The 51,116-nt window shown below is 37.8% G+C and overlaps 2 protein-coding genes and 2 pseudogenes across 9 annotated transcripts; all 4 read left to right on the plus strand.

The window, feature by feature from the left end:
• The first annotated feature begins 3,274 nt into the window (after nucleotides 1–3,274).
• On the plus strand, nucleotides 3,275–5,305 carry LOC148703187 (UDP-glycosyltransferase 73C3 pseudogene; annotated as a pseudogene).
• An 8,150-nt stretch (nucleotides 5,306–13,455) lies between these two features.
• LOC103710377 (protein PSK SIMULATOR 1) lies at nucleotides 13,456–15,935 on the plus strand. Its single transcript, XM_008796068.6, has one exon. The coding sequence runs from the start codon at nucleotides 14,058–14,060 to the stop codon at nucleotides 15,723–15,725; it is 1,668 nt and encodes a 555-aa protein (XP_008794290.4). The 5' UTR covers nucleotides 13,456–14,057; the 3' UTR covers nucleotides 15,726–15,935.
• A 10,141-nt stretch (nucleotides 15,936–26,076) lies between these two features.
• On the plus strand, nucleotides 26,077–37,629 carry LOC113462941 (bet1-like SNARE 1-1). 8 transcript variants are annotated; one of them, XM_088723502.2, is made up of 6 exons: nucleotides 26,080–26,258; nucleotides 27,081–27,229; nucleotides 28,902–29,043; nucleotides 35,754–35,810; nucleotides 35,973–36,032; nucleotides 37,156–37,629. In XM_088723502.2, exons 2-6 carry the CDS (start codon nucleotides 27,216–27,218, stop codon nucleotides 37,255–37,257), a joined length of 375 nt encoding a protein of 124 aa, XP_088579628.2. In that variant the 5' UTR covers nucleotides 26,080–26,258; nucleotides 27,081–27,215; the 3' UTR covers nucleotides 37,258–37,629. The 8 variants fall into 8 exon arrangements, with proteins under 8 accessions (XP_089780074.1, XP_088579628.2, XP_089780075.1 ...); XM_089923949.1 differs by having other exon boundaries at nucleotides 26,081–26,258; nucleotides 35,754–35,811; nucleotides 35,987–36,032; XM_089923946.1 differs by lacking the exon at nucleotides 37,156–37,629 and adding an exon at nucleotides 36,622–36,989 and having other exon boundaries at nucleotides 26,081–26,258; nucleotides 35,754–35,811; nucleotides 35,987–36,032.
• A 4,233-nt stretch (nucleotides 37,630–41,862) lies between these two features.
• Nucleotides 41,863–43,823, plus strand: LOC103710398 (AT-hook motif nuclear-localized protein 20 pseudogene; annotated as a pseudogene).
• The last annotated feature ends 7,293 nt before the right edge of the window (nucleotides 43,824–51,116 follow it).

Here is a 51,116-nt window from a genome sequence, read left to right on the forward strand (position 1 = left end):
CATAAAAAAAAGAAATTAGGTTTAACTCTAGCAAACAAAAGTATGTTCATAATATAAAAATAACTAATTCTAACAACCCATTTATAAAATATAAAATATTTGTTAAAGATTTTCACTGAACAGGTTTACTATTCAGCTCCATCTGAAGGCCATGCAAAATCTGCCCCGTTTATTTGTTATCTACCATTCTTTCGCATCTGTGTTATTCATTTGGTTTTTACCTCTTTTAAGCCATTTCTAGAAATTAGATACCATGCATTAATTGGATCCTTACTATTACCCTCTATCTTTTTTGCTTTTGATTATCATTTGCAAGTGCCTCATGTAAGTACAAATGTTGTCATTATTTCACAGAAGAGCATTTGCCTGAGAATGAGTCAATGCACAATGACAGTTACCATGACACCATAAGGCAATCTTAATAGTCATTGTAAAGCAAAATTTTCTGTTGAATCAGATAAGGCCAATCTAACCATAAAGAAACACTACTCTAGTTCTCCTTCTCTTCCAGCTCCGCAGTTGACCTGATCCAACTAATAATTTTTTAATTATCCAACACTTCTATATTTTCATATTATAACTAATATCAACATTTATATATATATATATATAATAAATCAATATTTTATATATTATATATTTATAACATGTTTTATCTGGAAAAAATTTCATTTTGAACCTCAAAATTTAGTCCTCACATTTTGTGGCTCCCTAATTATCAATCTATTTTTGTTTGTCCATGATGGTTTCGTGGCATTGTCATTATTTTAGAGCTAGAAAATAATAGTTCACAACTTTGCTTATAGGTTGAAGGAGTTTGAAGGAGATTAATATCAACTTTGCTTCTTTTTAAATGTCACAGCATAAATGGATGATGTGACCGAGGTTGACTAGCATTTTTTAAAAGCGCCACAACCTCTTGACTTGGTTTGTGCCCATACAAATCGGCCGTCATGATGTCCTCATAGATCCATACAAGGCGTTTCGTAAGGGAAACTTCCAATTGCCTCATCTGACCTTCTCTCCCGGATATATATATATATAATTAGATAAAAATATATCTATCGCGAAGGGATTTGAACTTTCAAACTTCATATACATCATATCCAACTTTTACCATTATGCTACAAAATTCATTTATATTTATGTAGTTTGCCAATTATTTATACTCAGGGTACTTAATAAATTTACCATTTTTTGATGAGATGTGTTTGAAATATTTGGCAGATTTTTAATTGGATTAGGAATGTATTCGGATGGTAGAATTTTAATAGGATTTGGATATGGGTGGGACAAATTTTGCATGGACCCTACCATTGCTATTCCTATTACTCTTCAATTTTATCTGTAATGGGAAGTGGGTAGGGGGGAATGCCTTTATCCCAATCCGACTTGAATATTTTTCAAACTTAGGTCTGAAATTTTTTGGATAATTCAGGTCCAAACCCAACCCAAATAACCCAGTTAGGCCAAAAAGGTTTGCCTGAGTCCGATTGAGGTTTAATATTTCATAATATTGTTTCACAAGTAAATTAGCTAGTTAAAAATTACGTTCTCTTTTATAACACAAGTAAATGATACATGATATTTTATTCTCAGCTAAATCTATTTTAATTTATCTTTTATTTTTTTATTTTTTTTAATAATAATATAAAAATAAATTGATTTGGACATAAATTCTAGCTCTATTTCAGACTTTTTATGGACTAGAGTGGGCCGGGCTAATGACATATTTGTGCCTCATCTTAAAAATAAATAGGCTCTAATTTAAGCTCAAACACGACCTAAACTTTTTTGGATCTAGCTCGAATTTGGACATGAATGGCTTGAGCTCGTTTGTGGGCGCTAATTCCATCCGAAGACCATGCAATGTCCGTCAAACAATGTTTCCGTTTATTTGTTATCTACTATTCTTTTTTTTTTTTTTTTTTTTGCTAATGCAAAAGGGGTAGGGGGGAGGAAGGGACAAGCCCAACCCCGCGTAGCAGCCCCCACTGGGCCCCCGCCCCGCCAGGAGAATGTTCGATGCGGGCAGAAATGGCCGTGTGTTGGGCACCCTGACCGGTTTTACTCATACCCTCCCCACCCATGGGCCCGGCTCAGCTACCCCTCTGGGCTCTGGCTCGAGTCCCAAGTGTGAGTACGTCACATCCGGCACCACCCCGGCTACTAGCGGTTCAAGAGCGGTCCTATACCTCAAGTCCAAGCAGTCGCCAAAGTAGTGAGCTCCGGTCCACAATTTAATCGTCGCCGCAGCGATTCGAAATTGGGACCTTAAGGTTAGAATTTCTGTCCAGTACCACTAGGCTACCACCTTGGTGGCTATCTACTGTTCTTTGACGCCTGCGTTATTCATTTGGTTTTTATCTCCATTAAAGCCGTTCCTCGAAGTCAAAGACCATGCATTAATTGGGTCTTTTCTATCACGCTCTAGCCTTTAGCTTTTGACTAGCATTCGTTGTCTCACATAAGTACAAATGTTGTCATTATTACAGAGGGGCATTCGCTTGACAGAGTCAATGCATTATGACGGTTGCTATGACATCATAAAACCGCCCTAACCGTGGCTGTCTAGCAAAATTTTTAGTTGAACCGGAAAGAAACATGACCCTAGCTCTTTTTCTCCCCCTCTTCCTCTTTGTTTGTCTGCATTTGGTCATGGTGCTTTCCGATTAAATTGGTCCACCAACTCTACAGTAAATTTGATTCAACCAATAATTTCTCCACTACCTAACGCTTCTACATTTTCACATTACAACTATTATCAACATTTTAATATATTTAAAATAAATCAATATTTAATATGTTATACATTTATAATATATTTTATTCGGAAAAAAATTTCACTTTGAACCTCAAAACCTAGTGCTTACATTTTGTGGCTCCCTAATTATCAATCTGTTTTGTTTGTCCATGATGGTTTCGTGGTATGATCATTAGTTTAGAGCTGGTAAAAAATAGTTCCATTGGAATGATATATCCAGTGTTCACAACTTTGCCTATAGGTTGAAGGAGTTTGAAGGAGATTAATTGATTCTATGTGCCGCAGTGCTTGTTTTTAAAAGTCAAAAGCATTCATGGATGATGCCACCGAGGTTGACAATGATGCAATCAAAGCGCCAGCAACTCTTGACTTGAATTGTGTCCATTGCAAATTGGCTGTCATGATGTCCTCATACAAGGGGTTTCGTAAGGGGAAAAAAAAACTCTCCTAGTCTTTGTTTACTCAGATCCTAGTTTCAAGGAAATTTCCAATTGCCTCATCTGACCTATAAATACGGCGCTGCATCTGTTTCCATTCTCAGACTAGCAAATTGTTCCAACTTTTATTCCCAGCTCCACTTAAAGAAAACTGCCATGGAGAGTAGCACTTCCAATCATCAAAACCTCCATTTTGTTCTGATCCCATGGTTAGCCCCAGGCCACATGAACCCCATGATCGACATCGCCTGCTTGCTCGCCGAGCATCATGTGACCGTCACTGTCTTCACCACTCCGGCCAATGCCTCCCGCATCCGATCAACCATCGACCGCATCTCCAATTCCGCTCTTCCAATCCAATTCATCCCCCTCCACTTCCCCGGCACGGAGGTGGGCTTGCCTGAGGGCTGTGAGAACATGGACAGCATCACCTCCACAACCATGATCACCACCTTCCTTAGCGCATCCAAGCTCATGAGGAAACAGATGGTGCACCATCTCCACAAGCTGAAGCCTGCCCCAAGCTGCATCATAACCGGCATGGGCTTCGTATGGACGTACAAGATTGCTCGAGAGTTCGGAGTTCCTTGCTTTCTCTTCCATGGCTTCAGCTGCTTCTCCCTATTCTGTTTACACAACCTCCATCTCTACAAGTCTCATGAGACTGCATCCTCCCCCACCGAGCCCTTCCTGCTGCCCGGCTTGCCTCACCGGTTCGAGATCACGAGGTCGCAGCTGCCACTGTCTTTCCAACTGTTGCCCCAGCATCAGGAGACGTGCGACGAGCTGAGGGAAGGCGAGCTGGCGGTGGACGGCGAGGTTGTGAACAGTTTTGGTGAGTTGGAGCAAGGGTATGCTGAAAGGTTGGAGGCGACCACCGGGAAGAAGGTTTGGACCGTCGGGCCTGTATCGCTATATAACAAAGGGCGGTCGGAGATGGCGGAGAGAGGGAAGAAGTCCTTGTTCGACGTGCAGTGCTTGAATTGGCTTGACTCAAAGAAGCCACAGTCCGTAGTTTATGTTAGTTTTGGCAGCATGGGTAGATTTACGCCAGAACAGATGATGGAGCTGGGCTCGGGGCTGCTTGCTTCAAACCGGCCTTTCATTTGGGTGATCAGGGAAGGAGAGAGGTCATCGGAGGAGGTGGAGGACTGGCTTATGGAGAAGCTCGAGAAGAATGCGGATTCAAGGTGTCTTCTTATAAGGGGGTGGGCACCGCAGGTGATGATTCTGGCACATCCGGCGGTCGGAGGGTTCGTCACCCACTGTGGTTGGAACTCGACTCTTGAGGCCGTGAGTTCAGGGTTGCCAATGGTTACTTGGCCTCTGTTTGCGGAGCAATTCCTAAATGAGAAGTTGATTGTGGATGTCCTGGGGATCGGGGTGGTGGTCGGGGTCCGGACTGCCACGGAGTGGGGGCGAGGGGGAGAGGATGGAGTTTTGGTGGGAAGGGAGGCGGTTGCCATGGCCGTGGAGAGGTTGATGGATGGAGGGGAGGAGGGGAAGGAGAGGAGGAGGAAGGCTAAGGAGCTGGGAGAGAAGGCAAAGAAGGCTTTGGAGAAGGATGGCTCTTCGTACTCGAGCATGACAAACTTAATTCAGTACGTAGCAGAACGCGCTGCAAAGAGGGCTGGGTTCATAGCTGGTTAGCCATTTGTATTAAGATGTGGGGTGCTTAGTTATTGTTTTAGTTATTGCATTTATTTATTTACTCTTACGAGATATTTGATGTGTTGATTTTTTTGTTAATAAAATAAACTTGTATTGAAAGGTTAGAAAAATCACATTTCATTCCTTTCTATTTGATGTGTGCAATAGCTCCTTGAAGCAAGAACAATGATATGAGAATCAAAAGATGTTTGAAATGATTTACTAAAATGCAAGGCAAGGTTCATTTGAACCATTGAAACAGAGGTGTTGGGCGATGGCAATAGTGTTTCTATGATTAAAATTTGATGGAAGAGCAATGTTGAACAATGATAGTTGACTTGGTGTTTGTGGAAACCGAATAGTTGCTAAAAAACAATATGTGGCAAATAGCAGTCTCAACTCCTAGAATAAAATTGTCTGGCATTGACTGGCCGGCCTCTGGTTAGGTGAGTTAGGGAAGAGTAACAAGAGGAATAAAAGGTTTTTTAGTGAGTAGTACCATTTTTTTTTTCCGGTTTCTACAAGATCAAAGGATCACATATAGTTGGCAGTATCCTATTAAAATGTTCATGAACTACAATTTTCCTTGAGTATGGATTTTTTTTTTTTTTTTTTGCTGAAACAGATGTATCATACATAGCGGATACAAATACATCCAAAAAAATCAATTGAGTATGGATCTTTGAAGTACATTTTTTTTGCACCATAGAGTTGTGCATGCACAGATTGCCACCAAGCCATCCATCTCAGAAATAGAAGACTCTTGCTCATTTTGAAAATCAAGACCACCATCTTAGGGTGCTAAATGCATAGCAAGTTGCCAAATGCTCCATATAGGGTGATTGTGTGAGAGGCTTCCGTTTCTAAGATGAGTGGTGTGGTGATAATCCAAGCATGCATAGCCCATTGCTGCGATGCAAAAGATGCACCACGAAGGACCCCATTTTTATTATCTTCATAAGGCCGGCATCATTTTCACCTAATTAGTTACCATTGGTTCTATTGGTCAATGATATAGCTCGATGAGCTTATGTCATAAAACCTAGTGTGTTGGGCTATGGAGTAGTAGTGGCTAATCCACTTATTTTTCGCTGATGGTTGAGCATTCCAGATATCCTACCACTCTTATTAGCTTGTCCCTGTGGTTATATTTATCTACCAGAAGTTCTAGATTCAATTTTTGGATGGTACATCTCAAGAACTTCAACATGGACAATGATGATGGATTTCCTTCCTTGTCTCTAGTAACTCCTTGCAACAAATTAGCATATTGGACAAGGATTTGAAAACCTGATAGGCCAGGAATTATGTCTTTGGCTCTTCTCTAGCTGGAAGAAATGTACTAACTAATATCATGGTTCATGTATGGCTCGAACCCATATCCTAGGCAATGAAGATGGAATATTATTTTTTGTAAAAACGTTCAAGTGGTTGCACTGAATCCTATTGATGGTCATCATCTTCTTTTTTTTATTTTTTGGTAAATTGGCAGCTCATACACAACGGATATGAGTATAGCCCAAAACATCAAACGGTAAAAAAAATGCAAAGAAGACAGAACAGAAGCGTGGGTCTCCCAGATAAACTCGCCGGAGTGATGAACCGCATAGAATGTCACCCAATCCCTAGCACTATTGGCCTAAGAGTTGGCGAATGTCGTAGAGCAGCCGCATCTCCCTAAACGCACTCCCGGTATCCTAGTCTTCTTCTTTGATGGGTTGGACATATGTTGGTTCTACAATCCCATCACTCATATAAGAGCTGCTTCGGCCACTACAAATTGGAGGAAAAAATGCAGAATTAAGGAAGTCATGTAGGTTTGCATTTGTTACTTGGGTGCCCCCACCCCCTTGCTTTCTCAATGTGAATTTTGATGGCAATGCTGATGAGCAGGGCGAGAGGATGAGAGTGAAATTTATCATCAGACATCACCACTCCAGATTTATGGCAGCTAGCGGTAGACGGATCTACGACACCCCTATCATTAGTGCGGAGATGCGAGCCGCATGAGAGACTCTATCCTACGCGAGGCATGCTTTGGGTGTGAAGTATGTCCACCTAGAGGGCGACTCGACCTCAGTGATTGAGGAGATCCATGGGCGTCCTGCCGAGTCGGATGTGCAGTCATTGCTCCGTGACATACAACAGGTGGCAGGAGATTGCAGCTCATTTAGGGTCACTCATGTGTACCGGGAGGCCCACACAGCTGCAGACTAGGTGGCCTCCTATATGGTGCATCACTCGGGGGCTTTCCTCTAGGTGAGCTAGCCAGGTGGATGTTCCCCACCTGCTGGGCCAGTTTCTTTCTTCTGATTTCTTTGGCTGTACTCATATACGTGTAGTGTGAGATGCCGATGTACCCAAAAAAAAAAAAAATGAAGTCATGTTGGCTTATCTTCTAGCAAATGTTAATTAAGGACTTAGTAACTACAAATGGTGTTTTCTCTCTCCTTTGCCTTAAAAGAAAAGTACAATAGCTTCACAAACTAAGAAATTAAAAGATTAGTGGAAGGCAAGAAAAGTTTGGACAGCATAAACTCAACCTTGGACTCCTCTTTTTTGATCAAGAGACCAAACTTACATGGACAAGCATCTAGTCACGCAGGACATAACATGCTGGAAGGTACAAGCTCTTAAAGGACCAATGGTTTCAAGAAACGATGTTGAGGAGGTGGAAATTATGGGATCATTTGCAGGCAAACTGCCCTATTGTTGCATCTCCATCATCCATCTGCCTTCCTGCGTCTCTTCACCCATTCATTATCGTATACTTGTTTCCCTTAGACTGCAGTAGCAAGCAATCCAAGAGCCTGGTCTGTGTTTGAACAACTTTTAGGGTACGTTTAGCTGGAGAAAGTTAGGCCGTGAAATAGAAATAGAAAATGAGTGGCTCCCAAACCAGCTAGTTTGATTGAGGAAAGTCCTATTTTCATTTCGATTCTAGAGAGAAATAAGAAATATGCTCTAATCTCCTAAATCCAATCCCAACTCTCACGTATTATTTAAAACTCGTTCCGATTCTAATTCCAGTCACGAACCAAATGTATCAGAAAATATGACCATTCTAATTTCCATAATAATCTATTCTGATTCCAATTCCTTTCATGAAAATAGAGCTGATTACGGGCCTTGTGGCCCGCCTAGCCCGGCACGGAGTTTTTCAGACTTGGGTATTAAAAAAAAGGCCCATGGGTCGGGCCGGGCCTGAAAACTTTTAAAAATGGCCCGGCCCGGCCTAGCCCGGCCCCGTGTTTTATATATAAAGGTAGAAAAATACATCCAGTTCTAGAGAATCCATTAAGCTATTGGGCCATTCTGGTCCATTTTCAGATTCCAAACAAAGAAAAAATCAGATCTGTCCGGTCGGAGGCCTGGGACCAGATTTATAAAGTCGAGTCGGGCCTAGACAAAAATTTAAGCCCGACAGTCGGGCCTGGGCATAGCCATTGGGCCTAATTTTTGCTATAGAGCCCGGCCTGACCCGGATTTTGATAAGCTCTACATGAACCAAATGCATTAGTTCAAAGATTTTTTTTTCTCTTTAAACTTGAGCTTGAATTATGCACCCCAAACATCATAGTGTCCAAGAAAAATTGAGTGGGATGGTAAATATTGGCATGGGAAAGTTGAAACAGGACAAAAATATCTTGCATCATGGTCAAGTTGATCGAATCTTTTTTTTTTGGTCTTCAAGAAGCAGCATCAATGCATTTGCTCTTAAAAAAAATAAAATTCTTGGTATAGTTCCTGGTAATCTTTTCTGGTGTCAGAGGGAAGGGCCATCGTTTTCTTCTTTTTTACTTGCAGATCTGGCTTGTTAAGGTAACAAAAACTTTGGAAGACCCTGCCATGGTGAAAGGTCCATCTTTGAAGCAGAATTGCTTTATGAATACCATAAGGCGAATGCTGAAGTAATTTAAAAGAAAAAAAGAGAGACAGAAAAACACCATGGCGTCGCCCGGTCTCCGGCTAAGTTCTTGGCATGCATTCATTTTGAATACAATTTGATCTCACTCAAGCATCCTTTGTTTCCCTGAAACATGACCTGTCCTCTTCCAGATTAACCTTTCATTATTTTAATCTTTTTTTTGGGGACCATGGCAAAGACATCATTAATTTGATATTTTTATTTATGAAATCTCTACATTTCTAAGGTGTTGGGCATGTGGTTAAGTCTTAATTACTATGATGCTTATCTAATATTGTACTACAATATTCATAATTTGGCTATGTAAGTAGCATTATCATTGCAATATAAATAATCAAATATTATATGGATGAAGTGCTATTTTAAATGAGTGAGCCCCTTGGCTGAATTTTTTATAGTTCTAGGCAAGTCTTTTGAGTAGCTCTATTGGAAATTTTAAATATTATAGTTTTTGTGCTCTAAGATGGAGTTTGGCTCCTTTCATACTAAAGTGCAATACTACAGGCTTCTTTCATACATATTTAGAGTACATAACTAAAACTCCATTTGTTTGATTCATCAGTCTTTCTTGAGTTTTGAAATATCCTTTAAAACTTCCCTCACAAGGAGAGAACAATTTTAGTGAACAATTACAAATCCTCAAAAAAAGGTAATCCCTTATCTTCTTTTATATTTCTTGTCTATATAATATTACTTTTAGATGGAGATAGAGAGAAAGGCAAAAGGAAAAAGAAAAGGTTGATATTTTACTTCCTTGCAAACGATATACCATACTTTCTAGAATCATGATCATCATAATATTTATTGTTAGCTTGCAATTTGAAGCCTTGACTTGAAAGGCCCCATTAGGTCCGGAGCTTAAAAACCATCTTCCTTGTCTCATTTCAAAAATTTCATCTTGATCCTCAGCCTTGCTACAATGGAGATTATTTTAATCAATGGTTGAAGGTGGAGGTTTTAATTCTTGGTGACAAAGCACAAAGGTTTAAAAACTTGAATTCGAAATATTTTGTCACTGAACCTTAACAAGAGAGGATTGCAAACAAAAGCTGGCTTTTCTTATTTAGAAGTAAAAAAATATATTTTTGTTCCCTCCAAGTTTTAGCAAATCACACTTGAACCCTAAAATTTAAATAATTTGTAATCAAAACGTAAGAAAACATAAAATATATAAATAAATCTATCTCATCAGTACAACCAGTGATTTTAACTTGTGCATCCATATGATCTGGCCATTATCTAGACTCTGATGTGATTCATAAACTTGCATACTCGGTCTTCATACTTTCCGGTGATTCTCTCCTTCCCTTTCCCTACCCTACGATCCCCTCCTCACCACCACCTTGGGAGCTATCGTAAACTGCCACGAAACCCCTCTGAACTCCTTCGCTGCCTCACCCTCGCTCTCATCATCTTCCTCCTCTCCCTCAATCCCCTCTTCTCTGTCCTCTACTACTGTTGTTGCTGGTCGTGGTGGCATTGCCGTCGGAGAAGACGACGCTGGCGCCGTACAATAATGACGATCTTGGCGATGCTGTCGCCGTGGATGGAGGAGAGCATCGTAGCAAGTCGGCGAGCACTGCCGATGCGGCGGAGAATGATGTCGAGGGTCACGTAGATCTGGGGGTACTTGTGATCGAGCTTCTCTGGGTGATGGGTGGCGATGACGATGCTGACGGCCTAGTTGACGATGCTGACAACTTGCCCAAAGGTGGCAAGCGGGTCAGGGCGGAGTCGAGGTTATCGGCGGCGGCGGCGGCTAATGGCTGTTGCTCGTGGGGACCGGCGGCGCCGCCTGTGGGCTTCTCCATTTTGGAGGTGAAATGGCAACCGTAAAATATGTTGGAGTTTTAATTAAATAATATATTTTTTTTATTTTTTAAATTTTAATTATTTAAAATGTTTTAAAATATTTTTTGTGACACGCTTTTTCAGAAGATTTGTGACTAGCGTTGGTTTCCAAAAAGATACGGCGTGTTTTCGAAACATTGTGTATCTTTTCTCTATGGTCTTCACTCCTTCAAAATTAATTCAAAAACAATCTGACCTATCTTTTCTTACAAATACTCTATCTCCTAAGAGTTTCTTCTACAAATAAAAAATCCTGTCATTCTTTAATTTCTTGTTGTTTATTTTTGGATATTTGAATGAGACGGTCGGGTTAAGCATTCACAACGATCGTGCTTGATAGAGGAGAATCGAGCTTAGCTGGGTTGTTGTACTATGAGGATAAGATTGCTGCAAATTTGCAGGTAGGGGGCGAATTACGTTCTTAAAGTAGTATATATCACACACCTCGATTCAGGTAATTTTTTTTAATTTTCTAATTTTATTCTAGTATATTTTTTTATAGTACTTTTATAAAATAAGAATATAGCAATTTCTACCCAAAAATATTTTTAATAAAATATAATATCATAAAGACTAAAGAAAGGGACGGTTTAACCTCAAAGGAGATTAAAGTTGATCTTATGCATAAACAAACCTACGCTGCTGAAAATGGATGATTTATTTATGTAAGCTTCATGGAGTCCTTGGAGTCAATCCTAGAATCAGGATGGCGTCGTATAACATTTCAGTCTTGCTTTGTTTCATTTTCTTTTCAAGAGGCCATGGAAGAGTGATCAAGATATTTTCTTTTTTCCCGTCCAAATGGTGGCATTTACATAACCTCTTTATAAAAGCCTTATTAAAAAGAACATAGGGAATTCAGATAGGGCTGGAAGTAGGCCCGGGTCCGCTTGTGGCCCATCGGGGAAGACCGGTTTGGGCTCAAAATTCGATTTGTGTAGTTTTCAGGCCGGGCTCGGGAAATTATGTGGTCTGGCTAGGGCCTAGACTGAGCCCGAGCCTGAATTCTGGCCCGGTGTAAAAGAGTGTATAGATACTGAATGAACGATTCCTTTTAGTTGGTTGAGATTGATGTTTTAAAACTAGACTGAACTGACCAGTTGAACAGTGATTTGCTGGCTTTTACTGACTTCCACATGAAATGAATTGGACAAGACATAGGCTCTTAAATATCCAAATCAGCTATACCTATGAATCCGTAGTCTGGATTTAGTTAATAAGTTTATCCAACTTCATTTATGTTAAATTTGAGAAAAGTTTTGGGTTGAACTCGCAAAGAACAAAAATTGTTAATTAAGCATATAGATCATCTAAATCTTATGAACATGATGGTTTGGATGGCAACAGTATCATCACATGCTATTTATTTTGTTCTAGAGTATTCATATCTGACGAACTATCATCTTTCTAGAATGGCTCGGCGGATGAAGGTTTAAGTCCACAAATTTGGACCGCCTCGGGCCTGGGTTCGGGCCTAGATTTTCTATAAAAAAAATATCAGTTTTGAGCTTGGCCTCAAGCTCAGAAATATAAACAAAATCAGATCAGGCTTGGGTAGAGACATGGCCCGGCTTAGCCCAAACCATTTCCTCCTAGATATGGGCCTCTTTTTAATTAAGTAGCTTGCTCGTGAAAAGAGTATCCAGATTTGAATATGTGCAAATTATCGCATTTGGAAACCCTTATTTGCTTAATTTTTTTCTTAACTAGTTCATTGGAAATTAAATTATTAATAACAAACAAGAATAGAATAAGAAGTTTATTTGACGTTGTTAGTGTTTATTACGTGAAAAGGTATTCTTTCAGTGAAAATAAAAAATACCGTCATCACAGTGAGCGGCGAAATGAAGGTTGTGGGAGTGCTCTGGTGAGCAGTGCTTTGATCTTCATGCATGTACTAGGGCTATCCGTCGAATAGTTGGCGGGTGGAAAAAATGGGTAATTGTAGATCGAAGACAGCAAAAGGGAACATCGGCAGGGGGAAGACCTCACCTAGGATCGGTGAGAGGGGTCAGATGTGGGTGAGGGTGGCATAGGGCCAGCCCTGGCAATCATCATGGACGACCCACCAAATTACCAAGGAGGACAGTGAGAACTTCATAGAAATCCTTGAATTGTTAAAGGAGGGAACATAGGCGTCATGGTAGGCATGGGAGAGAACGGTTGTGATAACACGAAGCCCGGGTCAGAGCGCTCAGTGTGTGTTGCTGGCCAGAGTAGTCATTCTTGAAGGTGATTCGTGAGTGGTGCGGGCGGATTCCATCTCTACTCCAGGACATTCATGCTATAGTGGGCGATGAGATGGCATTCCTAACCATACATGTTTTCAGAGAGACAAACAGGGCTGCAAATTGGATGACCTCCTTTGTGGCAGACCACTTAAGGGAGGCCCTATGGATTGGGTTAAGAAAGTTGCCCAGAGCTCTCCGTGATATGTTGTCCTTTGATTTTTTTTTAATGTATCTATATTAGATCTGTATGAATCGTCTGCTTTAGCAGCCTCTCACACATGGCTGATTTCTCCAAGGTCCTGGTCTAGTTTCAAATTGCCGGAGATGGGCCCGGTCCAAGATGCAGTGAAGGCGGGCCGGGCTGAAGATCGAGGTTCTTCCGACCTACCCATGTTAGAGGCGGGCTTGGGCTCCGCCTAGTTAAAGGTGAGTGGGTGCAAGTCTCAACTGTCGCATAACAGGGGTAGGGTCAAGTGGAAAAAAAAGTCAAAAAGAAATTGACGAATGCTGGTGCTTACGACTTCCTGACGTTAGGGGTCAGAAAGTCTTTCTTCGTGTGGTTTTAGTATGAGTTTCAAAGCAAAACCAATGGGCACCGAAAAAAAAGAAAAGCAAAACAAATAAACAAATATCCACGGCTAACGTCTCCACTGCTCTTCAGCCTGCAGAGAAGAGTTATATAGGCCTCCTCTCTCCCTCCCTCGTTCTCATTCTCATTTATTACTCGAAGACGGCGAAGGTTCGTCCCTGAATCGGCGCGTCCGAAGCCCAATCCGGATCAAAGAAGCTGGATTTCCTCCTCTCTCTCTCCCCGATGTCGCCTCCGATATCCAGTAGTTTTCTGTGATGCTTCGAGCTCGGATCGAAGCGGGAAGGCTCGAATCGATAAAATCGAGAAGGGGGAGAGGATAAGAGCTGGATTTTTCTCTGTTTTTTTGGGTAGTAATCGCCTGTTTCGAATGTTCCAGCAGTGGAGATCCTTTCCTTTCTTGGAATTTTCTGTAAAAATTGGATCTTTCCCGTTTGTGGATTGGAAAGGCGTTTGATTTTTTTGCTCCCCTGTAAATGAGACAAAAACCCTAGTTGAATTCAAAAAAGGGCCCCCTGAGATCTCGATATCCCTCTGGGAAACCGTAGGAGATAGGAGGAGGAGGAAAGGCATCGACTTGGTTCCGATCTGCTTCGACATTTCGGCCATGGTGGCGGAGCCCTGGATCCACAAGATGCGGACCGCCTTCTTCCTTGAGAACTCCTCCGCCACCGCGAAGAAGAAGGAGGTCTCGAAGCCACCGCAGGATGGCGGCGGCGGCGCCGCCGCTGACACCACCACCGTCGGGATACTCTCCTTCGAGGTCGCCAACGCCATGTCGCGGGCTGTCAACCTCTACCGCTCCCTCTCCGACTCCGAGATCGCGCGTCTCCGCTCCGAGACCCTCGCCTCCCACGCCGTCCGCCTCCTTGTTTCCACCAACGAGCCGTACCTCCTCTCCCTGGCTCTCGCCGAGAAGCTCGAGGACCTCAACCTCGTCGCCGCCGTCGCCTCCCGCCTCGGCCGCCGCTGCTCCCACCCCGCTCTCCTCGGCTTCGAGCACGTCTACTCCGACCTCCTCGCCGGCCGGATCGACTCCGCCGGCCTCGGCTTCCTCTCCAAAGACATGGACGGCACCGTCCGCAAGATGGAGCGCTTCGTCTCCTCCACGGCCGCCCTCTACACCGAGCTCGAGGTCCTCACCGAGCTCGAGCAGTCCGTCAAGAAGTTCCCCCCGACGCCGGTCCACGACGAGACCCGCCGGGCCTTGGAGCAGAAGATCCGGTGGCAGCGGCGCGACGTGAGGCACCTCAGGGATGCCTCCATCTGGAACCAGACCTATGATAAGGTCGTCCTCCTCCTCGCCCAGGCGGTCTGCACCATCTATTCCCGGATCCGCCATGCGTTCGGAGAGTCTGTTCTTGGCTTGCATTCCCTGGTTTCTGATCAAAGTCGGCAGCTTTCCGGCCAGATTATCCCTTCCGGTCACTGCGCAGTTCATTCTGGGTTGCTTCAGTCAGATGCAAGTGAAGGCAAATCTCAGCAGATTCCACAGATGGGAGCTGAAGCAGATTCTGGTGTCAATTTCCGCAGGGAGGGTCTACGGTTCCATTGCGGGGCCAGCCCTGGGAGGCTTTTCATGGAGTGCCTCAGTTTGGGCAGCTCTGCTTCATGGAAGGACAGCGATGACCATTTCGAGAACGAGAGTTGCCTGAGCCAGTTTGGGACTGGTGCTATCATTCCCTTCAGTGGGGAACAGGGGCCGAGCAAGAGTGATAAGACCAGGAGATCACGGTTTGGGCCGAAGAGTAGATTAACGATGCTTGCTCCACCCTCCACTGTGGGCGGTTCAGCTCTCGCACTACATTATGCAAATATTGTAATTATCATTGAGAAGTTACTTCGTTATCCATGTTTAGTTGGGGAGGAGGTGAGGGATGATCTCTATCAGATGCTGCCCTCAAGCTTAAGGTTGGCTTTGAGAAGGAGGCTGAAGGCTTTTGTCAAGAATCTAGCTATCTATGATGCACCCCTTGCGCATGATTGGAAGGAAGCACTCGAGAAAATATTGAGCTGGCTCGCACCGATGGCTCATAATATGATCCAGTGGCAAACCGAGCGCAACTTTGAGCAGCAGCAGATTGTTTTGAGGGAAAATGTCCTGCTACTTCAAACATTATATTTTGCTGATAGGGAGAAGACAGAGGCAGCTATATGTGAGCTTCTTGTTGGGTTGAACTATATTTGCCGGTATGAGCAGCAACAGAATGCTTTGTTGGATGGTACGAGTAGCGTGGACTTTGATGATCGTATGGAGTGGCATATGCAATACTGAGCTTAGCTTCACTGGTTCTTCTTAAAGTTTGAAAAGATCAAAAAGAAAAAAAATGGTGTTGAGGTTTAGAAATTCTTTCCTTATCAGATCATCCCATGGATGAGGTATAGAGTTTGGTATTGTTGTTTTTTTCTGAAGTATGGAAATGCTGACTTATAATGTACATAATCCCTTCTGTTCAGAAATCCATGATAGTTTACAAAGCAAAAATTTTGGCATTTCCATCCATTTTGACTTTCATGACATTATTACCCTTTTTCCATGTGTTATTATGAATGTTTATTTGAAAATTTGGATATACATCCTTGAGAGGTCTGCAGATAACTTCTACACAGCTATTTGGAAATCAGTCATATAAGTTCTAAAAAAACACTCCTCAACAATTCATCAGATTTTTCTATGCAGGAAAAGTTCCTTAAAAGAAGTTTAAATATCATGTGCTACACAATTGTTTCAGTTTGTTCAAGTGAAGTGAGATTTCTCTGTTTTAACCCCCACTGACCAAGATGACACGTTCTTTATATTATTTTGTACCATAAAATGATTTCTTATTGGATTCTACTATAATTTTGCATTGTGATTCTATTCCTCTGTATGCATCTTATTGCTTGTCATAATTTTGATTTTGCCATTGCCAACTTCAAGGAGAACAGCTGTACGTTATAGTACATTACATGTTATGAAGTATGGATGAATTACACTGAATGGTAACTTGATACTTATTTGTTTTGTACGTGTAGTTTAGTTTGTTGTCTCAGTGAGTAATAGCTGGTTATCTCTTTAGTCTGCTAAGAGAATTGCACTCTGTTCCATTGAATTTTGGTTCACAGCCATTCTAATCTTGGTAATTGCATTTCTTTGTTTCTAGTCATCATCTCTTCCTCATTAATTATGTGATTTGTACCGGCTTGATAAAAAGGATAGATTTCAGAATGAGCTGGCTGTCATTTAGTGAGGCTTCCCAAATGTCCATCCATATAATGCATTGAAGGACTATGAGAAATTCAAGCAAAATCTGGTGCTTGCTTACTTCTTTCAACTGCTCTGCTGCTAATCTAATGCTCTCTTTATGTCTATTGAATTGTTTGTTAAAATGTCTATTATTGAGGTGGGGTGGAAAGACAATTGTTAGAAGCCTCGGTCCCACAAAGGTGTTAGCATTGTATTCTTGTTGTGAGTAATTCATTAGAAGTTTAGGTAAATTATTGTCTATCCATTTGATCCCACACCACATGGTTAAGTTTTTTTTCTTTCTTGCTGTGCTATTGTATGATTCTGTGTATTATAATCCTTGTGTTATATCTTAATCGAAGCTTTCTTTCTGGCATTTAGATATCTTTTGGTTTCCTTGTGGTGTCATCAGTTCTTGTGAAATGTAATCAAAAACCTACTTGAGTGCTCATTATGGAAGAAGTCTGATGAAAAATAAAAACTGAGCAAATGGATTCCAGGCTATTTGTTTGATTGCCACTTAATGTTTAGTCCTTGGCCATGTTTTGTGATTTGTCATGACAATTCACCTTGTTGGTACTAGTCATGACTTGTTTTATACAAACTCACGGACAGGACAGGATTAATGTAAAAAGGTCATCATACCAAGGGACGGTAATCAAGTGGCTGGCCTAGATGAAGGGCTGGCGATCAATTATCCCTAGTGAATTGTCATGTGTCTTGGTAAAAGAACACACTATTCTGTTCCTGTAAATGAAACTAGTATTATCATTGCCAACTATCTGGAATTATGTTGACACTATGTCGGCCAATAGTAGCTTTTCCACATTGATCTTGTTCCAAAGCTTCCATGCCATTTATCAGTCTTTCATCCTTTTTTACTTCTTTTTTTTTTGTTCTCCGAGTCCTAAATGCAAGTTCATTATTTCACACAATTTTGTTTTTCCATTCATATCACTTGCATATATAATTACATTACATCTTATGACAACCCACTGATTCATCTGGGTGGATGGATCTTCGTGTAATCCTCCATTTTTTTTTTCTGTGTTATCCATCGAGTTCCAGGGTATTCAAGTCCATCATAGTGCACATCTCTTGGGTATAAATTCTATCTGTGACCTCATTCTATGCCCACTAGATTTTCATTCCATATATATTTTTTGTTTATATTCAACTGATATTTAGATCCTTCTTTCTGAAAGCTTTCCCCCCAGCTTAATTTAACATTTATCCATTGTTCTCTTTTCTGCTAGGACTGTATTATCTGTGATTCTGTAGAAAATATTTATATCTAAATACTATAATCAATTTATACATGATATATAAAGTTAAGCACTTCAGGGTGACCCTTGATATTGTATAGTGGCTATTAGGAAATACAGACACAATATTCTGATTGTATGCAATGTAGAGCCTGTTAAAATAAGATAGTGCATACATTTACAGCATACCGTCAGAAGTTATGCATCCTTCATATGTATAGAAAGAAATCCAGTAACATGGCTCAACATTGCATGGCAGATGTGCTTGGAATTGAACCTCTGACCTCAGAAAGTTCTGATCTCCAAGCAAATGTTGCATCCAAGCATCCCAACATGTTTTTGGTTTCCCAAGTCATGAAAGATCATGCGTCACTTGAATGGTAGCAGTTGAGTATTTACTTGCTTGTTTGACTTATGGATTCAGAGCTAGTGGTTGTGGGGGCTCTCGGAGGACCAGGCATTCATATGTAACATTTAAAGCTGCCTCTTTTGGAAGCTAACCTTCCCATTATTTTTGAACTTTGGCATGGGTCATTGACCATACATTTTACTGAGGTTTTATGGCAGGAATCCATCTCTCTCTCTCTCTCTCTCTCTCTCTGTGGATGCGGGAAATTGTAGTTGAAGCCTTTAAGAGGCGAGTAGATGGTTTTTATGAAGGGGTGGGTGGTGGGGAAGATGGGCTTTCTCATGTGGTTGCTTTTGATGCCGGATTTAATGGCATACTGGAGTCTTTTCTGGCCCCCCGTCCAGTTACTGCTGTGCACGATTGCTGGATACTACTGAGTCCTTCGGCCGAGGTCCCCCCTAATTCTGGAGCCTCACCATTTATATTTTGCCAACAGGTTTCTGGTGTATCACAACTCACAAATAAAGGAAGCTGCACCTTGTTAAGGTTTTAACAAGGTCGTTCGACTCGGGGATTAGCCTGCTAACCGTAGACATTTGAAGTACTCTACTGTTACTCTTATCGAGAAAAATAGAAAAGTCTTTATTGTTTACTTGCTGAATGCCAGCCCTGGTTTTCATCTCTGCCAGAATTTTGATATGCATTGCACTTATCAACATGATATATGCAAAATTTTTCGACTCCTATGGTCTTAGCCGATTGAGTTTTTTCAGTAAACCAGCTTTTTTTGTTTTTCTTTAATCTCTTCTTAGCAACTCAGTTTATAGATATCCAAAGCAATGTGTAACTGGAGGTTTATCAGGGGCATCTCAGTCATTATATGTTGGCCGAGATAAGCTGGTATCTCAGCTCATCTTGGTATAGACAACCTGCTAAACTGAGAGAATCCAAGACCCAAGAATTGGACGATGACTTACTCCACCATTTCTTGTGCAATTTACTCTGGTTCTCTTTCTTGGTCTTCAGCTGCATGTTCCAGAAAGAACCTATGACAGTGGTAGATGACTGTAAAAAGCCATGGCTAATTTCAGAATGTTTAGGCAGTATATAGGCTAAAATAAATTTGATAAAGGCAACTAAGATTAACCATATTGAAAACTGTTGATGCCAGATAAGCTTAAAGTACTATATCCTACATAGGTTTCATGGCTCGGAGCTCGGTGCATGTTTGGTGGAAGACTGTTTGCACTTATGCTCTTTTCATGGTGTTTGAGAACTGATAGCTTTTGTGTCTCCCCTACTCTGGCTCACACATGCCTTTGTTATCGAATACGTCGGCCAAGCTTGGAGCAATGGCTAATGCTTAGTAATTATGAGGTTTTCCCTTTGGAAACATTCATGATTCCGCACCGCTCTTGGCTTTTTCATATCCACAAAGGGCTGTTTGGAGTCTCGGGTGAGTGGTGACAGCTTTTGCATGCAAAACATTGGGATCAAAACGGTAGCTATGATTTCTACTTTTCGTTGCCAGATAGATAGTCAACTTTTGCCTTCCATTTGGGAGGAAAGATAGATTACAGAAAGGGTGGATAGGAAAGAAAGAAAGGAGAACATATATTTGGTGAAATATGAAAGAATAAATGGAAATGATTCTCTCATCTGTTTGGTATAGGAGGAATGAAAGAAAGAATAGACATATTTATATGACATATTTACTAAACTATCTTTGATAAAAAGTATTATTAGTATTAATTTATAATATTTATTTATACTAAAGAAGTAGAGCAAAATGTAAACTTATAATATTTTTAATTTATAATTATATAAAAATTATAGAAATATTTAATTTTAATTAAGTTTTAATTAAATTAAATAAATAATTTTATAGACTAATTATATTAGAATTAATCTATTTATATATATTAATTATATAAATAGCTAATTAATTTATAATTTAATTTAAATAGTCCAATAATTTTATATAAATAGTTAAATAAGAAGAGTGAATATAAATAGAAAAACAGAAGATAATTCTAATTATTTACTTATAACTATGGAAATTCTATGCTAAAATTAAATAATTAGTAATAAATTTTAATTGCATAGGGTTAATAGTATAGGTAAAATTTTCAAAAAAAATATATTAAAATGTGAAAAGGAGTTAGAATTTCGTCAAAAAAACTAATGAAGTGTAATTTTGTCAATGTAAAAATCTACCCTTCACATACTCAATCCATCCTTTTTTTGCATCCTTCCAATTTGAGAAGATGCAAATTGGTGAGTCAGAATGGATAGGTGATTCCTATTTTTTCATCCATACTTTCTAAATTTATATATATATATATATATATATATATATATATATGTATGTATATATGTATGTATATATGTATGTATATATGTATGTCTGTATGTATTTATGTATGTCTGTATGTATTTATGTAACGGTTATTACAACCCCTGCGGATTCTGTTTTACTAGAAACCCCATGCCATCACCTACATCAATTGGACAAAAAAAAAACAAAATGAAAATTACCACGCGAGTCATGGTTAGGGTTTAAAAGCTTGGTTGAAACCTTGTATATCCTGCATAGTTTGGTCTGATCACCCATGGGATGCTCCTCTCTCATCGTAAAATATTAATCAAGGCAAGAAAATCACATTTGACAACTACTCTAAGAAAGCCAAGATTAGCAGCAACAAAAAGGGATTATCTAATCGCCAAAGCTCAGATTAATGTTTTTAGAATACTTTAATTCTTTTATAAAATAAAATTCCTTTATGTTTGGAATTGAGATTTGCTTTTGTTGACAAGATATGGCACTCTGATGAACAACAGAAATGTTCAACTATGGTTGTCATAGTGAGATAATAGATAAATAATGTTTGTTATTTAGTCTAATTTCATGATGCTAATGAAATCAATGGTTTCCCCTTTTTTCAAAGAAGAAGGTTGTTATCTAAGACTTTGATCTTTACAATTATCTAGCAACCAATAGATCTTTTAATGACATTACTCATTATATCGTTGTAAAATCTTTCAATATTATTGGTACAAACGAGTGATAAAGTCATTTTACTGTTAAAATATTTACTTGTTAACATTAGTGAAAATTTAATCGGTAGTTAAGCATGCAGCTCCATTGAACGTGCTCACACAACTTAAACAAAGGGGCAGGGGTTTGAATCTTGAGTGATGTTTTCCCTCAACAATTTCAACTTAGCTATGCCTGGAGATTTTTTTGGAGTTCGAAATCTTGGTCCTCACAAGAGAGCTAAGGCTACAAATGGGTTGGGTTGACTGGTGACCCCATCCGACCCGACCCAATTAGACTCGACTCAACCCGTTTTGGAGGACCCGTGGGATTGGGTCGGGTCCTAAAATTGGACCTATTTCATTTTCCAGATCGAGTTTAGGTTTATTGAATTCAAACCCAATTCGACTCGTTTGAAATTTGAAAAATTTTGTGTTTTTAATCCTACGACCTGACCCATTTGAAATTTGGATAATTTTGGATTTTTAATCCTATGATCCCATCCGATCCGAATCTATAAATTTATTTAGGCTCTGCGGGAGCCCGCGGGGTGCAAACAAATTCTGAAGCCATGGATGGGTTGACCTGAACCGGACCGACCCAAACTCGAACCAGACCTAATTTTTTTGGGATGGGTCCGGGTTATACATGGATCCGACCCAATCTAAATGATTCATTGGGTCAAAAATTATAGCGGTGGACTCAACCTGATCTTTTATTAAGTTGGGTATAGGTCCAAAATTAGGACTCAAATAAAAACTTAGGTTGGGTCGGGGTTACTTATGATTCGACCCAATCTAACCCATTTGCATCTCTAAAGATAGTTTTGTTTCTTTGGTAAGTCGGACATGATAAGTCCTAGTATAAATACATCTATAAAATTCTGCATACAATAAATCCAGAAGGTGGCATGGAACAGAAATGAGGGATTCTCAAAGAGCATGTCCTATGTGATCTTTAACGAATGAGACAACTTAATTTGTTGCACTATTAGATTCTTTGTAAATATGAGTTGTCTCAAAAACAATTAGGTTAGATGAGGGCCTCAAGATGTGAAGCCGTTGAGATCCATATGCAAGAACCACAGAATTAATTATCCAACAAATCAAATTCAAGTCACCATCTAAAATAATAAGCGTCGCTCGAAAAACCAGAAATCACATAATTAAGGCCTTCCCAAATCATCCATAACTCAGCCATTGGAGCAGTGGCGATAAATAGTTCGAAACGCGCGGGCGTCGATTAAATTTGGGGACCGAATGCTCCACGTCTAGACACGGGGTCTGGAAGTGCTACTAGTCGGCTGATAGCCTGGGTGGTGCCAGGTGTGACGTACTCACACGGAGGGTCGGGTCGGATAACCAAGCCGGCTCACGGGTGGGGAGGGTATAAGTAAAATAGGTCGGCGTGCCCAACACACGACCCGGTTTGCCCGCATCGAACATTCTCCTGGCGGGGTGGGGGGCCCAGTTGGGGCTGCTACGCGGGGTTGGGCTTGTCCCTTCCTCCCTCCTGCTCCCTTTTTTTTAGCAAAAAAATAAATAAATAAATAAATAAATAGATGCATAACACCTGCCACAACCACGTGATTAAGACATGATACGACAAATCTAGTCCCATCATGATTGCTAGATCTGATCACACTACCATCCAAGTGGATTTTGAGGAAACTGGGATGTAAGGACTCCCAAGTTATCCAAATTACTTGAGATGTTGTAGAGACTAATGGTAGAGAGCCCCAGATTTTCATAGCTATTAATGATTTCTCCACGATCTTAGTATGGACAAACTATAAGATCTCATGAGTACCTTTTTGCAAGATCAAGCAAAAATCTAATTGTAAATTCTCAAATATACGATCATTCCTTGCCAGCCATTCATGATATGCAATGTAGCAAGTGAAAATCACATTATATCTATTTGCCCCCATTGAACTTTCTCTTCTTAAGTCACGAAGAAAGGAATCCAGCAAGAAAGAAGGGGTGATGGCCACGTTGGGGGATAGGAGCCTGCTTTCAAGCTCGGTTGCCTACAAGAGTTCAATGAGGACATGGATGCAGACTCCGTAGTCTCCATGCAAATGTCACGATGGGGCGAAAGATGGATGCCCCAATGATATGGGACAACATGATTAGGATAGCAATTTTCAAAAGTAATTATATAGTAAATTATATTTATAGCAACATATGTTTTTTATTTTTTATTAATTTTAAAGAGAAAAGAATTAAAGAGAGAACCATCAAGAATATTATGGTTTTTTCTCGGACATTTTATTCAGGTGGCCTTGGAATGGATACATCTGCTGGTATCTATACTCAAAATATGGTGAAGCCAGCTAGAAATTGAGGAGACGAACTCTCAATAAAACTCTTCGGACTCTGAGTGGCCTACAACACACAAGACAATTCAGACAACCATACTATTTGCCTTGTAAACAACATGTTTGTCTTCAAAAGTCTCCAACAATTTGAGAAGCTTCCAAATGGTCGCGGGCAAAGGGATAGGTATTATTTTCCTAATTAATTCCATCAATAATCTCCTTCCAATATGCACGAGGCTGTTAGCACATCGAGAATATTGTTAGATGGCAGAGATGTGATATTACTGAGGTAACACCCTAGCTCTCTTCTCCAATAAGAGTGGCAATTTATTCTATTCGGGTAGATATCCAATTTAACCCGACCATAATAGAGCGGGTTTTACTCGACCTCTAGTGGATCTGGGGCAAGTTCGAGTAATGGTATAATCTATCTCGAATTCGACTTGGATATGTTTGACTATTCACAAATCCTCTTTCTAAAATTAAAAAAATAATTTATTTGTCAAAAAAATTATTTTTTTAAGCCTCATGCGTCCATCTTCTCCATCTAAGGCCCTGTTTGGGGGAGCTTTTGGAGGGCCAGAAAGCACTTTCTGGCCCTCCAAAAGTACTTTTAGATGAAAAACTGTATTTGGTAAATTTTTCAAAAAGCTGTTTCAGCTTTTGCGGGAAGCTGAAAACAGCTTTTGGGAGGAAGCTGCAATTTGGAGCTTTTGGGAGGAGGCTGTTTTAGCTTTTTCGGAAAGCTGTATTTTTGACAAAAATGCTCATATTAAAATAACATAATTACATAGTTTGTCCCTTTATAAACCTAAAAATCTGCTGGAGCCAAGAACCCTAGCCGTCAGACTCCCTTCTATAAGAAAAGGTATTTTTCTTTTCAATTTTTGTATGCATCTCTTGAACCACATTTTAGAAGAAAATTTTTTTAATCCTTTTCCATACCTTCCAAAATCAATTTATTGTTTTCTTTTATCATCAACCTCGCGGCCCACGCTGAGGTCCTCCTCGAGCGTGGACCACGAAGAAGAGCCCCTGGACCGCGAAAAATTATTTTATGGAAAATTATGGGAAATTATTATGGAAAATTATTTTATACTAATAATTATAATATTTTATACCTTTATGTTTGTATTATACTATAAATATAATATCATATTATATTATATCATAATACATTAATATGTTATGTTAAATAATTTAATATTATGTTATATTATGGAAAATTAATTTATACTAATAATTACAATATTTTATACCTCTATTTTTGTATTATACTATAAATATAATATCATATTATATTATATCATAATACATTAATATGTTATGTTAAATAATTTAATATTATGTTATATTATGAAAAATTAATTTATACTAATAATTATAATATTTTATACCTTTATTATTGTATTATACTATAAATATTATATTATATTACATTACATTATAATACATTAATATGTTATTTTAAATAATTGAATATTATGTTATATTATGGAAAATTAATTTATAATAATAATTATAATATTTTATACCTTTATTATTGTATTATACTATAAATATTGTATTATATTACATTACATTATAATACATTAATATGTTATTTTAAATAATTTAATATTATGTTATATTATGAGAAATTAATTTATACTAATAATTATAATATTTTATACTTTTATTATTGTATTATACTATAAATATAATATATATTACATTATATCATAATACATTAATATGTTATCCGAAGTAGAAGAAAAGTCTATTCAAGCCTATCTTTTAAATAATTTAATATTATGTTATATTACCAAATATTAATTTACTCTAATAATTATATTACTATTATGCTATATTAACATAATATTATTATATATTACAATAATATTATACTATATCGTATATTTATGTATTAATTTATGTTATGTTTTATTATGTTCTGTTGTATAATACTATGCAATGTCCTTTATGGTAATTTTGTCATACAAAAGTACTTTCTCAGTTTGTTTACCAAACACAAAATAAAGTACCACAGCACTTTACGAATGTAGTTACCAAACAGCAAACAGCTTTTTATAACAGCTCTACTTTAGATAGCTCTACTTCCAACAGCTCTAGTGCCAACAGCTTCCCCAAACAGGGCCTAATTCTACCCACTCTATTCCAACCGGAGACTCTACTCGCATCCGTCTCATTTCCGTACCGTTGCCATCTCTACCTCCGTGTACGTAAACAGACGTGGGAAAGACAAATGCGCGCTATCTATTCTTCTCTCTTATGTGGCGCCCGCTGAATGGCCCAGCCCTTCCGCAATTTAGCTGTCTCAACCAATCTCCCGTTGCCACGTGGGACGCTGAGCAGTAAAATTCGAGCAGAGCTGGATCCTCTTCGAATTGAAGCCTGAGTCGCACGGTGGCAGGCGGTATAAAGCTGTCCGCATAAAGAAACAGGTTGGCGTTCTCTGGTCCCTCTGCCCGCACGCCCTCCTCTCTGCGCCTCAGCTCACCGACACCGAGAGCTCTCCTCTGGGACCGAACCCGAACCCCATATCTCGCTCTCTTCACGCCCACCCCCCGCGCGTCCTCCTCGGTGGAGATCGAAGCATTCCAATCCACAGGTAAGTTCGTGTCTTCCATTGTGATAGATGGTACATTGAAGGGTTGTCGCTTTGGAATCGCGGAATTCGGTTTCGGTTTCGGTTTCGCTGGTGATGTCTCGTTTTATGCTTAGAGATACACTGTTTTGTCATTTAATGTCTTTTCTGATGGAAATTTGGCTTATTTTTCTTTTCATTCCTTTCTATTTTCCGTTCCGAATTGAACGATTGAAATCTATGATTTTGAATGGTGGAATTCGTTTTGCTTTGTTTCTTGATGATACGTGAAAAAACATTGATTTGTAAGTTACGGAATTGATTTCGATTTCTTAAGGGAAGTTTTATAAAACCTAGGGATGAATTAGGTCGTTTTTTCGGTATTTTTTTTAATTGAATTAGACCTGCGATGTGGGGATTTTGATATTTGGTGAGTATTTTGTTTCACGTTGTTCTATTCTAGTATGATATTTCTTCTTGAATATGAATTCATGTGAGCTTATATGGGCTTTGTTTTTTAATTCAAAGTTAAATTTTCTTTTTCTTTTTTTTCTTTCGTTTGAAATGCTGCAGCAATGGAAACTTTTGTGTATCTTGGTTTCTTTGGCTGTGTTATAACATGAACGATTGGATTTTGCCAAACTTAAATTATGCCATTTCTTTATATTTGGAGGAATTTCTTTTTTAATGCCGTGGAAAAATGAGAGAAGGCTTGAGGAAAATAGTGTTTTTTTTTGTTTTTCATTTTACATTATTAAGTAAATGAATTGCTATCTAGAACTGCATCCTTAACATGCAGTTTCACGCTTGTGAGCACTTAATAACTAACAATGCATATCCTTCCAGCTGTTGGACTGGCCAAAGGAGGAACAAGGCATCTGTGCTTTTGCACAGGGATGACAAAAATATAAGAAAATTTTAAAGGAGAAAAGGAGAGGAAAAAAGGAACAAAATTTTCTGTGGTCTGAATCTATTGGGTTCATGAATTCACGAAGGTTCATCTCCAATCTCTCTCTCTCTCTCTCTTTCTCTTTCTCTCGCATGCGTGCACGAATGCGCAAATGCAAATTGCAATTATCGGGATTTGGTAGTCATTGACCTTGTTGAGATTTTGGATTCACACATCAAGATTTCTATGTCTTTTCTAGTTATTGATATTTAATTATTTATAGATGATTTGATTTATTTTGTGAAATATTTTAAATATGTAATCTGAATTATAGTAGTGCTAAATTGCTAAGTTTTCTGCTCAGTGATAGTCTTTTAAACGTTTATTCTTCTTTTTTCCCTCTTATTGATTTTGTAAAAGAACTCTATTTTAAACTTCTGGGTTCTTATACCACCAAATTTTGTAATTTGAAGACAAATGGACTAACCTGATGCGGGCAACAAAGTTGGATGTTGCATGTGGTGAGTTAGAACAAATAAAAAAAATAATGTTGGAAGCTTTCATTAAGGTATAGATAAGGTTAAGGTATTGGTATCATGCCTGTTTCTGTATTGGAATACTAGAATATCATACATACTTCCATTATGGTTCAAAGTTTTGGTTGGAACTCCACAATGAAATGAAAACATTTTGATTTTGTCCTGATCCCTGAATAAATTCAAATCATGGCTACTCTTGGAGTTTTGAACCAATTAACTTGTGGGGCCACATTCATTATATGTGAGTTATCTGTGGCAATTTTTTGTCATTTCTTCATATCTTTCAATTTTTTGGAAGCATTTTTACTTTGAAGTTGTGAAGTAAACTGATATATTGTGGGTTTTGGGAAATTCTGGGAATACTGCTACCTTAAATTTTAGCAAGATTTAGGAGAAGGTAAAGCTTTTTGCATTGCATCCATATGCATTTAGATAGTCCATATATATTGTGATATAAATATGCTATTTATAACAATTTTAAAAGATACCTTTTCACTGTCTCAATGCAAAAACACCAAAATGATACACCTGAAAGTCTGAAACAATTCTTTATAATGAGCTCTAACTTTTTTTTTAACCTCTTTATTTCTCCTGATTTAGTCGATCTTTAAATTTTTTTTTACCAAAATTGCTAAAAATGGAGCCAAAACCACCAAAATAGCCAAACTGTAGAAACCATAATCATATTTTTGATGCTTGACATCCCTGTTGTAGTTTTTTTTTTTTTAGTTCAATACGATTTCAATGATCATTTGTGGCAGAAGTAGGGAATGAAAGGAAAAGGGGGGTCACAAAGTGATATCTATATCTTTCTCTACCTGAATGTGTGTATATGCATGTAGATATTAATGAAACACAGTGTCAATTAAATACTTGGACTTTTTTTTTTAATATAGAGGTTATAAAATTGATCTAATTGCTTTAAATTTGATCTGTACTAACTAAAATATATGGGCAAATTAACATTTACAATCATTAAGGTTCAGTGGGACAATATGTAATCAGTATAATTTATCTGAATTCCTTGAAAATCAAAATTGCAATTTTATCTGTATTTAGATGAATTTGCTGTCAAAGTATTGGTGATATACAGGTTTCCAGACTCTTTGCAGACATGATCTGATGTATTTCTACTCAGCTAAAAAATTTTGTTTCCTGAGATGGAATTGTATATTTTGTTTACTCTACTTTCACATAAGCAATATCTTTCTTTTTCATGGTGATTTTGATTATTTGCAGAGATTATCGAAGCAACAGAGCTGCTCTTTTTGATGGCCTTGTGGAGGGTGGCATCCGAGACTATTCCTCTCATGAAATTGATGAGCATGAAAATGATAGAGCTATTGATGGGCTGCAAGATAGAGTGAACATTCTTAAGAGAGTAAGTTATATCAGGAATAAGATTGAATATGGTATGATATGATCGTAACAAGGCATTCTTCCGTATGAATGATTTTCCGATACATGCACCTAGGAGATATTTTCCACTCATTTTGTACCAACTATTCCTACTATAGTTTTTTGGAGAATTAGTTGTAATGTTAGCTGTACTACAAAATTTTGGGTCTTTCTGGTGTCTCAGTCATTTGGGACGCTACATGACACAACTTGATACCTCATATCATTATTATGATATCAATATCGTCATATATCTACTTTTGGCAATTTGACATAACATTCATCAGATCTAGCATAACATGGAGCAGAGGCTTTATCGATTTTAATATTATGGACCAATTTGTGTAGCTGATTATTTATTATATACATGCATGCGCAACACATACACAGATATGCATATATATATATATATATACATATATATATATATATATATATATATATATACATACATATATAGACACAGACACACACACACACACACACAAACACACACACACACACAGAGATATATATATATACACACAGATATATATATACATATATATCTATATAAACACACGCACACAGATATACATATACATATATATCTATATATACACATACATACATATACATATATACATACATACATACACACACATACATACATACATACATATACATACATACATCTATACATATACACACATATATACATACATACAGATATATACATACATACATACATACATACAGATATATACATATACACATACATACAGATATATACATATACACATACATACATACAGATATATATACATATACACATGCATACTTACATATATATCCATATACACTTACATACATACATATATATACATATACACATACATACATACATATATATACACATACACATACATACATACATATATATATATATACACATACACATACATACAACCATATATATATACACATACACATACATACATACATACATATATATACATATACACATATGTACATACATATATATACATATATACACACACATATATATAGTATCCCAAGTTAGTGGCTTTTTGGGACACATGCACTTGACTCCTGTATCACTTGTTTGAGTAACATTAATTAGTTATCTTTGGTTCTAATAAAAAAATGCTAATGCCATGGTTCTTAAATAGTATATGCCCATAATTTAGATTTATGAACCAATCGTTTGTGCTTTACTGAGACTAATACCTCTCCGTTGCCGCCCTCTCCTCATTCCCTATTTCGTCCTCCCCCTTGTCCCTCCCTCTTGATGTCACCTCCCCGCTTTGCCTTATAGACAATGATTATAGTCTGTATATGCAGTTGCACGATACTAATCTTGTTATATTTGTGTTCTGGAAGTGCTAAGGTAACCATTTTTGGGCCTGTATTAGGCTCAACCACAAATATAATGTTTAGACAAGGTGGGGTGAGACTTGGCATAGAATCTACCATTACAGTAGGAGAAGGGAATAGAATGAAAAATTTTCTTGAATTAAGTAGTTAAATGTTTCAAAGCCTGCATTACTTCAGCATGCTTGCCTACTTATAGGCATGGGATGCAACTGTCTTCGAATCTATGCACACTTGATATATTAAGATCAAATCTAGTTCCAAAATTATTTGTAAAGAGCATCTTAAGAAACTAGAAAGTCAATTAGCCCTACTAAGTGAGATGAGTTTTAGAATTTTAATGAAAATTGGCTTCCCTAGAGTTGAAATGGTAAGCATGAACTGAAATTAGTGAGCTATGGCCAAAATATTTGTGGGTTTCTATGGTTGGGTCTTCTATCAGCAGATTATCTCTCTTGCTTAAATTATTTGTTGTTAAGGCAAAAGAATCTTTTTTCTCCATATTGTTTATTTTAGGGAAGTGTTTAGTAGGCCTATTACTTAAACATATCTTACCTTGCACAAAATTAAGTCAATATAGCTATGTTGATCAAAGAATTCACAATTGTTCCTAATTGCAAGGTAAATTTTTAGCAATGATAGTCTTTATTAAAGAGTTTTAAGAAAGTCATTCGAGTTGTGATCCTTGGTTGAAGAGACAGACCATAAGTTAGATTATCTTTATCCTTTAATAGTTTATGTTCGTTGCTGTCATAATTCACCTACTTGTGATGATCAAGTCGGGAAACACCATTTGGTTATTACTTGAACGGTGCTGTAAAGAACACAAATTCTATTAAAAAAACTGCAACTTTTTGTTTGCAAACAGTAAGAGCTAGCATAATAAGAATTGGTAATTGGAAAGTTAGAAGAAAGTATAGGATGCTTCCATCCAATAGATCTGAGGGTTTACTGATAAGAGGCAACAAGTTTTGGCACAAAGCAAAGTATCTGTTTACACCACATCCTAACTTGTAGTGGAAGCCTAGAGGCCGGTTAGATAGCATCCATGTGGTGGTGCCAAGACAATATTATGAGAGGTTCTAACTTGGGTAATGAAAGTAGGCTGAGCGCTCAAGACTGATTTAACATGATGAGCACAGAGGCCACTTGCTAAGGCTAAGCATTGGATAAGACTTTTTACATCACGTTCCTATCAAGGATGTAAAGATCAACAAAACTGATGCCACGTAGTTAGATTTGAAGAATGTCGAAAATAGTTAAAGGATAGACCAAGAAATGTGTAGGCTGATCAAGTTACTATGTGGCACCACATAAGATAGGCCGAGTGACATCTAAAGGAAAGTGGTTGAACTAGGTTGAGTAGTTAGTCGAGGAATAAATCGAGTCTTAAAGATATTGTAAATATAGGCCAATTTCTAGTATAGCTAACCTGAGAGGCTAAGTATTGATTTAAAGGCTGATCATGTTCTATGCTAAGACATTGGCCTGATGCAGTGTGAAGTGGAGACAGTTACCGAGAGACTAGGACGTGGAAAGTGGAGACAAATGGTTAGAACTAGCTGCAGCAACCAGCAGGAGAAAGTGGAAGAGGTGATAATAACTGGAAATGATAGGTATCAATGCTAGAGATGGAACTGTTTGATGGTAAATGAGGAGATGCCTAAATGCTAGATTGTAATTCTGAAAACGGCTTTGCAGAATCAATGATCAGCATCTCTATTTTATCTTCCACTTATCTTTCTTTAATTTTATTTGTCCTTAGTTCATAGTTAATAGTGTAGCATTGTATTTATCACTCCCTTCCCCGAGAAGGAAGTAGCCCACTAGCAAATATCCTTGAAGGTCAAGGCAACGGAACCCATTACCATCTATTTTTTTTCGATACAAATAATGCTGGCATGCCCGCATATTGATCCAGACCAATTCTCCTTTCCATCCCAACCCAAGAGGCAAAGCAGGAACAATATCTAAGGAATGTGATCTTTGATGCAAAGTAGGAGGAAATTAACATCATTGTAGACTTTTGTAACATGGCGTTCTGTAAAGGAAAAAGAAATGCTTCAAGGAAATTAGCATGAAATATTTGTTTGAACACTTGTTGCTTTGTTGTAAATAATTTTAAGGGTTGATGACCAAACTTTTTGGATTGGTAATTTATATCGAGGCCCTTGTTATGGATGATACAAGAGAGGGTATTAATGTTGGATGAATTGAATGGCTATAGGTGGCTTCAAAGGTAATGAATTTGAAGGGTTGGAAGAGCTTCAAAGCGAATGAATTTGAAGGGGTATGAACCATGTTTTATCTATAAAATTTAACCACCAACCATGAACCATGCACTATGTGCAAAACTGGCTGAGAAGTCTGAAGTCTGAACTATTTTATTTTCTAATAAGGTGGCACAGGAAATTTGCTATCGTTTTATTAGTTAATAAATATATAATTGGACTTAACAAACACATTGAGACCATGAGCACTATGAACATTTAGTCTCGTTAGAGTCCCATTGGTTCCTAATCTTAGGGGCTAAATATCTTACTATGATTAGGATTGTCTGTTTGGATAGCTAGACATGAGGATTAACAAATAGCGGGAATGACACAATCTTACAGGGCAGAAGTCCTTTGAAGGACTTATTTTGCAATAATCAGGCACCTCTCAAGTCACTTTTCTCTCCTTCCTCCATTGCATTCCATCTCTTCTCTTTGTCCCATCTTTAAGGCAATTGCACTGCTGTCTCCAACCTAGTTTGCTAGGTTATCAGAATCTCCTCTCTCCTCCCCCCTACCTTCTGTTCTACCATGGCTATCACTGGCCATCACTAGCCAAGGTTTTTGAAAAAAGCTAAGATATCGTTCATCTTGGTGGGTGACCGAGATCGAGTTGAATTTATATCTTAGTTTGTCTCGACTAAGATGAAAGGTGGGCATATTTGGAAAGATCCAGGATTTCTAGGATCTCAACTGATGTTTTAGGGTTGTGATACTGCAATCTTGGTTCATATGTAAATGCATAATTAGCAAAAAAAATATCAAGGCATTAGTTTTGGGATTTTTCTTAATTAAAGCATCTATTTAAGGAAGTAAAAAGGTTTTTGAAAAATATTGGTTGATATATTGATATTGTGTCAGCCTATATCTTAAAATTTATCAATATGTGTCGATCAAGATAACAAGGGCTAAGAATTTACCTATATATTGAATTGGTGGCCCCCGATACCGATACAATACATACTAAGATATTGGTTGAGATGAAAATGTTGCCATTACCACCTTGTCGCTCCACCTTTCGCCCTCTCATCTTTGGTATAAGTACACCACCACCACTATTAAGACCCCAATTAGCCTCTGCCCTCTCTCCCACCATGGCCATTGGCCAATCCCCACCACCACCCACCTTTCTCTCTCTTTTTCTTGCTCCTTTTTTCTTTGACAATTACATTGAAACTGTGAAGATATTTTTGGTTTGAACTTTTCCATGTAGCATGCTATTTCCTTACATTGCATTTCCCTATGCAACTATTAGTATATGATATATTTTATCACCCCTGGATCAATGTAAGTCTGGATTGAAGACCTGTCAGGTTTTTCTTTTATGAGATTTCAGGTTCATCCCACAAGATGAAAATCTGAAACATATAACCTTTTAATATTGAGGGTGAAAATTCTTACTGTCCAAACAGGTGGGATTTTGGAGGGTCATTTGGTATGGGTGGAAGTGAAATAAGAGATTTTTAGAACTGGCGTACTATCCATTAGTGAGGTGGGTGAGGCATCAAGAAGATAATTAGATAGATTGTTCTATAGGTGCATACCTTCTGAAGAAGCATGGATTTATCTATGCAGTTATCACTTTTCATTAACAGAAGATATGGTTCCTGGGCTTTGAGCCAAGGTGAATGCATGTTAAACAGAAATATTAGAAGTTAAATCTGATGGCTGCTTTGAAGGTAATATAGACTGCCAACATTGCTGCTGGGCTTTCAAGAGGATGCTTATGGAAACCTTTGAAGAATGGATCCTTGGATTCGCATGTTGTATCTCTATTAGATGTGTATTGGATAACAATACTTGTTTTATGCTTCTGGTACACGTCGGATAATTAATTATCCTGTTTTTAAATTAAAACAAAGTGTTGGATGTTTCTCAGATAGGCTTGAGATACTTCCTGGATACCTTAGGAGATGAGGGCTTTGCGCTCTCTCTCTCTCTCTCTTTCAATGAATGTTGATTTTTTTTTTTATGATGAATGGTTAGCTTTGGAGTTTGGATGTTGATATTATTATATAAAGGATGACTTTGGTCTATAGATTTGAATGTTGTTAAAGCTATTTTTAAAGTATATTTGGATAACCCACTTTGTTTTTTTTTTTTTTTTAATTCATATATGTAAAAAATAAAAATGTATTCATTGTCATAACCTGGCTATATTATATCTTCGCCTTATTGAGCTATTGATATCATTCTATTTCTGTTTCTTGTACCCGTTTCCATGCTTCATAGGGAAATAAAGTGAAAACAGTTAAGAAGTGCCCATTGAAAACCTAGAATTTTTATTTGTTTCACAATGCAATGGATGGAAAGACCCCGATGTCAAGTTAGGCTAAATGACTGTAACTGGGAAATGCTTTTTATTTTTTATTTTTTACTTTCAAACAAAGTGAGGAGTTTCACTTGTGGTCAGTTTCGGTCAAACAAATATGAGAAGTTCTGTTAATGGACTAGCTGATCATCTATTCAACATATGTAGTTGAAAATAATAGTTCATGTGACTTGCTATTATGTTAGTGTACCATCATGAGATCTTGCAATTTTTTATCTAACAAAGTGAAAGAAAATGATTTTTTGGTTATCTACTTAAACTTAATGTTTTTGTAATGTCATGGGTCAGCATTTTTGTGAAGCAAAGAGGGATTAATATTCTTGATAGTGCTGGACAAGGATTATCCAAATTACAAGTTAGTTCGATGATTGGATCATAGGAATATGATTTCTCTTTTTAAACCAGAGCTGCTGTTTTTTTTAAATAAATCTTGAAGTCATCTTATGCTGGTGTTGATGCTCTCCATGTTTTAGCTTATTACTGCCTTAATAATTTTCCTATTTTTTTCGTTTAAAATAAAACAAGCCAAATCATATTTTCACTCACAATAAGATTTTACTGAATGACCTTGTAATATGACAAATTTAAAAAGCCTGATTCACATCGATATTTGGAATTGGCGTTCTGTTTCTTTATGTTCTTTCTGTGTCTCATGTCTTGTGCAACTAAGTTATCAGAAATCCTAAATTGTTATTGAATGTTTGGTTATGACAGTTGACGGGTGATATACATGAAGAAGTCGAGATGCACAATCGCGTACTGGACAGAATGGTATTTCTGTGCTCCTTCCCCCAGTATCTCTGTCACTCCTCTCCCTCCTTCCTGCCTCCCTCTCTCTCTCTCTGTATATATATATATGTATGCATGTATATAATGTCCTGCTATGTGCTTTGTTGTCAGGATATCCAACTAACATTTTCTGGTTGACTGTAGGGCCATGATATGGATGCTTCAAGAGGTGTTCTTTCTGGAACAGTTGACCGTTTCAAGATGGTAAATTAGTTCGGTCTCATCCTTTGCTTTGGAACTTATTTCATCAGATTGCTGATGACATTAGTTTTCTCAATCAGGTATTCGAGAAAAAATCGAGTCGCAGAATGGCTACACTTGTTGCATCTTTTTTGGCACTCTTCTTGCTTATATACTACTTGACCAAGTAGGATTCTACATAATCTGCTAGGCTGCCACTGTAAGGTTTATGATGACCTGAAAGACTGTCAATCCTACTACTAGAGTGTTGCAACAATAGCTTGTGTATATAGTATTTTCTTTGAGAACTATGTGTAAACATATGAGATCTTGAAGGTTTAATGTCCTTCCGGTTTGAAGATTGAGTTGTCTGGGCTGCTCCATCATTCATTGTACATGAAACTATAGCTCCTACTGTCAGAACTTAAACCGGTATTGATTCTTGGCATACTAGTGATTTAGTGTTCATTTCATCATAAAACCAAGGGATTGCAGCCTTGTGTATTATGCATGTACTTAAAATTCTTGAATTGAATCAGTCATCATTCACTCAGTGGACACGTTGGATCTGTTAGTCGCTAAATATGGCATTGCTGTTCTGTTGACTATCCAGCAGTTATCTCTTCATCAAAAAAAGACTATCCAGCAATTATCTAATTGCTTGGTTGTCCGCTGCTGATGCAAGACTTGTGGTCTAGTGGTTGAACCACCAGGAAAACAGTATTCCTTGTCTAGAAAGCAGTCAAAAATCTATAATGCTGACTGTGGAAGAAAGAAAAAGATCTACACAAGATGTTTCTCTTCCTTTATTCATTACTTGTTGATTTATTCTCTTCAAAAATATTTGAGTGAATTATTGTTCAATTTTATTGTTGATTTATACATACGTACATACATATGAGTGTTTGTGAGTGGGCAGGTTCTGAAAAACCTTGTACTCGATTTATTCTCTTGAAAATGTATTAGTGAGTTATTCTTCAATTTTATTCTCTTCAAAATGCTTGAGAGAATTATTGTTCAATTAATACATCTGAGTGTGCTCTGCGTGCTTGCTAACGAGATATTTCTGGCAGAGTGCACCTCATTTGTTCTAAGTCTGTCATCAATCCTTGTGTCTTGGAATCTTTTAATCATTAGCCAGCACCAGTGCAGAAGAAGATCCATTGATTGGCTGCTTTCGATTGAGGTTCTAATATTATATGCATGGATGATGGAAAACTGTTCTAACAAGTCAAAGCTCTCCTTCTAATCAACTTTGCCACAACCTCATCGATGAGGAATATTCATCCAGTCGCTCCTGTTAAGTTTGGCATTTGCCAATCGCCATTTCAAAAGGAGTTCTTCATGAGAGACAAGGTTGAAGTGATGCTTAAATATCTCAACTTGTGAAAGCTGAGATGCCAAGGTAAACTTGTGACCAAACCCTCTCTTTGCTCTCACTCTGGACAAGCAACCTTGGGCTGAAGAAGTTCCAGCAGGGCGTCTCCTCCATCGGCGGCATGCTAACGCAATCCCTCTCTTCTCTAGCCTAATTTCTGTCTTTGTACTAAATATTTCACCCCTTAACATTTCTTTACTTTGACTGATTTCATTCTTAATAATATCCGAGTGGGTTCCATTACCCTCCTTTTCTTCCAAAAAAACATACATTATATTCATTATTGTCATTGTTTTTCCCCTTCCGTGTGAGAATTCAATAAAGGGCGCAAGGAAGTCTTCGTAACCGGAGCCGTTGTACTTGCAAGCTGCAATAAACCCCATTCATGTATCCAAATTAGTGCCATGGACTCGTTTGATTTGTTCAAAAAAAAAACTAAATTTTTTGTATTTTATAAAAATATCTCTTATAAGAAATGGAAAAGTCCAATCCTCGCTGGCCAGAAATCGAGATAATTTTTTTTCAAAAATGTCCTTAAATTTTTAGATAGAATAAGATATAGTTTCTCACTTTATTAAAGGATATAACGGATATTGTACATAACTATCCTAGAAAAATAGATACTCAACTAAACATAAGCTACTCTAAAATATACCATTTTTTCATGGTCAGCTAAATATGCAAAATTATTTTGTAGGCATCATATACTCAAATATCAATTTTTTAGAAAAAAAAAAAATTTAGTAAGAAAAAATTCTTCAAACCAAATGAATCTCATATTTTTAAAAAACAATTTATGGTTCCTCTGCGATGATTCCTCCAACCCATGGGGACGTGACATCTCACCTGCAAGCCAAATGGATGCATGGTGCTGGTTGAGTTGTCTCCGGGAATTCTAATGGTCAAATGGTAGGTCCTTGCACAGGCTCTCTTTCAAAAGTAGAATAGCGTCAGCATGGAGACAGATCCAGCCCCATCGTTCTTCCTTTTTCTTCTTACCTTGTACTAATTTTGTTTTGGAAAGTAATCTCCATGGCTTGGTCTTCTCCGTTCAACTACAACTTGCTTTGTGATTACTGCAATCATCCCGATCAGCTGACGCATGTTGTAGCTCAATAGTAGTTGCAGCTATCCATGGTCCCACTGTTACTATTAGTTTTCGATCTATTCCATGGTGTTGGAGTCCACCTCCAACACAGCTTTGCTCCGCACTTGGTGTGGTTTCACAAAATCCCAAGTTGACAATTTAAGATTGCAATTCCCATGAAATTTAAGCCAAGTGAGAGAACTAAAATCTTACTAAAAGATCGAAAATAATATCTTTACTTTTCAGTCCTCTTTCTGGTTTTCGTATACAATGAACTTCCCAGTAATTAGCAGGCTTCTCTAAGGATGCTGAATCACCAAGGTTTTTGAAAATTAGCTACTTGAGCTGGGGTGGTCCACACAGATTCCAGGGATGTGTTGGCACACCATGCTGCCGTTGTAATTTATTTATTTATTTATTTAATTTTGTATGTATTTTCTCCCGATATAGAAAAATTTCCAAGGTGCCGACTCTCCAATCTGATAAGTGTTTATGTGTGCTTCCATTGGCACGTAGGTTTGACCTCATTCATTTTTTTTAATTATGTGCATATGGTCCTCAACATTGAGGAGTAGGTATTTGTAATACTAGGTCATCTATGTTCACTCTCTTCAGGTTATTGTGAATTAAGTTGTTGAGTTTAAAGGTGGTGCTATAAATTCTTCCTACCATCATCCATTATGATCTTAAGCTATTAATTCAAAGAACAAGTATTGACCTTGGATTTTAAAATCTGAAAAGTGTATTTCATAGAGATTTTTTTTTTCTAGGAATAGAATCTAATAGAATTTGAATATAACCTCTCTTATCTAATTGATCAGGCAGAGCTTAAATGTAGAATCCTCCTATTGAAATAATTCTTAAGATAAATAAAAAGGTTTCCATGACTTAAGAATAGATCATTTTGGAAGCATTATGGGATGGTAAGAATAATATCGACTGCATGACATAAAGTATAATATAATCTTGTCAACTAAAATTGGGTTATATTTTGTTTTATGACATCATTCCTTTCTTTCATTCTTTCTTTTTTCCCTTTTGAGAAAAAAATATCAAGTGAAGCCCATGAAAGAAAACTAATAATACCAATAACGACCGGCAAGCAAGGAAAACAATACATTTTGAAGGCCAAAAAAACTAAGTGTTATGTATATCTTGAGTTTACAAAGCCTAGAAAGCCAAATAGGTATTTTTTTTCTCGAAGTAGAGGGAGCAAAACGAATGGAGCATAGTGCAACCAATGAAGCAAGCGGAGAAAAGGTTCCTTGACGGTCTGAAGAGTAGGAGAAGGCAGGAGGTCAAGCCTGTGGCAGTCGACCACACTCTTCAGCTGGATAGAGGGAAGAGGGAGAGGGGAAGGCAGTGATGTTGGCAGTGAATTCATGATGAGGAGAGGGGGCTCTTCGGTGGCCCCAAGAGAGTAGGGAGGAGAAGAAATAGAGAGAGAGGTAGTGGCCTCACTCTCCATTCAATTACATGAGTGCTAGTGACGACCGACTAACAATTCCAAGAAGATGAGGCTATTAGTAGGCACACTCAATTCCATGGCGCCGTAGTTGGTTATCGCCATTCGCACTGTGCTACAACAGGGTATCCATTGTTTACATGGTAGAGGAGACAATTCTTGGTTTTCATTTCTGTAAAACCAGGCTGGTCCAAATAGACTGGTCTGATTTGAGATTATTTCAGGCCAGTTTACATATAACCAACTGTAGGACATTACATTGCTGATGCACACCTTTTTCTTCTTTTTTCTTTTCTTTTTTTGGGTAATGATGACCTATAATATCAAAAGTGTTTCTAAAATTATTTTATATATTTACGTAAACTTGTTATCTAAAGATCAAGTAATAACTAAATAAATATTTTATAGTGTCGAACAAAAGATTCCGCATAACATATAGCGAGAGTGTTCAAAGCACTTGAAATATGATTTCCATATGTTTTTAGGTGTGCAGATTGTAATGAATATTGTGTGAGTATATTGTGTGTGTGTGTGTGTAAGAGAGAGAAATTATGTTAAATCTTTGATATTTGTGTGGTTGCTACAAATAATAATTGCTCATTAAATTGGTGAACCCAAACTAATGATCCAAAAAATTGATGATCATTTATAGCAATAAAAATGGCTAAAAAGACATGTTGGGGGCCTTCTATTTAAGATGTCAAATGATTACAAAAATGGATGGCAAAATAATGCCGGGCTATATAATAGAATATATAAAAAGTGCATGAATTGAAATTCATTGTTGTTAATATATATATTTTTCTTAAACATGCCTATATCTTAGAAAATTTTTATCACGCTATAAAAATAGTCAATATTTTATTCACTAGATTTATAAATAGGAAACCTCCAACATATATGATTTTCAGCTTTTAAGTAGTTTTAATATTGGGCATCATGATCATAGATTTAAGTATTTCTAATATTGTAGACAACGATTCACAACATAGATCTTCAAATTGATTTGTTCATTATTGATTTGACATTTAATATGGAGTATGCCCATATGCATCTATAACCGTCAACGTATTTTGAGCAATGTGCGCACATTAAAGTAGAAAGAATACACTTTTTTTTTATTTTTTTGGTGCATACTTCTAAGTTTTATCTGTTTTAATAACACTATTGAGATGCAAAGTATATAAAATTTCGATGATCGCATATAAGTATGCGATCAGTTATTAAGGTGTCATATCCAAAGCCGGCTCAATAATTCGGGATATAAACGTGATTTCTCTCTCCAACGACCCGGTCACCTTTGTGGGCTGCAGGTCTCCGTTCACAAATCTAAGGGTAATAAAATGACATGACGACGACAGCAAGAATTTGAAAATGCTAGGCCAAAGCGCTGACGTGGCACGTGATAGATGGTCCAACATATATTTCTTTGTCAACCCCACGAGAACCGGACAAATCTCTTCCTCTCACGTCAGATGAGGAACGGAATGGCAAATGCAGTGGTGAGGTGCAGCATGATGCATATAACGTGATATTATTTGAATTTCTTAATTCTGTATAAGTATCCAAAATTTTTTCGGCAAATAACCGATGTGAAACTAAACATATGTGCACACGATTTAAATCTATTCAAATCTAATTACAAATACTCCGATAGACCCGTTATCAGCCTTGATGAACCCGGCTGCTGTGTCTCCTACTCCACATAAGCTATAGACCGAGTTCGTTCTGATACGATTTGTAACAACTCAGGAGCTCACCCAAAATGGCTAGTCCGAAGGTATTATTTGGATTTGTTGATCCTGTATAAGTATCCAAAATCTTTTCTACAAATAACCGATGTGGGACTAAACACATGTCCGCACAGTCCCTCATGATGCATATCTGAACTAAGTTCTTAAATACTCGTGCTTGAGGAGTAGGTATGGGTACAGGAAATACTACAACAGAGGGTGAGAGAATGTGCTCTCGTGACTTCTAAGTAATTGATTCCCTTCTCCAAGCATCTCAATGAATAGTGTAAGGGAAAGGAAAACGATAGGAAAGGCCCGCATATCATCTCTCTCTCGCTCTCGCTCTCATTGTGTGTGGTTGGGATGTCGGGGCTTGAGAAAGGGATGTGCTCCCCGCCTGCCCACGCGCACGCGGCCCTACAACGAACCCTAATTTTTAAACTCCTTCCTTCTACTGTTTCATTTCTACTCTCCGACAAAGTGCAAAGCACCCATCATCTCCACACTAACAACACCGCAACTAAAATGACAACTTAATAAACAAATGTATTTTAATCAAATGCAAACCAAACCAATCCCGAATCTCTCTCTTGCTCTCTAAGTTGGTCTTGGCAACATTTCTCGTGGGCTCTTGGCTTAGGAAGAGAATACCTATCTCCTTCAGTACTTCCCTCTATTCTCTACTGTATTTATACGCTGAAAGAATAATAGCACTGAAAGAGAGATCCTTCCTATGATAGTAGGCCTTCAGAGTTGTTCCATTGCTGTCCATGAATTAAGTAGGGTAAATATTCCTACTTTTGGTTCCTTCTCCTGAACTCTCCTACTCCTGTCAAAGAAGAAATGTCAAGCACAATCTTCGTCCCATATAGCAAGTATAGATATTCGTATGACTGAGTGAATATAGAGATATAGACTAGAAAAGCTCATGTTCTTACTTGGGCTTCCTTCTGTCAGCTTGGTCTCATCTTCTCTTGAAATCTGAGTCTTTCTGGGTCTTTCCGTAGAAACACAAGAAAACAAGAGTGGGAGAAGGAGGAGGAGGAGAAGAACCGAGAAGAGTCTCTCCATCGAGAAACTGGCGAATCGTTGGTGGGCCGGGCACTTGGGGCTTCCGGGAGTTGACCCGGCAACCCCCGGTTCCTCCGGCCCCAAGAAGCTCAACCAGGAGACGCCCAAGAAGGACACCGACCCTGGCTCCCGAGCTGACGAAGAGGAGGAGAGAGACAACAGCGACGAGCCCAAGGAGGGTGCCGTCGAGATCGGTACCCGCCGGCCCCGCGGCCGCCCTCCGGGCTCCAAGAACAAGCCGAAGCCCCCCATCTTCATCACCCGCGACAGCCCCAACGCCCTCCGCAGCCATGTGATGGAGGTCGCTGGCGGTGCAGACGTCGCCGAGTGCATCGCCCAGTTTGCACGCCGCCGCCAGCGTGGCGTCTGCGTGCTCAGCGGCACCGGTGCAGTGGCCGACGTTGCACTGCGGCAGCCCGCTGCGGCGGGTGCCGTCGTCGCGCTACACGGCCGCTTCGAGATCCTCTCGCTGACTGGTGCCTTCTTGCCCGGACCAGCTCCGCCGGGGTCCACGGGGCTGACGGTGTACCTGGCGGGCGGGCAGGGCCAGGTGGTGGGGGGGAGCGTCGTAGGTTCTCTCCTCGCGGCGGGGCCGGTCACGGTGGTTGCTGCGACGTTCGCCAACGCCACCTACGAGCGGCTGCCGCTCGAGGATGAGGAGGAAGGCGGCGGGCAGCTGCCTGGCGGCTCACCGACGGCGATAGGGGCCGGACTGCCCGATCCGTCTTCATTCCCCATCTATAATTTGCCGGCAAATCTCCTCGCGCAGCTGGGCCATGACGCGTTCGCATGGGCTCATGCTCGGCCGCCGTACTAAAACAACCTAAGGGTATCAAGGAGAAGAAGGGACGGAGAAGGTAAGAGATCCTGTTAAAATTTATTCTATCTGGTGAAGAAGGGAAAGGAGAAGCAAGCAATCTCATCTAAAAGCTCCAGTTCTGTGTGTAAATGATGCATGATGGTTCATGATATGGAATACTCTCATGTTGAGCTTTTATAATTTCTGTTTCCTTTGAAATGGGTAGAAGTGGTGTTAATAAATAATAATCAGTTTATTGCCTTTATTAGCTCTAACATAAAGTGGATGTCAAAGATGTATCATAATTGTGGGAGATTGGAATTAGGGAAGGGTGGGAAACAGCAATATTGAAAGCTGCTTCAAGGCCTGTCTCAGCCATATCGTTTTATTATTTATTAATTAGTGAACCCCTAAATCCCATATCTTCTCAACTACAAGATGTTGAGACAACTAAATACAAGCACTAAAGATGCTAATAATCATTTTGGTGGAAAGTGTAACATCGCTAAAAAAATGAAGGGGGAAAAATGTGTATGTGAATCACTTTTAAAACCCAGACGATAGGCCTTCAACATACAACAGTAGGCCTGCAGAATTTCATCATTTTATGCATGAATGTTTTTAATTTTTTAAAATCTTGTGAGAAGGGCCTGTGAGTCACTTCCCATGTTTGTTCAGATTCAGCTATTTGATCACCATGACCTGGATAAAATCATTTTATTTCTACTTTATAGCCTTATGATGCTTATATGCTTCCTAATTTAATTCACTATGTGCAGCAGTAGGTACTTGGAACATCTCTAGGCATTTATCAGCGCTATTTATGACAATATGAGTGCTAGATGTACTTTTCTGCACATCATTCCACCAAAATCAAGCTATTCATACCTTCACCGGAAACGTGATGATAGCCAGATGTGATGCAAGTCTATGCCTATAATTCTGCTTTACTGTTATTTGTTTTAGCTATAAGAAACCTTAGTATATATTTTCATGCTTATCAAAGATTGCAAATGCTAATTTTTTTCTTAATTTTTATAAAAAAATGAAATATAGACTGTGTTTTACAAAACTTAGAGGTGATGGATGGGAAACAAATTCAAAGAGAATATGAAAGTCAACAACTTAAAAACTTTTGTGATTTATATTATTCTTTATATTCTAGTACACAAGGGATAGATTGGACAGAAGAATATCCTAATATAGCAAAATAAGTAGAAGATGCTGAACAAGATCACATGTACACATTTATTTACATTTTGTTCCCTTGGAAATCTTTCCCTAGAATAAGATGCAATGCATACAGTCCCAGGATGAAGTACTTCGAAAGTGCTTCTACCATACCAAGTTCTTACTCTTTTTTTTGTTTTTTTTAAAAAAAAATCAAGTTCTGTGTTTGATTATAATAAGGAGTCTATCAGAGATGATAGATTCATTTTTATTATTTTCGCTGATACGTTTTCCAGTTAGAATAAACTAAGTAATTGTTAATTCCTTGACCCAATATCTTCTTCTATCTTTCTTCAATTATTATATTCCATTATCTTGATGTTCAACTCAGACAACAGAACAACTCTTAAATTTTTACCCATCAACTTACACATGTTTGGTTATAAAAATGGGGGCAGATGTAAGTTTGTGTGATCTACAATAAAACAACAATAAAATAAAAGAATTTAATCCTGTAAAGTCTAACAGTTATGTAGTACTCTGTCGTTTTGCCATATAGATGCTATTAAACATACTCTAGATACCTATTTAACATATCCATGCTTGAATTAGTTTGCCTTGTGCTCCTCAGTTTACAATAACCTCAGGCTGATACTCCTTATCATCAATATCTATCTTCTTTTATATACTGACTTAATGCTCTTCAAAGGATGGACATATAGAGATAATGACCTGTATGGCTTCTGTTTGATGAGCTCATATGGATTAAATGTCTTTCTCATATACTATCTGCACTGTTCTCTCAAAACCCATCTCTGCCTTTCCCGGCTTATGTTGACATCGATCATCATCATCATTATCATCGCCGCTATCAATTTCTTCATAGCAGCTACCTTCTGATGATTGCATATGGCAACCTTATGGTACCTACGTCTGGGTGGTTTTTCGACCCCTTTTCTCCTATCCATCCCTTCAATACTCTTGTTAAAATTTTAGTTTTACTAAGTTCTTCTGAAGGTTCATGAGTATGTCAGGGCTTCTTCAGTGCATGCAATGTAGAAAGGAATAACATTCGCAAGTTTGATAATATAAGAAGTTGGTTTCTTCAATACAGAACAAAGGGCATAATCTTTGTATTCAAACTAGACGATTCTTCATGGAATATTTAATTACTATGTGTTATTTGCTTCAGACTATATATGGTCTTCCGTTTCCTTTAGATCCTTTTGCTATGCTTTGAACTACATTTTTGATCATCAAAAGAAAATCAGATTGTGATGGCTGTTCCAAAAGCCAAACTAATTATTGTTGAGGCCACCATCAAAATCAAATCAACTTACTTTGACAAGTTTGCGGATCACCATCCACTTTGCTAAATACTGCTAAGTATTTTAGAACAATTCTAAGATTGTAATCAAATTGGGAGGAAGAACATTTTACACAGACAAAAAGCTTAGGGTTATCTCACATCCTTCAAACAATATGATAACCCGCTGACAATGCAAAAATCAGTCATGCTGCAAGTACCTGAACTGAAATCCATGCAACCTAAATGAAGCCTGCATATTTGTTTAGATAAATTTAGAAGCCTAAATCTGAAGACTGATAATCGAAGAAAAATCATGTCGAAAAGAAACACGCATGCACATGGGAGGGGGGAGGGGGGTAAAATGTCGTCAAGAGCCATTTAATTACAGTTTTAGGTATCTTCTGAAGAACGTTCAACTTTGTTAGTAGTCACATGAACGAGTTGCTCAGGGACATCATTACAAGGAACACTCCAATTTTATCTCCTTGAGGTATTAATCCTTTTTGTTAGCCAGTTCTTTTAATGTTGTTGATGGAATCCTCTTATTTGGTGATTGAGTCTCAAGTCACCCTTATTTTCCTTTGTGAACTTTTGTTAAAGTTAGTTTCATTTTTCAGAAACACCTAGAACAACTTTCGTAACTCAAATTTCTTGGAAAAAAAAGTTAGAGCTTGCGCCGCAATATTTAGCTGTAACATGTGTTATTTTCTGGCAATTGTACCATGACTTAATGGTGCTGGTCACTGATTCTGTGCTTTATTACCATGTTGAAACCATCAAGAGATGCATAGATGCCTATCAATCAATCGAGATCATCTGATGAAGGCTGTCATTACAAGCTTAAGTTCTACGCCATATTAGCTGGAAGATTCACTAATCGGCAACTTGCGATCGATGCAGGCCAATAATGCTATAGAAATCGTCTACTTGACTAGATTATTTGATCTTAGGGTTTTCAGGCATCCATTTGTAGGTTTCCATTTATCTAATGCACCACATGTTGGGCTAACTATTCTCTTTACCTATGTGGAAGAAAGTCTCGGGCACAGAAGATGACTTTAAAAGTCCTTTTGTCCACCTAGTGACCCTCATCGAGTAGGGGCTGGTTTCAAAATTTGTTACTTTATTTTGTTTCTAGGTTGAATTCAACCATGTGGAATTTGAGACATAGGAAGTTGCATCAAGCTGTTTTAATTTTAAGCTTACATCACCACCAAGTTGGAGAAGTCTCTTTCTTTAATATAGTAATGTAAAGTTGTCGACAATATTTAACAAAGCCACTTTATTTATTAATATGATAGAGCTGGGGTCTATCAAATGAATTTAAATGGTGCTTGATCTAAGTATTTGTTTCTTTTTGAAAGTCTTAAAGAAAGCCATGTGTATAATAAGCCTTAGATGAGGAAGAATGAGGATCTTAGCTATGTGATTATCTGATAACAGGTAATATATATCTAAAATTCAATCTTTTATGTCAAGAGAGATCGATTGACGGAGTAAAAGTATTGCTTTACTTTACAAGAATATTATTCTAATACCTTATGTGAATTGCAGTTATTACTAAGAACTGGCTTATACATTTATATGCTTTTTCTCTACAAAAAAACAAAAAAAAAAGAGAATTACAGTTCATATGCGCTCCCAAAAACAACATTACTTGCCTTGATGGGTTAATGCATTTAAAAGTGTTAACGGGACACTATAAATTTGACTTACCACACTGCAAGAAGTTTCAAATGGAGAATAAGAGGTCCCCATCTTCACATGGATTCACATGAAGTACTGCGTTTATCCTAATTTATAATTGAGCAGAGGTTGCATGGATCTAACACTTCAATGGTAAGGACTCAGTTCCATGAATGCTAGTGAAATTATTGCATCCACTAATAATAAAAAACTCCTGCATCCACCAGAATGATGATTCCCCCACTTTTTGAGTCACCAGCCTTCCCAAGCTCACCCTCGTCGGCACTTGCTACTTTGATCCAAAGGTGCCAATCAAATTAGAGCCTAAAAAGTTATCCTCTAAACATGAACTCGTACTAATAAATTATTGGTGCTGCATAAAATAATAAACTAATAGGTAGGGTTCCATGCCTAGTCCCAGCTTGTCTTTCACTAAAGAAAAAGAAAAAAAAAAAAGGTGGAGTGGACCATCTTATCAGTTCTTAGCAATATATAAAATATTAAGACCTAAGAGTGGATAGGTGTGCATCACTAGAAAGAAATCTAGGAGGAAATACTTATTTAATGGTGTCAGCGTCCATCCCTGAGGAAATGCACCAGCTGCACCTAATTAGCTGACAATTCAGTTCACTTTTGATATCGATATCCAAACAGCTAACGTCTTGAGTTGGGGAGTTATCTTGATGGATTAGTGCAGTTGGCCTAATTCAGGTTAGATTTTAGCCCCCCCTGCATATGTGTTGGAATGCTTTCCAAGAATTGAGGTCTATTTCATGGACAACTTGGGTGATCATTGTGCCCTTATTGTTCTATTCAAGCACCATAGGGAAGTCTGATTGTACTTCAGTTGGTTATCATACTTTACCAGAGCACAATGGCTAATTTCTAGATCAGTTATGGTCTAACTCTTTTCCAAGTTAGAAAATTTCAGTGAGGACCGGTGCAGCCTGATATGTCACTCGATTAAAAGAAGAGATCCTCAATAATAGAGCCATAAGTTCTAATTTCCATTGGAAATTCAATTTAGACTCATGTACATCGGTTGTATTTTATGTTTGGTTCTGAAAGAGATAAATCAATTAGTTCAAATGGAAGGGTTAGCTATCCCGAAAAGAAGGGAAAAAAAGAAAAAGGAAGACAGATATTGAAATGAATAGTAATGTTGAAAATTTTGGAGAAATTTGGCGAGAGCATTCTTGTCATACCCATGGCTTGAACTCAAATAATTCTAGTTGGCTTCCAAAAATTTCATTAGCCATTTTGGAGTGCGAAATGGATGCTATCACAAGCGCATCACTTTCACCAGTTAATTTTGTTTGGAAAAGGTAGCAGCAATGCTTTATGATATAGTTGCTCAAATAAGCATATTGGAAGAATAACTGGAAGATGATAGTTAAGCTGGGATTTGCTATTCATCATATGTGGGTTAACCATGGCAAGAAAACTACAGCTCTTAGGGCATGAAGGCTTTCTGAAATACTTTCACATAAATCATGGTTGCTTAATAATTTTTCTCAAAAAGGTATAATATCATAAGAAGGAACAAGGTGTGTCGATGAAGATTCTGCCATCATTATAATATGTCTGACTGCAACATCCACCATATGTAGTGATGTAATTTTGTAACAGTGATTAGTGAATTCAAATTAACTACAGCTGTGACGCATGCATTAGCAAGCTTTTTAGACTGATGTCTTTATGGCTCCAGGGTCAAAATTTTATAGTTATCTGTCAATGTTCAGAGTGATTATGTATGTTTAGTTAATGGATATAATGAGCCTTCATCAATATGAGTGATTTGGTTAAAATGTGACTGCACCATCCACAGATGGTTTAATGATCCTTCAATTGCCTTGAATTTTTCTTTAGTATTTGTAGTACTTAGTAGGGTTCTATTTTATTACAGGATCTGGAGCCCTATGTATAAGTTCCTTCTAGGTCAAGTGTTATAGGTTTTGAGTTGTAGATCTAACATAAACTCCCAAGAGAGTAGTAATAAGAAGACTTTTGCTACTTCTTTGAATTATACTACCTATTAAGCTGAAAGCCTAAAGTTCTAATCTCGCTCTATCTGATTCTCCTTTTTCCTTCAATCATGCTGACTTTTTCTCTGCATCACCTTCATTTATTCAGGTGCCAAACTTATTAAAATGGTAGAGACATTCTTTGGATAATTGTGCCCCTTTGTTGGGTGTTGTTTTCCTTCCATTTACAATGTAAAGCTAAGCTCACAACCATTATTTAATGAAGTAAATTTACATTCTTCTTTTTTAATTTGGTAGATGAGGCCATATACAATTTGGAACGTACGTTTTTGTTTTCTTGCGTTCCACCCTCTTATGGCACACATACATGCTCCAAACCTATTTCTGCATTCTAACGCACCAAATAGGCTCTAATAAGCCCTTCCATGATTGGCTCATAGTTCACAAGATGATTATGATCTATTTCGTTAATTCATTCATAAATTCTCATATTCATATTTGCTTTCTGTAAGCATTGAACTTCTTTGACATTTTTTTTTCAAATGAGTTTTATTGTGCGCCATCTACTTGGCTTTCTCAGGAATTATTTATTATCTATTTATCTATTTATTATATTTTTATGCATCTTTATCCAAAACTATCTCTAACTAAAAGAAATGTCTAAGTAGATATCATGTACACTTTCTGGAGATTCAGTTAATGAACTATTGGCAAAATACACATGTTATTTAGGGGATAGTAAAGAGGGCAAAAACAATAATACTAAAAAAAATAAAAAATGAAGTAAGATAATTAAGAATACGTAAAAAAATTGACCACACAAATGGGACTTGATCTAATCTACACCAAATGGACTTGATTAAATTTGACAAAAAAATTTCAAAGAAGTAGGTCAGTCTCCTAAATTTAGAGTAGACATAAATCCATTCTAAATGTAAACCTAGCCTATTTTTCACTAAGTGACTGGATATAAATTTCAAAATCATAGTCAACTTTAGATTGTGCTCGATTAACAAGTAGACATGTCCTTATCAACTTTAAGACTGAGATTTGATTTAAATGTATTGTATTTTAATTAGAGGTATTGATCCATTTTAGTAGATGCAATTGTAATTCATTTTGATTATCATACCATGCATTTCTGAACTTTATAATAAAAGTATAATCCTCTTAGAGCTAAAATCATATAGTAATTTGAATTCCTGCTTCAAAATATGTGCAAAACTGCAATGTATACACTGAGTCGATTCTTTAATTACTCTCTTCTGAAATCATAATTTCTATGATTTTGATACAGTTTTATAATATTTACAAATGAAAAGCTTATTGGTCCATGGTCCTTATAATTTTAAACTACGCATGTCCTGTTGAATAAACTTGGTGAATGAAAATTTTTTCTTCGTAATTAATGATTATAACTTCAAT

The sequence above is a fragment of the Phoenix dactylifera genome, chromosome 6 (genome assembly GCF_051530095.1).
Source record: "Phoenix dactylifera cultivar Ajwa chromosome 6, Ajwa_hap1_PhDact_Kaust_v1.1, whole genome shotgun sequence".
Lineage (NCBI taxonomy): Eukaryota > Viridiplantae > Streptophyta > Magnoliopsida > Arecales > Arecaceae > Phoenix > Phoenix dactylifera.

Excerpts from the sequence above, each read along its gene's own strand:
- LOC103710377 (XM_008796068.6), top strand. The coding sequence starts at position 14,058 with ATGGTGGCGGAGCCCTGGATCCACAAGATGCGGACCGCCTTCTTCCTT.
- LOC113462941 (XM_088723502.2), top strand. Across the intron at positions 29,044-35,753 it reads GAGTGAACATTCTTAAGAGA|TTGACGGGTGATATACATGA; the intron begins GTAAGTTATATC and ends TGGTTATGACAG. Across the intron at positions 35,811-35,972 it reads ATCGCGTACTGGACAGAATG|GGCCATGATATGGATGCTTC; the intron begins GTATTTCTGTGC and ends GGTTGACTGTAG.